Raw genomic sequence first — 60,948 nt, forward strand, 5'->3', positions numbered from 1 at the left:
TAAACTACTGCGTATCTATCCAAATTCGCTTCAAATAATCAAATCGGTTCGTCTACCTTGTCTGAAATGCAAGTGCAGAATTTCTATGGCATTATACATGTAAATAACTTAGAACAAAGAAAAGCAGACATCGAATGTTGATGATAAGTAATTCGCATGATGAAAATATGAAATGAAGATAAAATGTCACAAATTTTGTGATACTACTGCGGTAAAGAAGGTAGCCTTTAATGAGATCCAGTAAAACCGCATAATACGTCATCATAGTTTCTCCGTGTATCTTAAAACATAGTAGAGTACATAAGAAATAGACTGACAAAATTATAAATTATGATCAAAAACACATCACAAGTTTGAGTATGAATGTTTTCATCACTTATGTTTGATTTCTGACATTTCGAAGCCATTGACTGTTTTCCAATAATAAGGACATGATTAACACCTTCTTCGACCAATAATATTATAGGATGGAAAGCCGACTGCCTATCTCTAAAGCACACAAATCACAGCGCTGTGGATAGATCAGCTGTATAACTGCAATGCATAGCAGGAATTACAGCCGTTACCCCTTAGGCCGTTGTCATTAATAACATCCACCATTATGTTTCTTTAAGCCAAGATATAGGTAAACAATGAATTGTAAACAATTCACTTTTGTATTTATAATATCAACACACGCACACATGCACACACACGCAAAACCGACCACATTTCAACACAATTTTGTACTGCGTGCTACTAGTCAGATTAGGGGGATGTTTCACGAAGAATTTGAAAGTCAATCTTAAATTCTAAGATCTCATTGAAAGAATATATTATTGTAAGCTGTGTGTGGCTTCAATGTTATTCTCACTTTCTTAAAAGTGAACAATTTTTAGACTTTTTCATACAGGCATTAGTTTACTACAAATTAAAGTAAGTGACAAAAATGTTGACAAGAATTTGAAGTGGATTCTGAAAATATTGGATAAACTGAACCGAAATACCAACGGCCTACTATATTGTAAGTCAATCTTAACTGTTAAGTTCGACTTAAATTCTTCGTGAAACACCCCAGGTATATATAAGCAGAAAACAGTCGCTCACAAGTTTCACAGTGTTGCCCCGTGTACTCAGCCGGGCAGTCGCAGATGTAGCTAGTCCTCGTCTCCAGACAGTGACCCTTCTTGCAAGGATTCTGTAGGCAATCTAGAGCAGTTGAAGAGAAATATATCCATCCCCTGAATAAGTCGTGAAAAACAAAAACAGTCGACTAATTCAAGAAAAATTCATCGATTGTGTGTTTTTTTTTAAACAAAGCTTTACATCATTTTTCGGGATACACAACATACATACATATAACGAGCACAAAATAATGCATTCATGATGTTCAGTATTCATGTCATGACACTTCCAATGCATCTGTAATGGACTAATGTTTTCATTTGCTCATTTGATATTTTGTAAAGCAAAAAATAGCAGCAACATCCCCTTCTCCAAGATTTAAGACACAGACAGACAGACACAAAGACACAAAGACACAAAACAAACGCCTTTACGTGGTAAACGACAGACGATATGCTTATATTCGAATCCAACGGAGTCCGTCATCTGATGTTCCATCCACAAGTTCCTCGCCAAGCCGAAGGTCATGGGCACAACTTTTGGTAGGAGGGCGATGTCGCGACCACCAAAAGATATCACCTTACATGGACAACGCCTCAGGTATGGGTAGCTTGCTTCGTAGTTATTGTCATATGATGGTGTTGGCAGGGTTTCTCCCAGATTTGCTTTTTCATCAATCAAATGAACAGGAAGTCATATGAGATTTTGGTACGTAATTCCTGTTATGAGTGTTACAATTCTGTAGGATTGATCAGCGTGTTATTCAAAAGGAAGAAAAAGAATTAAGACTGCCCAAAGACTGAATTTGTTCGTTGAACAAGCGGAAAAAAACTTCATTGTTTGTGTACACTTTGCGAACTATACATATTAATAATGATCTTGGCAAATCACATACATGATACAATTTATGAAATTGATATGTTTTGGTATATGTATTATCAAATATAATTATAAATATATATATATATATATATATATATATATATATATATATATACAAGGATACAAGGATACAAGGAACTTTATTGTCTGTTAAAAATACAGAAATTCGTCGTCCACTGGCATAACAAAGGAACTGGAGCAGACAACATATATTGCACGTATTATGATAGTGGTATACAAACAGACAAACAAAAGCATTGAACAAACAGTGTCTTGAATGATTTCATTAAAAATCTCTGTAATTTATATAAAAGAATATATACACAAACTCCCGTACGACGATGGTATGTACATATTATGTACATACCATATATATGGTATGTACATAATATATATAGGCCTACATAATTATGATAATTTATGAGAGGAAGGAGAAAACGGTACGTAGCTTTCACGTCATTATTCCTCTCCCTGTTCCTCCTTTTCAGAAACGAGCAAGAGTTGAAAAGTTGGTCTTCGCAGGGAATCGAACCCGCGTCTTTGGCGTGAAACTCCAACGCCTTAAACCGCTCGGCCATGGAGACGTCATAGCGATTCAGGCAGACCCAATCTCGATTTTATACCCGACGTATATATGTTTTGCAATTATTTTTTGTTTAAATCCCAAATCACCATAAGTCCTATAGAATAGGCACATCACATGATTATAACTTATGTTGCACTTGACCACCTATTTAACAGTAAATAGGCCTACCCCGTGATGAAAACATGTGAAAAAAAAAGAAAAAAAGAAAAGAAATGTAGAGGAGCATTGGACGTAAAAAAAAAAAAAAAAAAATCATTCATTCAGTAATGTCCCCAGCCTGTGTATTTTCCCATGTTTCTGCTATGCCACCAATTATCTTTCACATATACCCACCTAGAGCAACAGCTGCACACGTTAGAAGCAAGGCAAACGTTCTGCAGGAGTTGACATGCCATGATGCCTAGCAACAAATAAAGATGAGCACGTGTTTCAGGAAACAAAAGAGCAATACTGTACTTAGCGATGAGATTTATACGAAGCAGATACACAAGGACCATATCCAGATTGAATTCGTCATACCTTTTAAAGCTTGTCTGATTGGCAAACTGATGAAATTGTTGTTTGTTTGTTTTTTACTTAAATTAGGAAGCGACTGCACTATAGTTTACAGGAAAAATAGGTGCAACTTTGCACCGTCCAAGTTTCACTCTGCATGGTAGCACCTTTTACGGGTGCAGCTTGGCACCTTTCAGACCAGAAAGGTACAAAGTTGAACCTTTGGCGCTCCCTTTGTGACAATGGTCTGAAAGGTGCTAAAGGTGATTCCAGTATGACAATGATAAAGGTGCAAAATTTAACCTATTTTTCTAAGATGTATAACAAAGTACACATGACCTTCGTGATTGCCTGACGACACATACAGGTTTTCGATTTTTTCCCCTCCAAAAAAATCTTCCAGGTTTTTGCTATACTAGTTGACATAACGATGACATTGATAGTGTCAATATGCACTATAGTAATATACAAACTCTTATGACTATCTAAAGAATAAAAAACCAAACGAAGGAATACCAGAAATGCGCCAAGCTTTTATTTTTTTCAAATTTTCCTCCTCATTTGACACTTCACCAGTCCTTTCATTTATAGGTTATAATGTATGTTCTATGATTTTCTTTAGTCATTATGACGTATAATATCTTTCTGTTTAATATTAACGCCCTTTTACTAAGCCAGGATCCAAATACCTGCACCTTTCTCAACGATAAAATTTAAATCTCTTCATAATTGATAACTCTGTGGTGAGGAATTTTCATCTCTTTACTGCAAGTAGCCTGGAATGTAAAATATTATTTTTCTTCTCTCTCTTTCCCTGAATTCTCGTGAACTTTGTTTGTCTTTGTCATCGCCTTGTCTTATCTTAACTCAAGTCCTTTCTGACGTCACTGTATAGTTTTAAACTCTTCCTAGCTACTCTCAGCTGAGCCATATTGTGTAGACATGGGTGAAAATAATTGAATTCTTGTTGATTGGCTGAAGTAAATTTGAAAAACCTAAACAAATTAAACAACAATTATATGAAAGAAGAAACTAAAAAAAAAAAAGAAACAAACAAACATGCTACGTGCTCTTCGGAAGAAATTTCAGAGAAGAGGAAGAATCGGGCGTATTCAAATACTCATTTTTTTTTCTCTCTCTCTCTCTTTGTTTTATTGTGTTTTAAAAAATTATGGGGAGTCCATGTCTACTAGCACTACTAGCACTGCTTTTCAGTGGGATTCTCTATTTGGTGCAGAACACACACATTTCAGCAGACTCACATGATTACTCATTACAAATGATTATTGTGTACTCTTTATTATCTACCGTCTACAATATGTACATTATTATTTTATAAATGATATACATAATGAATTACGTGTGTGTATCATATATTATTTATTATATATATACATACATATATACATATATATAAACAAGCATTTAAGTTCGTCATTTTGATGAATGTTAAAACAGTGACAAGATGAATATCATATCATAGGGCCTTTTATCTAATAGGTGAAGCTCGTCAGGTGAAGCTCGTCCTTCCTTTAGTTAAATAAAAATTGTTACAAGGCATATTATGTATTATTTCATATGATTATATAATTGAATGCGACATTTTGTTGATATTTTCATGACTTGTGAATAACATTATGTTCGATATATTGTTATACTTATCTTCTGTTATGTACAATTGGAGAAATAAAACTTACTGAAACTCAAACTGGTATTTATTAACAAATGGATACAACCCGAGTGCATATAGGCCTATATCGTATAAAATGAACGTATCTGACTGGCAATCAATATCAAAGCAATTGTGTGTAGTTCGATAGCTAAAGGCTAGGGATGCTAGGATTATTCTCAGACGTTGCTGAGAGCCTCTGATAGATCATCCGAACTCTAAATTATCTGTTGATTTACACAAAGTTAGAAAGGGAATTTGCTTCTTCAACTAAGTACATGGGAAATAAGAGATGGTTGGAATCTTACCATATTCGTTGCCTTCCTGTCGGATCGATGCTATTTTGAGCTTTCAATTTTATTTGTTTGTTTGTTTGGTTTTTCTGTTTTGGTTACTAAAATGTGTCGGTCTATCACTATGCAACTGGCATCAGATTCTTCCCTTGATACGTTTAAATTTCTTGGTTGAATAAATGAAGAAATGGATGAATAAACTATCAGACAGATAAGTAAACATAGAAAATTATCCCTTTTTCTACTCGGCAAAGAGCGTCAAAGACAATCACACATCCAGAGCGTTCCACGCAAGAGCCAGCAATAATTCTCATCTAAAGGTAGAATTGCGTGATTAATGTACATAGCTGACGCCTGTCTGTGTAAGGATTCTTACATGATTCTAAGCTCACGGTCATGACATAGCACTTAATTCTGTTAATGGAACCATAAGCTGACTGATTAAGTCACTTGTATGAATATACTTACAGGAGCGCCCCGTCAGGGACACCATGGAAAATAATAAAAAGTGAATATGTAAACAGCTACTAGTAAGAGCATTATCATTACTATTTTTTTGGGGGGGGGGGGTGCAACTGGGGGAGGGCTCTCTCTAGGGCAATTCACTTGAAAAGCAGAAGGGAGAGGACTAAATAATGAGTCACTCACCGTTTCGTCCACTGCGGATGATAATTATTTGAAAAATAAAACAATATGCCACCTCTCAAGGTGCAATCCCACTGCCCGAGACTGACACCCAAGAGTCATACAGCCCACGAGATCAACATTGAAAAAAAAAGGTCCATGAACCACAGAGCCCACGAGTCACATAGCCCATGAGTTAACACTAATAGGCAAATATGGCACATGAGTTGACAACCGTATTTGTAGGAAATGAGAGGAACTGTTTTTTTATTCCTATGAAAATATCTTAAGCTGTCCTGAAATGCAATGTTGACAGTTCTATATAGGGCAAAAGTTCCCAACTCTCTCTCTCTCTCTCTCTCTCTCTCTCTCTCTCATCCCCTTCCCGTTTATCTTATTTTTTCTTTATTGTTGAGGAAATTCGACATCAACCCCCTCCCCTCCGAATCATCTTATTTCTCAAGCTGGACAAATTGAAAAATGACATAACAAACAAGATATATTTATATATGCTTTATATCGTGAATATTATCAGCAGCTGCAAGTAATTCATGGAAAACACATCCGTTTACCATCACTTATATCTAAATGCATGATTGTTTACATAGCGGTTATAATATGGTCCCATTTTTAAAATATAAAGCCGTTGTCTTCCATACTGCCATACTAACGGCTTGTGGACGGATCATTGCTGATCCTCGACTTATCTTTATTCTTCTTTCAAGAGAAAATGCTTCTAACAAGCTTCATAGAACGAATGGAATGAGTGAGAGACGCATAAACCAGTGATCAATCAATCAAAAAGAAAATGTCCTTGGATGCTTCGATCCTTGAACGCGAAAATGAAATTGCTGGGGAGTTCATCATTCAATATATTATTATGATCACTTGAGTTGATAAGTTTTTTTTATACTACCTCTACCTTTAGTTATTTTTCTTTCTTTTGTAGTTGATTTTACTGCTATACAATTTATTAAGGTATCCACAAAAGTTGATGGCAATGGCAGCTTCATTCTGATGCCAATATAGACCTAATAAGTCAAAGTTTGTGAGAGTTATCAGTTCAGGGCGCTACTAGTATATTCAATGACAGAAAAGCTGGATTGGAAGCATGAAAACAAGACAAAAAAAAGCAATCAACGACTGGGGAAACATGAGGGGAAATTAACTGCACTGTCTCTTCTGACCTTCATGTTATTGGCAATTTCCAATCTGCTCCCTTTGTTTGTTTGAAAAGCATTGTCATGTATGGAAAGTGTATAGTTTTCTTGAAAACATCTGCACTTGGAGACATCATTTCTGCAGATTTCAAATGAGTCGGAGTGACCTAATGTTTTTGCAAATGTTGCATTTCATCTTAATAGAGATAAAAGTATGATTGGTCGCAGAAAAAAAGTGAAGACATTTTCTATTATCAACACGTTTTCCTATAACATTGAAAATGACCGTTGTCACCTTTGCAAACTATATTATAGGATAAATTTGTGATGATTACGGACTCGGGACAAGTCTATACATGTATTATTCTTCTTCCCATGTACGTCTTCTCTTAATCTTCTCCATTCTTGACATGAATTAAGGGAGAAGCGATGATAATCCTCCAAGTACACAGTAGTGTCAGAGTATAACCGTTAGGATTTTATAACTTTGATGGAAGTTTAATGTTTCGCGATCACCCCGTCACTGTATCAGTACAGGCATTCTAACCTGGAAACATTAAAATGCACATTACTTGAATATGAGACCATTCTGAAGCAAATAATTTTCACACAACAATAGATATATAATGTACTCTTAAATGAATCCCACAAGGATTGGAACAATCATCCCCCAGCATTCCCACTGATTCCCACTGATCAGTTACTATAGCCATCCCCTTTAACAGTGACGTTTTATAGCTTACCCGTGACACCCGTGACGTCATATTGTAACTTAGCACTTGAATGTTTCTATATGCTTGCTCCACATTATTTAAGAGAGCTATCAAATCTACACACCAATGAGGAACCTTCGTTCAAAAGGCAAAGATTTAATCTTTCTTTGTTATTCCGAAACACAAATTTCACGGAGAACGAACATTTGCTTTTACCAATTCCCCTTACCTACGGAATAATCTATCCCAAAAATTAAGACAAATTACTTACATAAATAGATTTAAGTCTCTTTTGAAAACGCATTTGTTGACAGTGTAAGCAAACATGAAACTCGGTACCATCACAGTAATTGGAATAGTATGTTTTTTGTATATCTTTCCATTTTTGAGCGCATAGGGACATTATCACTTGTGTTATACGCTATTATGACCACTGTCAATGATTATTGTTATTACTATTACTATCATTTTTGACATTTTTTTTTTTTCCGAGCACCGTGAGCCCGATTGACTACCACGCGGGAAAAAAATGCAACGGGTGGCAAAAGGATAAAAACAAAAACAAAACCAAGGAAATGTAACTATGCCAATCACTTTCTGTGTCGTAGCCGCTCTGGGGACATTGCTTTTCATCACCTTTTGGAAATATAAGGATGACTACAATTACAAGTTCATTTTGTGAGGGATTTATATAACATTTCCAGCGAGTTAAAGACAACTGATTTACAACAAAAGTAGGGCTTAATATTTCACGCATAATACTCTTGATAAAAAGAGCATTTTTTTTTTATTTCTGTAATGACCAGCATGAACTCCTTTTTTTTAATTCAATTCGTTCGTCAAGAGTCTTAATCATTTCACTCGCAGTGCTGGAAAGAACACAGGGTCCCACAGCGTGAGAAACAGTGTGAACACAGTGTGAACACAGTGTGAAATCTCTTCACACTGTTAAATTCGAGCATTTTAACAGTGTGAACACAATGCGAGTCATCAATTTGCAGTGTGAATCAAAGCATTACTATGTGAATCACGTCACATTGTGAAATCATCTTCACACTGTTAAATTCGAGCTTTTTCACAAATTTTATTGTATTAACTATATATGAACACACCTGTGAACACACTGTGGGACACTGTGTTCTTTCCAGTAGGGTTGATTGAATAGGCCTTCAAGCATAAAGATTGCATGTTGAATTCCTTTTGCCCATAGGAATGCGTGAAATTCTTCCTGCAAGTATCCTGGATCTTGTCGACAGGTGGAAAGAAAAACAAAATCTAATAAAATCCTCGAAAGCTTCCGCTATTTCATCGGGGCCGTCGATTTGAAAGGTCATGACAACGCAATTATCAGATTAATCGGTATTACCTTTCAGCACTTCGTTAATCATATTGTGCACGTATACCCTGACACTGTATTAAACACTTTGTCAAATTGATTTGTCAATGCATTTGCTTGCATGGTTTGGCTAAACGTATATATGAAAATGAATTCTCCACTCAAGTGATTAGCTACATACACATCTTTTCTGTTGCATAACGACTACTCAGTATCATACTCAGCTGCATCTGTACCCTCCTTGCAACTATCCAGGCCGCTGCTGTATTCTATTTTTTTTTTTTTTTTTTAAAGAAGCATGCAGCCCCCTGTTGGATAACATCTCATCTAGGCCTAACCACTAACGGAGCAGCTCATTTTTACGTGCACATATCACTTTTTTCAGGACCGGGGAAGTGAGCTCACGTCCCTAATAAGACCTACATACTTTATCATTAATAGGCCCTACTTCACCATCAGATGCGCCCCATCCATCAGAGAGTTGCAACAGGGATTAATTCGTCAAGGTTCAATCACAGAACTCTACCTGTGGGTTCAATAGCTGCATGTAAGCTGTGATTTTTGCGAGGGTTTAATTTTCGTGAATTTCGCGAATGACTGTTAGTAAGGGTTGGACCGCGAATTTAACAACACGCGAAAATGTCATCATGCGCTAGCCTGATAGTGCGCTTACAATAGCCTCGGTGTCAATTCGCGAAAACAACATCTCGCGAAAATGTCCGTGACCTGCTCATCCGCGAAACTATCTGTACGCGAAAATAACAGCTATAGGCCTACACTGTATAATGAAAAGAAATAAGGGGTTGACTCAAATGAGCATGGCGTGCCTGTAATGAATCATGTTCTCAGTACATGCCATCATCAGAGACTTCGGTGCGTTCTTTTAGGGTGGGGCAGCAGCTCCTTCCCCCCTCCGCAGGGCCGGCGCTGCGTTTTTAAAAGTTCGGGGAGGGGGGCGGCAGTTTAATTTTTCTGATGTCCCTTCTAGAATTCGTCAGCTGACAAGCAAAACAAAACAAAACAAAACAAAATAAACAAACAAAAAGACCTTACCTACACTATTCTGGTGCCACTTCCATCAGCATAACAAAGTGGTCCCGCTGCCCCTTACTTGGCAGAGTTACTGTTTGCTGACTAGGGTCTAGAATATAAATCATGAATCCCTATCGGGCGATATTGCCGCTGATAGGTCTAAACGCTCTCTTTTGTCTGTCCTCATTCATCGGTGTATGACCTCCCCTCCCCCTCCCCGCCCCCTTCTGTTGTTTTTTTCTCTCCCCCCTTTTCTTTTTCTTTTTTTTTTGTTTTGTTTTTTGTAGTACATGTTGTGCGCACGTTGCCACTGTACTTGTCGTTTATGCATGGATGTAATGGAGAGGGCGCGCGGAAAAATGAAGGAAAAAACAAAACAAAACAAATACGCACCTGTAGAGATTACCCCGCTGCCCGGGCGCGTTTTTTTTTTTTTTAGACGGCACAGATTGGGGACCCTAACCCTAACCCTAACCCTTGACCCTAGCCCTAACCCTAACCATCAAACCCTATGATTACCCTAACCCTAACCCTAACCCTACACCTAACCCTAACCCTAACCCTAACCCTAAACCCTAACCCTAACCCAACGTGTTTCCCATAGGTTTAATACGCGCCATGCCCCAATCTGTGCCGTCAAAAAAAAAAAAAAAAACAAAACAAAAAAAAAAAAAAAACGCTGCCCGGGCGGTATTTTTCCGGTAAGCACTATTTGGGCGCCTGTCTCGCTTCATCATGAATATTCATCAGGCAGTAAGATACTGTACTAGTAAATGGCAGAGCGCTGGATACGTGCCATAGAATGTAAAAACGTATCGCCGGGAAATATGAAAATCTCGAAAAATTGCATCAACAGGGAATGTTAAAACGTCTCGCCGGGAGATGGAAAAATGTTTAGTTTTGCCGGGAAATGTAAAAACGCTGCCGGGAAATGTAAAAATCATGTATTTCCACGGTATTACGGATACATGTAGGTGATGAATATTCATGATGAAGCGGCACGGGTGCCCAAATAGTGCTTACCTATTTTCCCCCCAATAAGCCAGTTCGGAGTTCCACTCTGCGCATGAGCAGAAAAAAGGTCATTCGGACCAACAGGCACGTTGGTTTTTAAAGTCACTGGGATACGCGTCTGTGATATATTATTATGTATAATGATTATTCATGTAATCCTTATAAATGCTGCTTGCCAGCACATCCACCTGACAGCAAAAGGTAGGCCTATTTGGCAATATCGATAGAAAGAGGTTGTTCTTACATTCAATGTAAGATAATGAAATGGATGCTTTCCCAAGTGTTAATTGACGGATCTGGCCATCTGGTCTATGCGAGTTCATTTTTTGTTTAAGCAGGATTGGTGAATACCATAAATCGTTGCGTAAAGCTTATGCATTATGTCGCTCTGAAAACGAGTGAAGAGCCCCTTAACCGACTGAGAAAAAAAGAAAGGTCATTCGGACCAATGTGCCATGAGCGAACTCCGAACTGGCTTATTATCATTAACAGTAAACCGCCCTCTGTAGCTCAATGTCAGAAAGGGCTCGTAGATCGTAGAGTCAACCCCACGATAAAATACTTTATATTCCACATAAAATAAGAATGTTGCAATAGGATTGGTCCAGAGCTGATCACGTGATGAAGCGTAGTTTTGCCCATCACATCACCTGAGAAGAAAAGGTTCGTTACACTCTACGTTGATAGTCCCTTTTGTTTCGCTGATCTCCACACAGTCCACACAGTCCTAACGCAAGATGAGTACGCGCGAAATAAAAGTGCGTTGCACTGTGGACTATCATGTGACCTCGGTCATTTGATAGTACCGGCAGTGCAACGCACTTTCACTTCGGTGCCGCGCGGTGCATGCGCACAGCAAAGTCATCGTTTTGTCATCTACGCGCACACGTAGTCTAAGCCCTAAGGACAAAGACAGCTAAAACGATTTCAGAATGTGGAATAAAATGGGAATTTCTAGGACCCTAGATGACACGTGAAATATTTCGCGTCGCGACGCGAAGCAAAAAAGGCGCGAAAATCACCAGCGTGGTATAGTTTTTACCATTTTCCCTAGGGAGAATAGTCATACGCGTATTTGTATGGTAGAATTATGTTTTGTTGTTTACAGTGCTCTCGACCAATCAGAGGATGAGAAGCAATTTGTGAGGGATATAACAGCAAATAATCAACTTTTAGTTTCAGGCAATGAGACAAACTATCACTTCCTCGGCGATCTTAATGTGTACGCTATCTTTCCTCAGCTGCGCTTCGGAAAGATTATCTACATCCAGATCGCCTCGGAAGTGATAGTTTGTCCCATCACCTTCACCAACGTTAATTATTTGCTTATTTTTGTGGGATGTCGCGATTTTGTGGGGTGTCGCGCGATCCCTTTGCCAACGATTCGTACGCCGCGCGCCGGGTGCGATAGGCTTATGCGGTTATTAAACACGAGAGGGCGACATAAAAAGAATACTAGTAATGATAGGCTAGGACACGCACACACAGAAAAAAAAGAGAGAGAGAGGGAGAGAGATCAGTGGTACATGTAAGTACTATGATGAATCGCGAGCGCGCGGGCGATCGATCGTGAGCAAGCAGCACAGCTAGCGGAGCTGCCGCGCCCGCATGCAGCCAGCCGCGCTGCATGCTGACGATCGAGCGATCGAGAATAGAGGAGAGAGCTCGCTCGCTAGTTTCATCAAGATGGCGGACTACGGAAACGAGGTAACGCTTTCGGACGGACGATCCATTAGCAGTCTCAGGGTAGTCGACCTGAAGCAGGAGTTGAAAAAGTATGGGCTGTCTATTGCAGGGAGCAAGAGTCAACTGATTGAGCGTCTTAAAGCTGTAAGACAACTCTTCCATAACCAGTCTTTGACATTCTTGTATGGTAGCATGAGGGGCGAGTGTGAATTTCTCAGAATTGACGTTGAATGAGGGTACCTTGCAGTCCTTGGACGTTGGTACGCTTCCCCTTGCTTGCTTGTAACGACTGCACCGAACTGCTCAGCTTCGAAGTAGCGGGGCGGCAATACATTGGCCACGCCAGGCCCAGGGCCTCTGCCCACGCCAGGCCGTTCTGCCGCTAAAGGCGAAAAGGCTGAAGATGATTGTAACTACAAATAATCACATCTCTGTTCACATTCCTACTAATCAGCTGCTAATAATACTTAATAGTCTAGCTGACTGCAACCTTCCAGTCGACATACAGTCGCAGCCGTAACGGTTACATGCGTAGGGTCGCGGTAGTGAACTCATTCGTCGTATAGAACTCTAGTCATTCATTGTTTCTCGTGGGCTGGGGCCTTGCCCTGGGGCCTGTCTTATAAAGACTTGTGATAGAAATTAATCACAAGTTTTTTGAGAGCTGCAATGTAAGTTGTGATTGATTTGGGGACTTGTGATTGATTTGAAGGCTTTATAAGACGGGGCCCTGGGCTTACCACTTTTTACCAGGGCCCAGGCATTGATACCAAACTAAGGTCATATCATAACTTCAGCCACAACCCAATTCAGACATCATCATCATGTGTAGGGCCTAATAACGTACATGTAGTTAGAAATTAGAGTTCTAACTAAAAATGCAGGGCTGCCAACATTGGAAACTAGATTGTCTAACTGTTAACTCTTAGTTGAGAGTGAGACTCCCATAATTTACGCGATAGACTGTATAGGCCAATGCTGTAACTAACAGTTAATTTAGGACAGGAGTCAAAATGAGTGAGATCAATAGAAATGCATGCAAATGAAATAGTTTTTAGAGTGAGAAAGGACCAAAATGAGTGAGTCTCTCTCATCAGTGAGTGAGAGTTTGCAGCCCTGAAAATGGAAACCTACAATGTACAGTAGCTAGCTAGGCATACCCACATATTGTTATTGTTGACAAGTTGTTGATGATGTTGTGGCTAAATCGTATTGGTACCATGTAGTTTTGGGTAAACTGGGCCTAGCGGATAAACTCAGCCCCCAGCGCACGCATTACAACTACTAGTAGTTAACGCGCGCGCATTACAACTACTACTAGCTCTAGTAGAGTAGTAATTGTAATGCGCGCGCTGGGGACCGAGTTTACCCGCTAGGCCCAGTTTACCCATATAAGGGTGGGATCTCACGGAGCACGCGAACGATTTGCGAAGGACGCGAATGGCAAAATCCAGCATTCGTATTTTAGTCTGCAAAAGATCGCCAAACGAACGTGAGGGTTCGGAAGCGTTGTCAATTGTTCGCGAGTGTCGTTTTTACTTCGGCGAGAATTTCAAAGTTTGAAATTTTTAGCGAACCTTTTCCGCACACTTGGTCGTGATTTGCTTGTGAATTGTTCTCGAAAGTGTCTTTAAAGCCTCAACATATGCGCAAGATTTTAGCAAGACACGCGCGATGTTCGCAAACTGTTCGTGAAACCGCAAACAGACTCCGAAACTTTGGAATATGTCTCACGCATGTTACGCGAAATTAAAGTTTTTCCGATCATTTTACGACGTAATCGCAAACTGTTCGCGTACCTTTTGAGACATTCTCGCGAATGTTTAGCGCACGTTTGGGGGATGTATGACCTATACGTTTTTTACAAATAAAAATCGTAGCATACATCTAAACATCAAACAATTATTAGCAACTACATAGTAACAAAAGAAATTAGACACTAGCAAAGAGAAAGAACTGTTTGATTATACAAAAAAAAATCGCAGAATACACTTAAAATTAATCTAAAGTATGTAAAATTTCATTTGAACTATAGAGATTATGTGTTGGAGGAACTGAAAAAAAAAAATCAAATGCTTCACTAGTGGAGATAGGTCCTAGGGAAAAAAATGTAGGCAAGCACACGATAGAAAAATGAGAGAAAAAGAGAGGAGTAATAGAGGAACGAAAAAAAATCAACTCAAGACAGCTTCCACCTCTCCTTGGGTACATTTTCTCCCATGATTATTGAAAATTTTTCGTTGTTCGCATTTCCGTCACGTGTTCTTCGTGTACGTAACATGCTGTACTTTAGCAATGATACACACAACATTCGCACATACATCGGGGAAACTTTGCACAAATTGCGCAAGAATAGTTTTCGGCTTCATTGTCGGAACACATTCGGAGAAAAACTTTTCCGAATGTTGGATTTTGTCATTCGCGTCCTGCGCAAATCGTTCGCGTGCTCCGAGAAATCCCACCCTAACTATGGTACAGTGTAAGCTATAGTACATTGTCGTGATTGTACACAGCATTTCGCACAGCGTCTGGTCAGGCTTAATAACTATGCACAGCCCAGTTGCTGTACAACTAAAAACACAATACGGGCTGTACCACTACCGCGATGATGCATAACAACAAAGCGAACATGGCGAACGGTGACATTACAATTTACAACTTATCGAAAACAAAGATTAGACTGTAGACATATGCAGCGTGTGCGAACGGTACTTCGTCTTTCACTGATGGCCACTTTGAATAATCGGGACATACTGTTCTCACACGCTGCATATAATCCTCGGGTGGTATTCCGAAATCCTTCGTAGGAAGAAATTTCTTCCTAAGTCAGGATTTTTTCCCAAGTGGTATTCTGAAAATCTTCCTAAGTTTCTTCCTAAGTATGTTCCTAATTTTTTTCCTAAACTTAGGAAGAAACTTTGTAGGAAGAAACTTAGGAAAGGGGCAGGAGTATGTAAATTCCTGACTTAGGAAGAAGCTGATATTCTAGAATGCACTTAGGAAAGACATTTAAGAAGATTAGTATTGAGGAAAGCTCCACCCCTGTCCTATAAAGTACGTTGTTAAGAATAGCAAGCTGCAGACATCATGATAGGTGCGCTTGTCATTCACTGCGCGCACATGTACTTTGATGCGTGGAATGAGTGTGAGAAAGGGGACATGCGGCGCACTCGTGTATTTGACCCTACATGTACGTCATAGTAATACGCGATTGTCATTTGTTGGTTCCTTATGATACGGCATTTCGTATTGGCTTAAGAAAAGACGTGGGCTGGGATAAGGATGCCTAGACCGCTAATTTGAAATTAAGAAGTGCCTAAGAAGAAATTTCAAAATACCAGTTCTGTCTTTCCTAGGCACTTCCTAAGTTTCTGACTTAGGAAGAAACTTAGGAAGAAACTTAGGAAGATTTTCAGAATACCACCCCTCGTCTTTGGTAAGTTGTAAATTGTGTATGTCAATATTGATGACATAGACATGAAGTGTAATTTAATGGAAATTGTCTTTAATGAGTTTTAGGTGACAAAAGTAATGTCAAGTATCAAAACACAATGGGATCTGCATGTGCGCTTTTTGTTTGCATTGTTGTTGTGCACCATCCTACCTGTAGTACATTTGTAGTACAGCCCTGTCACGTTTATACAGCGACTGGGCTGTGTACAATAGTTAGGTCGCGCTAGGCGTGGTGATGAAGTATTATTGTTGTGATCATTACTGATCATAGATTGTTGAATGGTATGCAGCCAGAATAATAATAAAGAAGAAAGTGTAAAATTGGGGGTTTTTTTAGTTTTGTACATACACTTGTTCACTGGAGAGTGGATCAAATCACTGGACACTTTTTTTTTTCATGGCTGTAATTTAAATTCTGTACTCAACGGATTAATTTTTGGCCAAAAAATACTACTAGTTATTCACAAAGTCCTGAAAATTACAAATCCAGCAAAATTATGAAAACTATTCACTGTCATTTTTGGAAATAGACTTTAAATGTACACTGTACCCCTCTCCCAAAGTTGTCTTTTAGCGCGGTGTAAAATGGCATTATAATTCCGGACACAATTTTCTTAATGGAATAATCAACATCTTTCACATCTTGTCCTTGTACCAGAATCCCAATTCATATGCATGATTCGCCGCACACATTCTTACTGAGCAAAGACAACGAAAAAAAATTGGCATGTGAGGCTGAAATTTTGTATTTTACTTTTTTTTTATGTCCAAGGTAAAAATGATGAAAATTTTGAACAGTTAATGTGATAAGGTCTTGTCATAAATCGACATGCTATCTTTTTCTGCATTGTAAGTTTGAGGTAAAATGTGAACTTCATAACATTTTTACATACATTTTTGTGTCGCATTTTGTGCGATTTCGATCCACACAATGCTCTGTGAGGCTAGTCTGTAGTCCCGCATGTACAGTATTGAATGTCGTTGGTACGCAAAAATGTGCATGTCCAGAATTACCATGCTGTCTGATAATACCACACCTGTACTATAAAACAGCTCTGTATGTACATCTGTCACTACTAGTTTAGCTTTCTCACAGTAACCTTGAGATCTAGAAGAACTGAACTTTATACTGAGTAATTAGGTCCTTAAACCTACAATGTACGATTGTATATCTAGAAGTAGAGATGTCCTGCTCATTCTTTCCCTTGTTCTACTTGCGGTAATCTCCCCAGTTCCACATTTTAAGTAGAATCTACTACATTGTATGTACTAGAGCTAGTCTACTTGTACATCAATATGTAATTTAGATCTATTGACCAAAAGATCGGTGTGTATTATAGTATATGGTCGTGGGGGATATGTTCCACAGAGACTTCGTCTGGCTTCACGGAATGAGCCGATAACGTAATAAAACATACATTGTAAGAGACTCCTCTGGACAGACGGATTTTTCTGTCTAGTGTAATAAGATCTGTAGGATGAGCATGATGATTTATACTGCTTTGTTATTACTTTGTTTTGTTTTTATATCTCAGCCGATTTTCATCAAATAAATGTTGAATTCCTCACATCATAGAATTGTTTTTGTAGTTGGACAACACACTCACATGTTGTACAGTGTATAGCAGCACAAACAGTACAAACCTCAGTTTAGGCAGTGCTTCTGAGTACTGAAATTTGAATTTTAAAGTGAATATTTGTTTCCACAGTAGTGTGCATGATGGCTTAGTTTATATTCTGTGATTATCTAAAGATAATTTAACCCTTAAATTGCCTTTTACGAGTACATCCTATTTTTTTTTTTTTTTTTTTTTTTTTGTGGAAAAATAAACTCATGGAAGTTTATCCAAACATGCAAAGTGAAACATCAGAGTTTAAATCCTGGAGAAACTGCTTCATTCAACTTTTACTTTGATGTCCACCCCCCCCCCCCCCCCCCACACACACACGATCATATTGAAGCTTCATGTGTGCATGTTCAAATTTGACATACAGTGTAACAAACAGAACTTCAGAAATTATCGTCAAAACTTAAACAAGCGCATGCGATGCCATTACAATATTAAAATGTTCTGTACACTTTGATCATGAGGAAAACATGGTCTAGGTTTTGCTTTGACGGGCATTGAAACAATTGATCATGCTGTTATAAGACTGCTGATGATCTTCAGGGGTTGCTGTTTGTGTAAGTTACATTTTGTATGTATGTGTACATGGGTTGTGTAGTCGATGATCTGCTCTGTGCAATTTTCTTTTTGGTACATGTACAAAATGATGTAGCATAACCTTTGTCCTTTTTTCCGCTGTTTCTCTCACACTGAGAGTTCACATGAAGCATCTACAATGTATATTGTAGAGTTAAGCACCTCGGTGCATATTCTGCTTCTTCTTCTTCTTCTTCTTCTTCTTCTAATTACATTTTGTAAGTCTGCCTCCTAGTAAAGCTGAAGATTCTTGCAGATTCTCTATTGCTGCCCAACTGTATTGTATTGTGTCTCCATCTTTTCTTGATTTTTTTTTCTTTTGCAGCAAATTGAGCTTGAGGAGATGAAGCAAGCACCCGTTTGTGAAGGGGGACCAAACCAAGGTGTAAGTATTTCAACCAAAAAGTTTATCACAGATTATGCTTCATGCATGCCTGTAGATTCCAGTCAAGGTACAAAATGTATAATAGAGGCGTATAATGTGTACTATACACGTGTGGATTGTCCAGTATGTACACACTCATCCAGTAGATTATAAAGTGGTATTGTTTGTACAGTTTGTATACAGTACTGTACTGTACTCTTGGAGATGATACTGAGCCTTATCTAAGCATTTACAGAGCATCAGTTTCTAACTTTTCAATATCCCATAGTTATGAAATAGTTGTATGTGTACCAGTATGTCCTTAAGGTGATTTAAAATTGAAGATGGTAGAATACATGTACAATGTACAGGGGATGGATTGCCATCACATGCATAGGAAAGTGGTTACTCACCTTAGTAGTAGGAAATGTTCAATTGTACATTCAGAATGCCTCTGTTGAGGTACAACCTTTCAACCCACCTGGCGTGAGCTACATTGTACAAGTGTATCTCAGTGGCAAGAATTGTACCTGAATGAGTGTACAGGTGTATTGGGGTCACTATCAAAATTCATATGGAACAATAGCCCCTTTCTTACTGCTTAATATTGCTTTGACATCTCAACACCAATCTTTGCACTTTTAGTCTGCTACCTTGAAACTGTTCCATTGAGAAGATTCGTTCACGTAAACTAATACACTTTCTTCTTTTAGCATGAGGTGCTTGTGTGCATTTTATTGCATGATGCATGCCCTTCATGTAAGAGGCAATGTCCTATATATTTAGCCTCTTAGAGAAATTCTGGAGCATACAATTACATTGTTAAAGTATTTGTGTTCATTACTTTCAAGTAATTGTTTATGCAAAGTGGTACATACAATTTGTATATTGTATATATACAGTCTGTATATATTTAAAGATATCCTTTTTGCTGTATTTTCCATTGCCTGGTTTCTTGTTACTTCTGTAGATCGTTGATGATGAGTCTGTTGCATCAAATTCCTTCATCCAACAATACCTGAAGCAGCAGCAAGAACTTCTGAAACAGCGTCATGGTGAGTCCATAGTTATGATGTTTTGTCTTTTGCATGTTCCTGTAAAACATGTTATATTCACGGCAGTAGATTTTCCCGAATTGGAGCCGATGGCCTTTTTCGTGGCATGAAATTTTCGCGAATTGCCATTGGCGTTCTTATAGTGTAGACAAAAAAGTTCGCGTGCATTTTAATTTCGCGAATCTTCGCGCACGCGAACATTCCTTGTTTTACAGTGTACGTACCTTGTACATGCACATTAGGTGTATTCTCCTACAGTACAGGTTTATGTGCTACTGTACCATACTGTGCACTAGCAGACATATAGCAGAGGTTGAAAAGAATACAGTCTCAAGAGCATACTTTACTCATGTAGTCCTCTTCCTGATAATTATTTCAAACTGTATGAGAGACAGACACTCTTGCTTATGTACATCATATAATGTACAAGCATTGTACATGTACATGTAATAAGTAAAGAGAGCTGTGTACACACTGCAAAGTGTTCTGGTTTTCCAAGCAATCATTGGTATTTAACTTACAGTTTCCTGGGCTATGAGGCAGTCATGCATTTCATTTCCTCAGTTTTGTTGAAAGTCAGTCTCTGTGTGTAGACTCAGGCAGATGAAACATGAAGAGCAGATTCAGAATATCTAGTGGGGTGGCTTCCCCATGAGATGAAGTCAAATCGATTTTGCTCAATTGTTTGCCTTTCATTGAGGTCCTTGTGAGGCAAACCAAACTTGTACAATGTGTATAGTGTGTACATGTATTTGCATATCAGGGCTTGCCACAACTTTTTTCTCTATTGTCCAGTTCAGGCCACTATTTTAAAAATCTTTAAATCTGAAATTTTGGTGGCCTCCAAAAGATATGTGGTTACCCAAACAAAAGCACACCTAACAATGCATGTCAAATCTGAGCTGTCTGGTTGGGTCTCCAAAAGATTAAGCTTCTTTGAAATTTGGTAGCCCAACATCAGTTTTTCGAAACCTGGGCCACGGGGCTGCTGCTTATTGGATGTCAAGCCCTGTACATGTATGTTAGTCATCTTTTGTATTGGCCAAGTTTGCTAAACTTCTCATTGATTAGTTGCCCCTTTCCTTTGATTTGTGTGTGTGTGTGATGTAGTATTCATGTAGGTTCACTTTTTTTCGTGTAATGATTTGTCTCATTTTGTTTTTGTTTTTATGTAGAAATGATATTTTATGGTCAATGTTATTTTTTGTTGTATCTTGCATGTGTGCCGTGTGACAGCTCGCGAAGTTCCAACAGAAGACAGTGTCATACCTGAAGGTCTCACCAACCAGGTGGAGGAGCTGAATCAATCCTTGAGCCACAGCCAGTCAGAGGAGGCAGAGAAAGTTGATGACGAGAGAGAGGAGAAGAACGGGAAGGACCAGCCGGGTAAAGAAGCCAAGCCAGTGACTGAGGAACATTCCTCTGGATCGAGGATGTCCAGGAGGTCCAGAAGGCAGAGTGCCCAGCAAGAAGAGAAGGAAGACAGAAATGCAGAAGTGGAGCAAGAGAGAAAGAGAAGTCACCGGAAACGGCTGAAGAGCAGAGACTCGGAGCAAGGAAACGATGATGGCATGTCACATGACAGAAGATTGGCAGATGAAAAGAATGAGGACATGAAAGTGACGGATGGCATGGATGAAGAGACCAAACCAGCCAGTGAACAGGACAAGGACAGCAAGCAGCCTGAGAAACCAGCTGAAACGGATAGTCCCACCAACAATGATGTCACTGCTGTAGCAAGTGCAGATCAAGAAAAGGAAAGCAATGAAGGAGAGGCACCTAGTGCTGCACAAGCAGAAGATGCTCATGAAGACAGCCGTGAAGAGGAAACAGAAAAATCTGTCGAAGAGACGAGTGATAGAGGAAGCAGAGCAGAATGTGAAGTGGAATCTCAGCCCGTAAGACAAGGAGAGGTTGAACAAAAAAGGGATGTGTCAAGAGCAGAAGAGCCCAGTGAAGAGAAGACGGATGCAGATCAATCAACAGTTGCTGTCCCTTCCCAGAAGGAGCAAAAGTTGGAGGTAGTGACTGATGGAAGGTCAGAGACTGGGCATGAAATTTGTGATGAACAGGCAAAGTCCATGCCAAAAGAACAGGGTGAGCAGATCAGTGATGTTGTAAAAGACGGACATAGTGAGGACGAGAAGATGGATACTGCTCCTCCCGTGTCTGAACCTGCACACAGAGAGCAGAGATCAGAAACAAATGTACAGATGGAGACTGGTGGAAACCAAGAGCCGGAGGTCGAGCCAGGGGTCGAAAGTCGTGATGGGAATCTCCGGGATCGGCGAGATGCCGCAGAGGACAACTCAGATCAGAAAGAAAAGAAAGAGTCACCACCGCAGCAGCACCAAGAGAGCAACAACCAACGGAGGGTGAAGCTGAATCGATCTGGCGACCTGAGCAGAGCCAGAGGCAGAGAAGTAGAGAAGCCCGACTGGAAATCAGAAGAGACTGGAGCAACGGTGGCTGAGAACGTGGAAGGACTGGAGAAGGCAAAGGAGGAATCCGGCAGTGATGCCCTTGTGGAGAGAGGCTCAGACAGCAACGTTTCTCCAAGAAAGCGACCAGCCTGGGAAAAAGAAGAAGAAGATGCCATCAACGATGAATCTGATATGTCATCAAAGCGGAGGAAGGCAGAAGCAGATGGAGGAGATGATGTCAAGCCAGAGCAAATCCCTTTGTAAGTCACTTCTTCTCTTCTTATGTCAAAGAATTAACTAAAATGTGTGCACAATTTATGAGTTAGTATCAACTGTTTTGCTTCTCCAAATATTAGTCTTTGTAATAGCACTTTGGTGTTGTATTTGACCCCAGATAGCATAGTATCAATACTATTCTGTGCTATTCAGACTAATACAACATCTAGAAATATTCTAGCTATCCCATTGGCTGATTGCTAATCATGTGATATTCAGTCAAAAGCACTATTGCACACTCATTGTTTAACGTGCGATTTTCGGTCAATCAATTTTGGATATTGTCACCCATTTACATTTACACGGTTGTACTCCTGTAAAAGGCTCATAATTGCTCATAATTTTTTGCACCTTTGCATGCCTCTGACATCACTGCATGATACTTTTGTCGTGCACGCTCAGGTGCAAGCGCGCCCTCAAGTCACTCATTTTACTGTAAAGAACTTCAACCTATCGCTTTTGTGTATGATTGTGTTACTGTATGTACAACCATTCACCTTTCATAAAAAAATGGTTGCCATTTCTGTTCTATACTCAAGAATCGGTGTGGACCACATTCATTCACATCCATTATATAAAACAAATACAGTGGTCTTTACTAGTGCAATGAAACAGGATATCGCAGGTGGTGAAATATGAGGCACACTATTATACACACTGTACCATTGCATTCTGGGCTATTCACTGTTTCTGTAATATTGACATGACTCCGCATGAAACTTCACATAGAAAAAGAAAAAGAATGTATTTACAAATTACATGTACCTTTGCTTTTAATACTGTATGCTCACCCGTCTCTCTACAAATTTGTACGTCTTCAATATAGTGTAGAAGAATGATTATTGTGCTGCATAAAAAAGTGCTATCTTTTGTCACCCTCTGCATTTGTTTAGATCAGAAATGCTGATCTAAGATTTTTAATAAACATGTTGGAAAAACAAAGCCAGTGGGATTTGACCTTGTCATCCTACTGCTGTCCAGGCAGTGACACTACCACTGGGCTATCCCTGGTTGCTGGCAGTGACACAGTGAACTTGGAACAAATACCCAGGCTCTGAAATTCTTACATTGTTTATGTATTTAAAAAGTCCAAGGCGGACAAGGCTTGTTGAGTGATAGTACATTTTCTTTCCTCTGCATTAATATTCTCTTATTGTCTGTTTAATAGTGGGTCTCCTCTGCCCTGGATTATTAAACATAATACTGTTGTTCAAGTGTACTACTGTAGTACCTAAAATCTTGTGAGCTTTTTTGTACTACAGGAGCTCCCTCCCCCAAAGCCTCGTTTTAACAGAACAACAACATCAGGAGAACAAAATTCCTCACCTCGGGCAATGATATCACAAGAGAGAGTTATGGGTACCATTTGAGCAGACACACACCCATCTATGAAGGGGATGTGTCCACTGATGCGAGTACCCCACCCACCAGCCAGTGCCATGTGTCTGTAAACAAAACATGGGTACCATCACTGATGTTGTGTCAATCATTCTCTGTCTGCAATGTTGCACATGCTTGTTGAGTGTATCAAAGAAATGTCACGGTAATGTCACGGTAAGAATTTGGCAAAAGTTACCGCAACTATGTCTGAGTATTAAACATTTTGCAGGGACCATTTTAACAGCCAGTAGGGTTTTAAAAACAAAGCTTTATACTCGGAAGCTGCCCGAATGTTGTCACGGTAGCAAGGCTGTGTTTAAATGGGGCTTCAGAAAAGAATTGTACATGTCTCCAATCCTTCCTCTTTTTCCGCTAATGGAGGCAGACCACAATCGGAGTATAGCAGATTCGATAGAGCAGACTCCCTTGGCCGATAGCAGCATTCGTCGATTCCCAGAGACAACGGTTCCAAAGGAGATAGAATTATAAGATGCAGTCCCTGATCTCATTCAAAAACAAGGGAAACCCATACAAGCTGCACACGTCGCAATACCCCAGTGACGATTTTGCATATTACTGGTATAGACACCATGCACTCAGAGGCTCTGGTTTACACGTAGATTATGGATTCCACGGTGGCAGGAATAGGACCTTACGAGGGATGCAGCCCCTGAGAAAATACTGGTTGTGCAATTTCTGTCGCAGATGTGAGCATAACAAATTGCAGTGCAACCAAAAGGCACACCAGGGCGGATGCGATTTACACAGTAGTCTATGAGGCCAATAACAATAGCACTTTACACATGCCATCAATGGAAAAACATTGATCAACTAGAGAGGGGCCGTCAAAGGCGGCAGACCCACGCCTAAGTACAAAGTCGGGGTAAACATAATGTGCATTCGGTCATCTACCAGAATTCGGCCACTTAATTGCCAGTGTGCTTTATCACCAGCCAGTGAGTTCTACCAAAGATCGTACACTGAAGTGTACGATCTTTGGTTCTACAGTCACATCACACGCAAATCACATCATTACACATACGGTATTAACACTCATTCACGTACAGGAAAGTCCTCAAGTCTCCTCCAAAAATCCATCGAAAATCCCAAATTCCACAGTCAAAAGTGCAGAATCGGAACTTTTCCAAGCGCGCGCGAATTAAGTCCAGTTTTAAGAGTATTGTCTACGCGACGGATCGCGGAAAAAGCGCTAAAAATCGAGAAATATGCCGTTTTCTTGCGGGATATTTTGATTATAGCAAGCCGAGAGTGTGATGATATCAAAGGTCGTATGAGTGTACGATCTTTGATGGTACGATTGTATCCACAAAAGTGCAAAAGAAAAACAAAATTTACGTACCCCCTAGGCAATTACCCCTATGATTAGTGTCTACGGGAATTATTCAATGCAAGGGTTGAATGCAAATGTCTTAAGTAATTTTAAGTAAGGCTACACCTAGAACTCAATATAGATCTGGTCTAGGTAGTCAGGAGAGTAGAACCTGAGGTCAATCTAAGCCAAGACTAGAGAACCTCGATTTGTTTTGGGCATATTAAAACAGCTGGACTAACCATTACAATTCTAGGATTAGTCTACATATGTTAGATCTAGAGTCTATACACGATACATGTATAATAATGACTTTCGTTAGGTGGAAGAATCTAACATAGCTTTACTAACTAATGTGAGACAGGGTTGTTATATTTCAAATCATAAATCGTTTCCATATTCTATTAAACCACAATCTTTCAGGTGCTCAATAAGTGCATGCCTTCGAAGAAGAGCTTTTATTTAGGCCTACTTTCCTACCTCAAGGTCCTGGTTTGGTTTATCAATCCATTCCGAATTCACGATTCTATTGACGGCCATGCCCCATCCAGCGAACAGCCGCTGCTTGCTACCAGGCCGCCGGCGCAGTGCGGTGGCCGGCTGGCCGGCTATCAGCTAGGAATAGCGCTACGCTTACCATGCGTATTCTGTTATGCAGCGATGTACGCCGCACACTGGTCGGGCTAGGACTCAGGAGGTATAGTCGTGACATGCAAAGATACAGCATGCACTTATACCAGTAAAACTATACACAGTCCAAGAAAGTCACACTCATGTGGCTGATACGCTGCCAATTATATATTTAGGTGGATTTGTGGAGCAAAATTTACCGGTACTCTGAGATGGAGAGTTTATTCTTCCATTACTAATGCACCATGGTCCATCAATAATCATCTCCATGGTGGCTTGACCCAAGTCTGCAGACTCTAATTCGGGTTTAATGTAAACCCGAAATATACTTGGGTTAACTAAACCTCGCTAGCAGAATACAAATTAAATGTCAGGTCTACCTAAACCATAGGTGAGTCTGAAATGGGTTTAAACTTTGGTCTACAGTAGAACATGGGCCTCAGTCATTGACAGTCACAGTTAGTATTAAAGTGGAGCATGATCCGACTGCTCGCAGCACGTATACATACAACGTATGCAGCTGCAGGGAACAGCCCGGCCCCGGCCCGGTGCGGCAAGTGCTCACTCTTGTGGAGGCGGAGCTGAGCTCAACTAAGCAACCCTGCCTGAACTGACTGACTGGACGACGTCGATCACGCCATCCTGACAAGTAATTTGCAGGCACGAAAAATAACCATGGAACCTGGGAACAGTGTGAAATTCTTGACAGAGAGCCTCGACTTCTAATAACATATTGTAAGTGATCAGAACGTAGTGACACGACAGTGAAATAACTTACGGAAAATTGTCCAGCTGATGTGATATTCGTTTGGTTCAGTAGTCAGTTGCTAGCTAGCGATAGCAGCACTAGGTACAGGCGCATGCACCGTTAGCGTTGCATGCATGCAGCAGCTGCCGCGCGCGCTGCATATACCATTCATTCTGTTTTTACCGTAAAAGTGCGCTGCTATTAAACGTCAACTTCACGTGCTAAAACCGTCTATCTCGAAGTTAGACCGTTTCACCATGTAAACTCGGCTTTGTTTTACGTAAGGTTTCCATAGACCGTTTTAGCGTGAGAGCACAGTGGCACTTGACGTTCGTTTCACATGGTAAAAGGGTCTATCTTGAAGATAGCCAAATTTTACCGTCAGTGATTTCGATAGCAGTTACAAGGTAAAACGGTCTATTTGTATAAATTTTGTAATAACTCTGGACTAAAATAAGCATTTAAGATGAAATTTTCTAAAGCATTTCTTTTATGTATATATTTTCATAATACATAACAATCACAAGCCATTCTCTTTACAAACACAAGAGGAAGACATACAAAATACTTGACGTTCGTTTCACATGGTAAAAGGGTCTATCTTGAAGATAGCCAAATTTTACCGTCAGTGATTTCGATAGCAGTTACAAGGTAAAACGGTCTACTTGTATAAATTTTGTAATAACTCTGGACTAAAATAAGCATTTAAGATGAAATTTTCTAAAGCATTTCTTTTATGTATATATTTTCATAATACATAACAATCACAAGCCATTCTCTTTACAAACACAAGAGGCAGACATACAAATACACCAAACTTTAAACCCGTTTTTCTCCGAAGTAACATTTCTCAAGATAGACCCTTTTACCGTGTGACGGCCGAAATCTTTCTGTAGTATGCAATGACATTGTATTTAGATATCTGCAGCATATACTGTGGACAGCAAATAATCCTATAAAAGTGGAAATTTATACTCAAGCATTTTTTCACACTTGGCCGGGTGAGACAAATATTTTTTTTTGTGTGTGTGTCACTGTTGCCATGGTGGCTAAAGTCTGTAACAGCACAGGCATTGTACAGCTGTACATGTACATTGTGTATTGTATATTGTACTTTTTTAGTAAACTTCAATAAATGGTAATTGGTCCACATAACGACAGCAATTCACTCATGCTACGATTGTACTAGGACTTTTCTTTGCAATGTTTTCGTTGTTTCTGACACAGTTGCCTCAAGAGTCACTTCCGCTGAAATGTCACAAATTTTTGCCACCGAACAATTTCACAGTGTCAGTATGAATGGCCCCTGTGTGGAAACTGGCTGTACTGTAGAGCTTCACATGCATGAAGCAGTGTGCTTTCAAATTGTAGTTGGTTCATTTCTCCATCTGAGAAGATGGCTGGACAGCCCATATTCAGCTGCAATAGCTGGTCTTCCATGGGGTCCAGTTGGATGTTGAGGCGGGACCTTTTCACTGGGTTGTACAAGCACCTGCTCTTTCAAATGAATAGTAAAATCAGGAATTTTCATGTGCAAAAGTAGTGACTCTCTCACTCAAGGGACTGCCATTTGTCCTACCCAAGGGACAGTGTGCTTTGCCTCTTACTAGACGGGACGGTATGTTTACTGTAAAGCAAGATATTTTTGCAGCATGAAATTTTCATGAATTGGAGCTGACAGTCTTTTTTGGGGCATGAAATTTTCACAAATTTCCCCCGACATTCAATGCATATAGTGTAGACAAGAATGTTCATGGTTGTTTTAATTTCGTGAATCTTGGCTCTTGCAAAATTAAAATGCACTTGAACATTTTTATTTTTACAGTACACACGTCATTGCTCAGTTAGACACTGGAATCGAACCAGGGTCCTTTGGATCTGGGGGCAGATGCGCTACCGACTGAGCCAAATCACTGCCTTTGTAGTTTACTGTAAAATACAATTTTTGCAAATTGCCACTGGCATTCAATCCATAGTATTGGCAAGAACTTTAGCATGTGTATCAAGTTTGCGAATCTTGGCTGTCGCGAAATTCGCGAAATTAAAATGCTTGCAAACATTCCTTGTTTTACAGTATAAATGCAAATGTTGTAGTAATGTTTCTGATGTCATAAATCCTATTATTTGTTAGCTGACAGCATGTTGTAACTCTATATCTACAGTCAGGTTTTGGGAGTTTGAGAATTCCATAAGATCTTACTCGTTAAAAAATTGTAGATAACTGGTGTCTTATTTTCCCCTGTCTCTGTATGTAAACTACAGGCGTAGTTTTACTTGTGTCATATTGGGAAACTGTAAAAGTGGATACTTTCTCGCAACTAATTTTTTGCGCTCAGCCGGGTGAGATGAGTTCTATGTGTTTTTAATTCCGCAGAATCAAGACATCAACTACTGGAACATATGGCAAGCAAAAATATTTGCTTGCTTTTATTTTCACCCTAGTTTATGGTTGTGCTAAGTATGCAAAAATTTCAACACTGTGAAAATTTCCACTTTTACAGTATGGGTACTTCACAGGCCCTGAAGGCACGAGACATTATGTACCAGAAGTTGCTACAGTGTACAAAGGATTCGCACAGCAGTGATTCAAATGGGAGTGATGTTTGGATCGAGATCCAAACATCAATGTTTGGAACCAAATTTCACTACTATGTCGTGTGAATGCAAAGCAAACAAAGAAATTGTGATTTGGGTTGTGATCCAAATCTCACAATTTGTGCAATTGTCCCAAATAATCCTTAGGGATGATTAGGTGGGTCTTCATCAGCTCAAGCTTGAAGAATAGCGAGCTTATGGGGGATCAGAGAAATAAGCCTGAAGTCAGCTGAAATGTGTAATCGCGTCTTCACCAGCTCGAGCTTCAGGCATGGCACAGTCGGATTTTTAAGCTCGATGCTGGCACGAACACACTCCGACCCGACTGCCCGCATTCCTGTGTGGTGCGAAACACATGCAGTGCCAATGTTTAAGCTCGAGCTGATGAAGACGCATTAAGATTAGCGTGCTATTTTGCAAATTAGCTGGCTATTCTACAAATAAGTCCAAGATTTCTTTGGCTTATTTTCCGATCGGAATACCTCGCTATTTCGGTCTTTATTGCAAAATGAGCGGGCTATTTTCTGATCAGGCTAATTCTTTGGATCAGAAATAGCGGGCTATTCTTCAAGCTCGAGCTGATGAAGTCTTGTGAACCAGTTTAAACCCGCATTGTATCAGCTCTTCTTGCTGCCCAGTGCAGCGCAGTGCAGCAAGCCAATCAAGTCACATGTAAACAGGTCAGGAGAGAGTGCATACAGTGTACAATGCACATCAATGATGATCGTGTGTGTATGAGCGTGTTTCTACTGAGCGATGAAAATTCGAGATGATGCGAGACGATGCGAGGTGATTCTCGGTGATGCGCGGCGATACGCGGCGATACGCGGTGACACCTCAAATTTTTCCTCAGTAGAAACAGATCGGGTAGTGGCCAATGCGCGGTGATGCAAGATGCTCCGTCGTCCACCTTTTGAGGTGGTCGATGTGCGGTGATGCGAGGGACGATTTTCAGTAGAAACACATCGGGTAGCGAAATTCGCAGTGTACCGGATGTCTCAAATTATTGGGAGATTTCGCCGGCGTTATTCAAATGGTCACACACCTGCTGGCGTTCACAGCGCTGACGCATCTTGCATGTTGTTGTATCCTGAGATTCCTATACAATACATGCACTGTACAGTGGGTCCTAGGTACTGCGTACTGTTACAGTACTTCTCGTGTCACGGCTTACATGTTGTTCGGGTGTTACGTATGTTTCCTGAACAGAATAGCTTGTTTCTTGTTGTTTGAATGAATTATTTCGGAGAATATCAACCGGACATTGGATCGGCAGCGATTTTTTTTTTTCAAGTGATGGCGGCAGATGACAGAAATAGTGAAGGGCATTTCATTTTTGGATGGCAAAGTACTGTATACGCGATTATTTTCGCGAGGGTTTTATTTTCGCGAATTTCGCGAGTTTCGGGCTGATCGCGAAATTAAAAACACGCGAAAATATTACCCCGTCATACCTTATATACAACTCGATGATAAAATGCATCCAACGCTGGCTAGAGACCAACGCGGCTGTTACACCGGCCAGTATGTACACACACTCCTACTAGTACGTACATTTGTACGCTATGGGGCTACGGACTGTAGCATTTAGGATCACGACAGAGTAGAATCGCGGACAAATATCAACTTGATACCAAAAAATTTCTTCATTTGAAGACTTGCCCCAGTAAAGTTAAAGTATTGACAACAGGGTTCGTGCAACGTTTGGTTCTGCCAATAGTCCCTTTCTGTTCGAATTGATGACTTAATGTGACTCGGTCGAGAGGAACCTGGGAGAGCTTGAGAGCCACGCTGAATTATTGACGGCCAGCGCATGTGCACACATCACATGCGCACAAATTTACATATTTCTGTGTGAGTATGCGCTGGCAGTCAATTCAGTGTACTGCGTAGCTCTTCCAGGTTCCTCTGGACCGAGTCACATTAAGTCATCAATTCGAACAGAAAGGGACTATTGGCAGGACCAAACGTTGCACGAACCCTGTTTTCAATACTTCATCTTTACAAGTAAGTCTTCAAATAGAAAAATTTTCCGATTTTAAGTTGATATTTGTCCGCGATATTCCCCTGTCATGATCTCCTGAATGCTACAGTCCGCGACCCCATTATACGCTATGCGTACGGGGCTGCTGGTCGCAGTTTACGTTTGCCTACGCAAACAAACACCGGCTCGACATGATTGGGTGAGGCCAAGGGATGCATGTAAAACTTTCGCTAGCGCTAGCGCAGCTCGGAAAATTTGTCATCTACATTTTGTTGCAACATTTGGTACACGTAGGTACTTGTGAATGCCGTGTGTGAGCGTCTCACTGCAAGTTCCCGTAATTGTTTCATTTTATAAATCTTCTACTGTGTCTTTTCTATTGTCATGTTTGGGAAGTCACAATGCAAATGGAAAAACGTTACGGGTACGTTGGCAAGTGTTTGAACGTGTTTCTCGGGCTTGGCAGTAGACCCTGCTACTAACGTTACTAGTATCAATCGCGAATTTAACAACACGCGAAAATGCCACTGATACCGCGATTCGCGAAAATATCTGTATGCGAAAATATTGGCGTATACAGTAAAGCTGAATGCCAGCGGAATGCTGTTAATAGCCTACATGCTTCTTCTAATTTGAGAAGTTGCATCTCCCAAAACATTCGGCCACTATCTCCTTCTCAAAGCAGCAGATTGAACATGATCCTGACTCACTGACTGGCAGTGAGAGCAGTACAAAAGCGAAAATACTGATATCATGTCCCGATCTACTTTATGCTATCTTGATCGTTTTGTTTACCTTCCCATACCTCGAGACCTACATATACGAACACATCTGTAAAATACGCGACTTCCGGTTCACAGCAAGTTCTCTCGCATCTCCCTGCATCACCGCGTATTTATCGCTCAGTAGAAACAATTCGGGTAGTCGAAAATACAAGGTGATGCGAGGGACAAAATTCGTGGTGATGCGAGATGATGCGAGATGACAGGGCTGCCAACACTGGAAACTAGTTGAGAGTGAGACTCCCATAGGCCAATGCTATAATTTAGGAGTCAAAATGAGTGAGATCAATAGAAATGCATGCAAATGAAATAAAGTTTTAGAGTGAGAAAGAACCAAAATGAGTGAGTCTCACGCTCAATGCGTGAGAGTTGGCAGCCCTGAGATGATGCGAGGTGCTCTCAGTAGAAACATGCTCAATGTGTATGAATGTCCAGGCCCACAGGCCTGTGTTGAGTGCACTGCAATCACTGATCTCAGATCAGTCCTGCAGTGCATTAACACATGTGACATGTCATGCTACAAGTTTACATGTGGGGTACAGTGTAGCTCCAGTGGCTTGGGGTCAGGCTGAGACCACGGGTGTTCCGCATGAGTGGGTTTTATAGTGAGATTTTGTTCTTGTTTGTAAAGTGAACCTGTGAAAAAAAAAAAAAAAAAATCTATATTTCAATCATTGAATTTTCGCCTCCTGAACAGTGATCTTAAAGAGGAAATCCAGTCCAAATATAAGTTAGTCTGATAAAAAAGAGTAAACTCTTACGAGTTCAGCAGTAAAAATTTGACTAAAATCGGATGAAAAATAAGGAAGTTATGACATTTGAAGTTTTGCTAATTTCCGCAAAACAGTTCTTGTACAGTGGATATGAATATGCAAAATAGTGAGCTAGCCATGTCATACCCTCACAATTTTCCATTGATCGTGTACAAAAAAATGATGAAAATTCAATGTTTCTGTCATTAAAGTCTGAAACATGTTGTTATTCCTGGTTGAATAACTTCAGAATAGTGATCAGTTGGATACAATTGTATACAAGGAATTGAGCCTCGGGCATAATTGCGTTTGAAGGAAAAACTGGAGATGTCAAAATTTTATGTACAAACTATATGGCAATTTATGAGGGAATGACATGCTCACTTTGCCATTTGTATATTCATATTGATTGTTCATGAACTATTTCCCCCCAGAATAGCGAAACTTCAAAATGTCACAACTTCTTTATTTTTCATCCGATTTCGATCAAAATTATACCATTGAACTCATAATATTTTACTCTTTCTTATCAGACTAGCTTATATTTGGACTGAATTTTCTCTTTAAAAATGAGATTCGTATCACAATTTACATTGCAATCCAAATCTCACTCCCACTGTAGAAAGCACCTTTTTATGCAATTCTTCAAAATACTCATCATTACCTCATGGAGGTCATAAAGGACATCATTATTTTTTTTTTTCTTCTAATAACTCAGGAATAGTTGATCAGATTTTCACCAAATGTGTAGACTGTGCTCATAAAGAAATAACACTCTAATTTAATATCATGAGGTCAAAGGTCAGGTCAGAGGTCATACATTTATGGGTCTTAAGGACATAAAATAAGCTTATTCTCCCAATAACTCAAGGGTGGATGATTAGATTTCCACAAAATCTGCAGGGTGTGTTCATAATAAAGTAAACAAACAAGTAAATTTGGGATCATGAGGTCAAAGGCCATGGGGTCATAAAAGACACAAGATACAATATGTACAATGTAAGCTCAATCTCCCAATAACTCAACAATGGGTGATCAGATTTTCACCACATACAATGTGTATATTGTTTGTGGATGTTCCTATACCTCTCTGTTTCTGTTGAAGATACTGCCAAGTAAATTTAGATATTTTATGACTATGTCAGTATATACATGATACAACGTGTATGTACACTTGTACATACTGCTGCATGGCGGAGGTCTGCTCTCTCAGAGTGCCCCTCTAGTTCAGTTACAAATTACAGTGTATATTGCACTTCATCCTGCATATTGATGTACAATGAGCACTGATGCAATAATCACCGCCCCACGTAATTGATGATGTCAACCAATATGAATGTCCTTTAATTGAGTGTGTTTGTGTTTTTAGCTCACCTGAGCCGAAGGCTCAAGTGAGCTATTGCGATCGTTCTTCGTTCGGCGTGCGTCGTCCGTCGCGCATAAACTTTTTACATTTTCATCTTCTTCTTGAGAACCCCTCGACCGATTTTCACCAAAATTGGCAGGTATCATCCCTAGGGGGATAGGATCTCAATTTGTTCAAGTGGGCACCATACCCCACCTAGGGGGCCCCCAGAGGGGCCCAAACCCCCTAAAATTAAGGAATCTTAAAAAATCTTCTTCTCTAGAACCAGAAGTGATGGAGCTAAGTTAATACTATGAATTTGTACATTGATGACTGTAGTTTCAAGTTTGTTCATGGCAGAATCAGGGGTGCCCCCTTGGGTCCCAGGGGAAGGGGGTGGGGAGGGGTCCTAATGGGGCCCAAATTGTACATTTTCATCTTTTTCTTGAAAATGCCATTATGAATTTTCACCAAAGTTGGCAGGTAGCATCCCTAGGGGGAAAGAATCTCATTCCCATCAAATGGGCACCATGACCCACCTGGGGGGTCGCAGGGGGCCTAAATTTGGACCGAAATTGTAAATTTTCATCTTTTCTTGAAAACCCTATCACAAATTTTCACCAAACTTGGCAGGTGGCATCCCTAGGGGGATAGAATCTCAATTCCATCAAATGGGCACCATGCCCCACCTGGGGGCCCCAGGGGGCCTAAATTTGGACGGAAATTGTAAATTTTCATCTTTTTCTTGAAAACCCTATCTCAAATTTTCACCAAACTAGGCAGGTAGCATCCCTAGGGGGATAGTATCTCAATTCCATCAAATGGGCACCATGCCCCGCATGGGGGCCCCAGGGGTCCCCCCCCCCCTCCTGTAAGGAATCTTTACAGATTTTCTTTGGAACCAGAAGTGATTGAGCTAAGTTGATACAATGAGTCAGTAAATACTGTTGTTTCAAGTTTGTTCATGGGAAAATTAGGGGTGCCCTACCCCCCACCCCTTGGGACCCAAGGAAGCGGGATGGGATGGTGGGGGGGGGGGGTCCAAATGCGGGTCCAAATGCGGGCCTAAAACAACATAATGGATTTTCACCAAACTTGGCAAGTAGCATTCCCATGGGGATAAGATTTCAGAGTGTTTGAATGGGCACCATGCTTTCCTTGGGGGCCCCAGGGGGTCCAAACCGCCTAAATTGATGAATATTCAATAATATTTTTCTCTAGTTCTAATCAAAAGTGATAGGGCTTTAAGTTTTTTTTTCCCCAAGCCGCATAATCCAACATTCTATAAAGTACAGTGTACTTGGTAGGTATTTTTTACCAGTGTAGTGGAATATGTAAATGGACACCATGCCCCCACTCTCAAAGCTACCCCCACCATAAGTTTCCAATATTCTCAGGTAAGAGTCTGCAAGAATGCATGGAAGGTGAACTTGCGATACTCAGGTGAGCGCGTGACCCCCGGGTCTCTTGTTGTTTACCTTAAAGGTGCATGGTCCCGGTGTTTTAGTCAAATGCGTACGCGGGCGTATGGCGCAAGTTTCCTATAGAGACCTACGCTATCGACTTCTCTGTAGCGCTTACGCTTTGGCCCACTTCCCCGAGTCCGAAGAAGTCCGATTCACTGTAGTCAGTGGTCCGATCACAGTTCGGCTCATGATTCGGCTGAGGGGGATGACAACTTTAGCAAACTTCTTTCGTGATGTCATAATAACAAGCACATATGCACGCACCCTGGCATTACTACAGACTGCGCGATGCGCAGAGAAGACAACGAAGGCAACGTTACTTAGCAACACCTACGCACTTTACTCTTGATGACAGCTCAACTTTGGTAATCTTCGTATCAATGCTAACGGTGATCGGCAGTATCATCAACAGCCCCCTCTACACTACCGGGACTATGCACCTTTAATCCGTTGAAGACCAGACCTGCGTATACTCTGGCCAGTGTCTATGGGAAATGTGTGTTGTACCAAAATCAGCCTGTCCTCAATGGGACCCAAAGGTTCAACACAGTAACAAGAAAAATTGTCCCTGTGCATGTAGGCCTACCTGTACATTGTATATGTATGCTTACACTTAGCATTCACCCTTCAGGAACAGTTAAAAAATACAAGTGCACGTAGTGCAACACACACACACACACACACCCGCACACACACCGCGAGATGGGCATTTATTCTGTGTATGAGCATCCAAGCTGCTTAGTAAAGGTTAATAATTTGTATACTCTCCTGATCTGAAAATCTGAACTTTGTTTTACCCTGTTCACACATGGGCTCTACATGTAGTTTGATATCTTTGCTGATTGTACACTGTGTGTTGCAAACAATGTGCTGTCTTCGCTGAGACAAGGAAATACAGATAATTTGAACATTGATCAGCAGAATCATGTTGGGAATCACTCTTATTGCCCGTCACGTACCAGCTAGTGCCCATCAAAGTGTTGCCCAATTCTAGGCAGTTTTTACTCTGTGTTTGCTTTGTTTACAATCATGAATTGTTTAAAAAGTAGAAGAAAATAAAATAGGAAACTTGTATTAAAGATAATAAAAAGTTTTGGTACCTCAAAAGTGTCCTTGAATTTCCTTGTCTTAGTTTGTGTTTCAGGTTAAAGTACCTTTCATATAACTAACACTGTGAGACTTACTCGCCCCAAAGTGCTCTCATGTCTTAGTAATCATGCAATTAACTGCGACCAGTAGCCCCATACGCATAGCGACCAGCAGTCCCATACGCATAGCGTAATCGGGCTTCGCATTGTAGCATTCAGGATCATGACAGATTTAGTATCGCAGGGTAAATGTCAACTTAAAATCCCATAAATTCTTCAATTTGAAGACTTACCAATTAAGTTGAAGTATTGAAAACAGGCTTCGGGCAACGTTTGGTTCTGCCTATAGTCCCTTTCTGTTCGAATTGATGACTGAATGTGAGTCGGTCGACAGGACCTTAGGAGAGCTACATACAGTACACTGAATACTACAGCCAGTGCATGTGAACACATCACATGCACACAAATTTCAAATCCGTGAACGGATAAGATGTTTGTGTGCGCATGCGCTGGCCATGGTATCCAGTGTGTATACTAGTAGCTCTCCCAAGGTCCTCTCGACCGAGTCACATTCAGTCATCAATTCGAACAGAAAGGGGCTATTGGCAGAACCAAACGTTATTCGAAGCCTTTTTTCAATACTTCAACTTAATTGGTAAGTCTTCAAATCGAAGAAATTTTTGGATTTTAAGTTGACATTTACCCGCGATACTAATTCTGTCATGATCCTGAATGCTACAATGCGAAGCCCCATTACGCTATGCGTATGGGGATGCTGGTCGCAGTTAGCTATGCGTACAATGGGCTGCACGCTGCTGGTCGCAGTCAGTGGTTTCGTACAATATTTATCGACGCTGTACAGCGTTGGCTCTGGTACGAAACCATTATTGCATGATTACTAAGACATGAGAGCACTTTGGGGCGAGTAATTCTCACAGACAACGTACTTTAACCTGAAACACAAACCAAGACAAGGAAATTCAGGGAAGCCTTTGAGGTACCAAAACTTTTTATTATCTTTAAAAAGCAAAAACTCACAAGCTACCAGTGTACTGGTATTTGAATTCGACGATGTTTGCAGACCCATCTCGTTCAAACTTACCTGAGGGCAAATATTGTTATCGTGTGCCCAGAAATGTTGATAGGGCATTAAAACCAAAAATATGCTTGTTACAGGAACTGGGGTTATTTCACAAAGGAATAAAGAAGATCTCAAAGTTAAACTTGTAGTTGAATATGACATGCCAATTGTTTTCATGTTCAGTTTTCATGGTACCGGTACTGTACTTGATGTTTTCAGATTCCACTTCAAATTGTTATCAAAATTTATAGAAAAAAAAACCCTTTTTTATTTTGTATGTTAAATGGCTGTATGAAAAAGAGTCCAAGAGTATCATTTTCATCTGGAAGTTAGAATATCATTGGAGACACACACAGCGTAGCATCAGGCCTACAATGTATTATAAAGTTGACCTTAACTTGTACAATGAAGATCAACTTTGAATTCTTTGTTGTGGAATGTTTCTTGACAAGGGATGGTGCTTTGTCAGTCAAAGCACACTTAAACTTCCAGTGTGAACAAACTAGCTCAGTCAAAGCATTATATTAATGCCCAGTGTAAACAGACTGCCAGAGTCACCCCTGGAATGTAGTACATGGTACTGTACAATGTACATATCCATGTCGGCTGAGGAAATTCTCAGTAGGTAATCTCTACACAGAATAATGCCTTGTGTCTGCACAGCAGCCACACAGTGTCTACTGCACTAGGGTAGAGTGTATGTACAAGTTGTATGTGCATTTGCTGTACATAATTGTTTGTGTGTGTGTGTGTGTGTGTGTGTGTGTGCGCGCATTGTGCACCATGTGTATTGGAGCATTTCACATGTCTGTATGTCTGTGTGTCAGCCATGTGTAGCGTGCTGACTGTGGTCTTCCCATGAAGCCTGTGTGTGTGCTTTCAGAATTCATTCTTCGTGCATACAGTGCTACAAACGTACAATGAACGCAAGATTTGAGTGTTCCAACTTCTGTGTGTGCCAGTGATGATTCCAGTCATATAATTTCCTTCACATGAGCAGCTGGAGAGTATAGAGCCAACCCTTTTCATGCCCCGGGTTTTGAGTTTATACAAATAGAGCACAATACCACCACATGGTCCATTCTTGTTTTTTCTCCCGGATTTCTTTCCTGCTCTACGTTCTAGAAGCCCATGGAAGCCCACGTGGGTCCATATCACCATTTGTTTGATTGTCAAGTTGGCTGACTTGTCGAGGTGTGGGGAGTCATTGGATTTCAGTGTCAGTGTGCATTCATTCGTGTGAATTTATTGCTGTGAAATTTCCCTGCCTCCTGACTTCTCGCTGAAAGGTGGAAGCTACCAAGGTCACAGCCATACTCGAGGTTACACGAGCACAGAGGTGAAAGAGGGCGGCGTTTGCGCTTGAACTTGGACAAATTCACCACACTGGTACTTACTCAGCTCAGCTCATCTGACTTTGATAAGCCTCATGTTCACTGTTTGTACTCTGTAAATGTACATGTATGATGAGAGAAATGACATAAGTAAACCCCACACTAGTTTTGCCACTTTGTGCAACCAATGCAGTGGAATGTTGTGTTTTGTGCTGTCATTTGAGGTCGTGTTGTACAACCACTATGTGCTATGGAAACAAAGGAGCCTACAAATGTTGTACATGTAGAAGTCTTGAGTCCAAATTTCGTCAAATGTTGTATACAGTGTACTGTATGCAGTGAACTGCGTTATTCACCACATGCATGTACTGTACAAGTATGTGGATGCCCTTGTATGGTCTCAAGCTTCAACAATCAACATCGGTCAAAAAAAGAATTTTAAGAACTTTTTTTTTTTCAGGTTGTGTCCAGTGAGATTTCTAGGCATTATGGCAGATACATATGTACATACATGTATAGGGCCAATGCAGAGCTTTTGAAGATATTTTTGATAGCCAGAAGAAATTACATATTTTATCATTGCAGTGAAATGAGTGCTCAGCAGATCAGACAAACTTTATTATTACAGCCAGACAACACAGTAGCTGAGAGTTACTGTATGATCAATTGTATTCATCATACCTGTAGGCCTGGTACATGATGTATCTACAGTGTCATGTGTACTGTCAGTCGGCACAGTAAAAGAGTTATTGCGGCCATGTACAAATTTGGAACCGAGACTGCTTGCCTGATGCTTGTGTTTTCTGCATGTAAATGTACAGAGAGGCATTCTCTGGACATTGTAGATAATTGTATCTGGGGATGTGATGAAATATGCTGAGGATTTTCTGTCACTACATACAGCTTATATACAACGTATAGAAGACTGTTTAAGTCGTTCCTGACTTGTAAACTCATGGTAAACACAAAAGGTCATGCGTGTTTGTGTCTTTTAATAGTGCATTCAGAGCACAGCTGAAATACTACATTCAAGCAACGTCATGTTCATGTGACTGCAAATGGTTGTTTCAAGGTCTCCTTACATGCACAGTGTGTGTACATCTACAGTAGGATGCAGTTGTCAGATTCCATCCCAGTCTTTCCAGTCTCGCTTTGATTTCACCAATTTCAGGCAGGAAGTCTTTCCATGTACATGTACTTGGACCCCGTTTACAGTGCAGGGCTGGGCCGAGCCCGGCCTCAATTGCAGTACTCGGCCCCGCAATTTTGTCTGTTTACAATGGAGGGCTCGGCCCGGGCTTTTAATTCAAACCTTTCAATATTTTGTCATAGTGGCGCTCTGCTTGTAAACAAACGACTATTATTGGGAGCACGCCGGTCGCAATTTGGTACCGCATTTGGCCCAGTTTGCATACAGTGAGGAAAGGCCGGGATCGGCCGCGGCCGAGACTACCTCCAGAGCTTGGCCAAGTGCGTGGCCGATTTTGGTACCGCATTTGACCTTTTGCGCGTTTACAGTGAAATGAAGGCCTGGCTCGGCTGCGGCCAAGCCCGGCCTTTTCACTCACTGTAAACGGGGTCTAGGTCAACTCCCCTCTGAGAATTGTGCATAAAGTTTCATTCTTGAAATCTGGATGTCTAGTGTCAAGGACATTTGTGTCTATGTAGTTTGTATGTAACACTTTGTGTTTCTAGTTGTACACTTGTATAGTCAGAATACTAGTATGTGAACTTGTGTGCTTGGTGACACGCCCCCTTCCGATTCCCCCCCCCCCCCCCTTTCTCCACTGCCACTGCCAAGATTTCGACATGAAACTGGCAACCACTTTTCAACCAGTACATTGTACATTAACATTAATGTGTACATCATTAACAATCCTGTACAGTCTACATATGTACACCTGTTGTATGTATTAGTATTCTATCATTATTGGTAGTACAGTCCGACCTCAATTATACAGCCACCTCTTAATCCAGACTTCTCTATCATCTGGATGTGTACGCACATTGAAGAAAAAAAATGTTACGAGTTTTACATAAAAGTTTTCAATTTTCGTAAAAACATGTACTTTAGTCAACTAGGCCAGCGTAGGCCTACAATGTAGGCCTACATGTACATTACACCACTATTGTGGTTTATGCTACATGCTGTATACATCAACCTACAGCTACATGTGTACATGTGGTGTACCTACAAACTTGTACCACTGTAGCTACATATGTGTATGCATGTACCAATGGGTCAACAGCTACTGTTCATATTACAATGTATGTGTACACTAACATTGTTTCTCCCAGAATCCAGCCAAATTGCTAACAGATTTGAACATACAGTATACTGTTTCTGGATGGACTCCTGTCTCGACATGGCTGGCTGACAGAGGTCATACAGTAGTAGACTACTGTAAAATTGGATATTTTCGCGCGACTAATTTTTCGCGCTTGGCCAGGCAAGAAGACTTTCGCGTGTTTTTAATTCCGCAGAATCAGGGCTTCAGCTAACTGTAACATATGGCACGCAAAAATATTTGCATGCTTTTATTTTCGCGCTAGCTTCTGGTTGCGCGAAATGCGCGAAAATTTCAACACTGCAAAAATTTCCACTTTTACAGTTGGTAGTAATAGGTTGATGATGAAGGTGATGATAATCATCTTCATTCTAAGTATTTGTGGTTGTACAGTCAAATCTGTCTTAGTGGCCACCTGTCTATAGTGACCACCTTTCTATAGTGGCCACCTGCCATATATATACAACCTCTCAAAACAATCCCTCCAAGAGAAATATCATGTTAAAGAACCTGTCTGTAGTGGCCACCTGTGTATAATGGCCACTTTGTCGTGGCCCCTACAGACAGGTTTGACTGTACACCCACTGTACTAGTATCAATGTCGTCATCAGTACATGTACACTTGTATGTACACCAATATGCTCAAGCAGTGGCCATGAAATCTCCACATTTCTGTATGCTGATACAGAAGAGTGGGTGTACCGATCGATTTTGATTAAAAAACAAACAAACATACAAAGCATACTGATAAAGTGCACAGATTCAACACGTGCTGAATAAAGTTTGTAGTATGGGTACATGCCTCCACTTATGGTTGTACTATAGACAGTCGCAGTTTATTAGTAAACTGTTCCTTCTCTCGTGTCTCCAGCTTGGCATTAAACATTGATTAACCCCTCACATTTCCTGTGTGACTGCATTTACATGTTTTTAGAACATGTATATTGTCCATCTCATTTTTTTGTCAGCAAATAAAAGCTTGACCAACTTTGAAGTGTTTGTCTGAATTATTACAGCATACCAAAACAGGAAAGTCAAAAGAAAAACCCAGATTGAAATGAATAACTTGACAGATTTATCTTTGTCTGTAGCTGTTGTGTGCATGTCAGAGCCCCATGTTTCTCACAATTTTTTTTTTGACACAATTGTACAAGTATGTACAGGCGTGTAGACAAGAGCAATGTTACTGTTGCAGTGTATGCATAATCAAAATCTTTTGTTCTCTTTTTCTCTCAGTTTATATGCCTATCTTCTCTTCCTTTATTTTTTCACCCTCTCTTTTATTCTAGACATTGTACAATCATATATGTCACTCTGTATATCACTGCCTTGTTTTGAGGGAAAAAACAAGCAAACAAAGTATGTTCTGCTTTCATTGTCACATTGCCAATCCCTATACCATCCCTACCACTCTGTTGACTCTTTTCTTCTCTGCCCCACCCCAGGGAAGAGGAAGGAGGCGTTCCTAAGGAGGACAAGTCATCCGCGTCTGGAGAGATGGGCAAAGGGGAGGGGAGGACTGCAGCTACCAGCAATACCACGGAAACTGAAGATGGAGAGATCAAGGAGGAGGGAGAGGGCACGGAGGAAGTGGCCGTAGAGGGCGCTGCGAAGGAGGAGAGGGACGCAAAGGAGGAGAAGACAGAAGACCAAGTTCCCAAGGTAATGTGAGATGGGTGCAGAATTTTTACCTCTTTCATGAGAATGAATGAAGGCACTTTGGCTCTCAGAAGTATAGACAAGGTTCCACGAATGTCAAATGACATGTTGTGTGAGGGACAAAAGCAAATCACATGTGTATTGAGCGCATAGCTCTGGCGCAGGGTACACGTACAGCAATTGTTGTAACTGCCTGCCTATCATGGGGCTTGGGATGTAACCCTTAAATACGCACTTGCCTTCTTGTATGCCCCCCACCATATGCAGTTTTTACTCCTCAGCATGGCTTGATGATGTTATCGGAACCTCGTCTATACCCTGACAGAATCCATCAAAGTATGACAATTTTTCAACTAAAACTCACAGATTGGTTTTGGCTGATTCTAGAGCAGTGTCAGTGGAGCATGAAATTGGGAAAAAATGGTTTTCCAAATAATAGTGACAAACACAAGATTTACGTGTAGTAGAAATGGCGCATTTTTATGTGTATATCACAAATATTCCGCATGTTTGAATGAATGCAATTTCCTCTTAAAGCATGAATATTTCAATATTGAGAGCATATTCACCATTTTGTAGATACCTGTAGAAGTTTGGCTCTACAACGTCAAATCAGATTATCAAAGTCTGTTTGGGATGACAACAGGGCACACCTTTCGTAATGGAATTGATGCAAAATTCGTTTGAAGTACAGAATCGTTTTGAATGACATGGAAATATTTACCAATATGCACGCTGTCTCTGTAATACAATTGTAGTAAAAAACGTGCTTGGCAGTCGCATTTAGCATTGAAAACACTTGATGAACGCCTTGAGCAAAGGTGTCTCTCAGCAATAACTGCTTTGGTTAGAGATTCAATTCCATCAGTTTCTTAACTGCTGTGTATGCCTAACTATTACCTAGCCCCCCAAGCGTAGCATCCTCCGACCTGTGTTTTGGAGCTGTCAGCCGGGCTAGGCCCCCCAGGGTCCTGTCTTGGAAAAGTGCCCTGATCTTTTGATGCTGCTTGTTTCCCCAAAGTCGTGTGACCTGACCTAGAGATTCCCCTAGGATGCAAATCTTGATCCCCCAGCGGAGGAGCTGAGATGCTGGGATGGTGTTACCGAGAACGAGATTTACCGCATGCCGCATTGAAAGCTTATCAGTCTGACAGTGGCATCGGCATGTAGATTTGTCCGCTGAGCTACTATGACTTCGCTTGTACACATGTGATAATTTGAGAAAGGATCAATCCGAAGCAATCTGAAGTGATTTGTGCTACAAGAACTTCGCAGTCTCGAGATTTCAGGATGTCTGACCTGAACATGTGTTCTGTGCTCGGTGATGGTTCAGCGACTACCACATTATCCAGTAAATGGATGATTGTATGCTCATGTGGCTACAACACGTCTTCATCATGAGAACTCAGTGGATAAACAATTCACCAGAGGAGTTTGCCATTCCAGTAATACCGTCATGTCAAATGAACAAAAATTTCCGTTCTCATCCAGTTTTTGCCTCAAATGTTTTCATGTTCCAGACCTCTGGGTTCTCAATTTCTACCTTAAGCAAAAACCCATCAGAACTGACCCCTCGTATGTGTACGACCTTGTGTCTCCACGGACATTGTGCCATGTCTTAGTGAATCAGTTGGTCAACCGTTTGAGCTCGCATAGTAAAACTGAACACTTGACTTGAGGTACATACGTGCATGAGATGAAGTCAAGCAGTTTCGATCATTTCATTCAGCTTGAAACCCCCAGCAGTACAGTGGCAACTGCAAGCGCTCGTCTTCATGAAAACATGCTTCAGTGAGAAAGGAATAGACACTAATCGCGTGCGTGACTGGATATTGTATGCTGAAAGGACAAAAAGCTGTGTTAAAAAGGGGTCTCCTGCAAGAGATCAAGTGAATACACTCAGTTATCAATTGCTTCATTCTCTGGCATGTACAATGTGGACTGGCTGTATCAAGAAAATTAATGGCAAGCATCGCCCTCTATTGTTATCACAGAATCCTTCAGCAGACTCAACACTGGAACAGTTGCATCCATCAGTTTCCCTGACTCTTCCTCGCCAACTGTTTTTGTATCGCACTGGACCGCCAAAGTGCATCATTTCACACGTGTGATTTTAGGTAGACTGGTGACACTTGAGCTTGGATTTCTTTTTGCCTGCCGGATCAAACCGTTTATTGTCATGTCACAAATAACAGTCGCAGATGGAGTAAAACGAAAAACTGTCTCCGAGTAAACCCTGTTCTGTAGATGAGGCCCTTCTGCACCCCCAGAACTTGTCGTTCTTCTTGGGAGACAGTACTACACAAGTTACAAAAGTTGCATAAGTCATCAATGTTCTACACTGTAGCATGTCGCGTGTTCAGCAGCTAGGATTTTAGAGGAACTTGAGTTCGCAGCTTGCACTTTTTGTGTGTCGGACTTGAATACACAGCATTGGTTGCAGTGCAGCAGTCAACATGTTCCCTCCTCTTGTCGCGTTCTCATTGTCCTGTGCTCTCCAAACCTCGTAGATGCTGGTTACATGATGGGATCTCTTTCGAAACTGCACCTGTAAAACTGCCCCATTCATCACTGGAAGTAGTTCAGCATCTACAGCTGAAATGGAGCATCGCTCAGTAAACAACATAATCCAAATTCTTCGTGACTGTTCCGGTAGTCCCCCTCATCGGCTGTAGTACTTTTCAGCTTTCTTTTCTTATTTTTTAACAAGACAATCCATCGAACTTGCCCTTGGCAAAATGCCTTCTCCAAAATTCCGCATCAGCTCCAAAACAGGTCGCAGCCAGTTGGGAGAAACACCAAACCAAATGTAGATTTGCATCTTCTGAGGGACGGAGGTGGACTTGGTAATACTAACGATGACTGAGCCAGGACCCTGCTGCCAGCAGTTTCTGACTATTATCCTCTGTTATGTGCCTTTTTTTAAGATTGTTGTTATTGTACTGTCTCTTCTCTGTTTTTGTTCATGTCATACAATGTATTTCTCCTCCATTTCCAACTCTGACCAAAAGTCCTGCTTCATATTTCATTAAGATCAGATACAATGAAAGTTTAGTTTTAGGGGCGCCTGCCTTATTTGATCCTGTTAATAATGTTGGTCATCCTATCCATAAAACTGCAAAGTGGAAGATATGCAAATGATAGAAAACCCCCAAACTCAATTCAAATCAGAAATTTGAGCTACTGATTTCTTACAGCAGAATTTAAAACACTATTATTTCAGCTTATGAAAAAGGGGGGGGGGGGGTGAATGTCCTGGAACTCCATATGAAATACCTAGATTATATCATTCCTCTGACCGCATGCTTTACCAATTTACAGCATGATGCTGATCAAATCGATTTTGCAGTTTGATTATTTTGAAGAACAGCAAAGACTTCGTTTGCATTCATGATCAAGTTCATTTCTTAAGCATACTGATTTAATCATTGTACAGTGCATTGTACTACATTGGGTATGTGCATTCAAAGCGAAATGTTAGAACTGTTACTATGAACATTTTGGCACTTGCACAGGTCAATTTGATAGTTCCAAACAAAGTATACAAATTGTAGCTGCTGGAGTTCCATTTCCATAATTCTCCTGCAACTTTTTGCCAGTATTTACCTGTGGATTTTAAGTACCTGTACATGTATAGGTATGCATCATGCACTTTTATTAATGAGCAAAGATGCTCATCGACCAATGAAGTTCATTGAGGAAATTGATTGCATTTAATGTTTTGACACTCATGGTAACAAAAAGAGAGAGAGAAAAAAACAAACAAGCAAAAACTTCTTTTCCTCCAGTTCTGACCTCCTGTAGAATAGAATATGCCTACCCTCTGTAGAAGAAAACTGTTCCTGTCACATAGCTGTCTCCATGCTCTTTCGTCTACCATGCATTGTTGTCTGTTTTTTCTCTTTTTGTATGTGTGTGTTCTGTTTTATTTTTTTTTTCAGCTGCTGTTGGTCCAGACTTACTACAGCATTGCTAGCTGAGATATGCCACCATTTTCTTTTAACTCTGTTTATTTACTCTTGTGTATGTATATACATTTTTTTCTTGTCACATTGAAGGTGGAACAAAGATCTCGGGTGAGGCCAATCATCACCTCATCAGCTCCTGTGAAAACCAAGAGGGATTCCTTCACATGTAAGATAAAGGGGCAGAGGTCAACCCATCAAATGTACCATTTTACCAATGTCGGATGTTTCTTTCACTTTTTTTTTTTTTTATTGGCACATATTTCCAAACCGTAGCACTACTTTATCATTCTGTATTAAGTGTTGTAGTCATACAAATTGTTTAGGAACTATGTAGTGGATTGAAATTTGTGTGCATTTGTAACAGCGTGGAAGGAGCATAATGAATACATTGTAGATTGCAAATATGACAAGTATATCTGAACTGCAATTGCATGTTGCCCAAATATATGATTTTGACAGCTGGTGCTCTTGATTTTTTTTTTTCAAAGCTCTAGACGAGATTGCCACTCATCCCAAATGTGGGGACTGTACATTGTAAACTTTATAAAGTGACAAGCTGTGTGTTATAGACGAGATGTTAAAATTAAGAGAACGGACTAGTGACAGAACCTTATTTGTGAAAAGTTGATAATGCCCTTACCTGTGATTAGTGAATAAATGATCAAAATGGCCCAAGTTTTGCCGACGAAGTTGCACAAACCCCTGGGAATGTGAAGTTCAGTTATGTGCACCAATGAATCAAGCTAATGACCTATCCAACCTCCAGCCAAGGACAAAGCGGGCGACAAGGATCAAGGACAGGAAGGGAGCAGCGATGTGAAGGCCACCTCACCAGCCCAGGCCAGTGCCCCTCCCGTCAAGAAGAGGCGATGGGGTACCACCAAGAAGACGTCGGATGACCTCGGAAAGAACACCAATGTCAACATCAGTACTCAGCTTCTCAAGGTAAATGGGGTAGCAGAGGTTTGTTTTGTTGTTGTTGTTCTTGTTGTTGTGTTTTTGTTCGGCTTCTTCACTTAAAGTTTCCTCATTTTCACCGAGATTCATTGCGGCAGCAGCGTACCAAGTTACATAGATTGAAACACTCATCTCCAAGCTCGTAGTCTTTAGAGATGAAGCGAAGTGTTTGGTATGTGGATTGAGCAACAGTGGAACAGGAACATGAAAGGAAGATGAGAAAAACAACCATAGATTGCAGCCTTGTAGCCAAATGGATGTATAATATTGTTATTGGGTTCTTTTCCAACACAAAGGATACTAAAGATTTGATATGTTAGACAAAAGTAGATCAACAAATTTGTTGGCATAACAAATGAAATTCAGTTATTCTGCTTTATTCTTTTTATGGCATTGTATAACAATAACTAAGTCAAGGCTTCACACGAAAACTTATGAATTGAAATTTTTGTGGCCCAAAAAAGAAATGTAGTGGCCCAAAATGAAAGGAAACAATAACACTCTTAATAGTTGCCCAATATTGGGATTTCAAAAGATACCTGGTACACTTTTTGGAAGTTTATTGGCCCGACATCAATTTTTAGCTCACCTGAGCCAAAGGCTCAAGTGAGCTACTGCGATCGTTCTTCGTCCGGCGTCCGTCATGCGTCGTCCGTCGTGCGTAAACTTTTTACATTTTCATCTTCTTCTTGAGAACCCCATGACCGATTTTCACCAAACTTGGCAGGTAGCACCCCTAGGGAGATAGGATCTCAATTTGTTCAAATGGGTACCATGCCCCACCTGGGGGGCCCCCAGAGGGGCCCAAACCCCCCAAAATTAAGGAATCTTCAAAAATCTTCTTCTCTAGAACCAGAAGTGATAGAGCTAAATTAATGCTATGAGTTAATACATTGATGACTGTGGTTTCAAGTTTGTTCATGGCGGAATCAGGGGGGGGGGGGGGGGGGGGGGCCCTTGGGACCTAGGGGAAGGGGGTGAGGAGGGGTTCTAATGGGGCCCAAATTGTACATTTTAATCTTTTTCTTGAAAATGCTGTAATGAATTTTCACCAAACTTGGCAGGTAGCATCCCTAGGGGGATAGAATCTCATCCCCATCATATGGGCACCATGCCCCACCTGGGGCCCCCAGGGGCCTAAATTGGGGCCTAAATTGTAAATTTCCATTTCTTTCTTAAAAACCCCATGATGAATTTTCACCATACTTGGCAGATAGCATCCCTAGAAGGATAGAATCTCAATTCCATCAAATGGGCACCATGCCCCACCTGGGGCCCCCTAGGGGTCCCAACCCACCCCCAGTAAGTAATCTTTAAAGATTTTCTCTAGAACCAAAAGTGATGGAGCTAAGTTAATACAATGAGTCAGTATATTGATGACTGTTGTTTCATGTTTGGTCATGGCAGAGTCAGGGGTGCCCCCCCCCCCCCCCCCCATATGGGACCCAAGGGAGTGGGGTGGAATTGGTCCAAATGGTGATGTAAATTGTACATGTTCATATTCGTTGAAAACCCCTTGATGAATATTCACCAAACTTGACAGGTAGCATGCCAGGGCACCATGCTCCCCTTTGGGGACCCACGGGGGCCTAATCCCCCTCCCCCCCCCCCCCCCCCCCCCCCGCAATATTAAGGAATATTTACAATTCTTCTCTAGAACCAGACTTGATATAGCAAAGTTACTTTGAGTTTGTACATTGATGACTGTGGTTCCAAGTTTGTTCATTGCAGGGGGTATGGGGGGGGGGGGGGGTCCAAACGCATCTCTGAAATTAAGGAATATTCAATAGTATTGTTCTCTAGAATCAAAAGTAATAGGGCTTTATGTCTTTCTTCTTTTCAAAACTGCATAGTCCAACATTCTATAAAGTACAGCGTACCTTGCAGGTATTTTACCAGTGTGATGGAATATGCAAATGGGCACCATGCCCCCAGCTCTCAAAGCTACTCCACCACAAGTTTCCAATGTTCTCAGGTAAGAGTCTGCCAGAATGCATGGAAGGTGAACTTGCGATACTCGGGTGAGCGCGAGACCCCCGGGTCTCTTGTTAGTGACCCCAGGCCACTGCTAATGTCAAACCTGCACTAAATTTCAGTACGAGTCCAGCAAAACCACACTTATTAACTTCTTGAATTTTGTATTCTCAGGGCATCATTCCAGATATCAAGGTTCCTCCTTCAGAAGTGCTTGCGCTGGAGCAAGAGGACGAGTTGATGGACGTGGAAGAAGCGGCCGGCGAGACGCAGAAAGGCCGGGAGGTGGAGAAGAAGATCGAGACAGAGCCGGCAGAGGAGGAGCCAGCGAGCAACGAGCCACCAAAGAGGAAATTCATCCGACAAACCATCACGGCGCCGGTGAGTGCAACATTGATTCTTACCAAAAATTTTGTTTCTGTTTTGTTAACTTCACATCGAGGTTTGATGTCTTTTTCTTCATCTTCTAGTATTCAGGACAGGGACACAGAAAGTTCACTGTCTGAAATTCATTGCATTTAACAACAAAAAAAAGTGCATATACCTGCATGTATATGATGATGATAATATGAAATAGAAATTCAGTATTCAGCTGTCCATGAATCAGAATGCAGAATTGAAGAAGTACTTTGAGATCTATGACAATTTTTTATCATGCAAATAGCTCAAATCATTTATTCAAGTGGAAGCTGACTGATGGGAGGAAATCTTCTTACATCTGGATTTCAGCATTTTTTTATGCCTCCGCAACGAAGTGGCTGGAAGCATTATGTTTTCGGGTCGTCCGTCCTTCCGTCCGTCCGTCCGTCCGTCCGTACGTACGTACGTCCCGTTTTGTTTTTGTCGATATCTCAAGAACCGTGAGGTGGCTTTACATCAAACTTGGTATGAGGGTATATCCTTGGGGGATGATACTTTGTGTGGATTTTAGGGTCACAGGGTCAAAGGTCAAAGGTCACAGGTTATTTTGTGAAAAAAATTTGAAATTTCATGTTTTTCTCCATATCTCGCAAATGGTTCATGGTATCTTCATGGAACTTAGTATATATGCTTTTACCGATAGGCAGTGATTATCTAGGGAAGTTGGAGGTCATGGGTCAAAGGTCAGGGGGTCAAAGGTCAAGGTCAACTCCTCAAAATATCACTACTTTCCTTAAAATGCAATATGCCTGAAGTTGTTTTTTTTTTAACTTGATGTATGGCGTGTATTACCCAATATATATTTTTGGGGAAGTTTCTTGCCCAAAGGTCAAAAGGTAAAAGGTCAAGTAAAAGTGCTAAATTGCACTTTTTCCTCCATATCTCGAAAGTAACTCAAGGTATCATCATGAAACTTACATATTTATGCATGTTCAACCTAACAGTGATTCTCTTTGGAACTGTGAGGTCAAAGGTCAAAGGCCAGGTTTAGATAATGCTATTTTCCCATTTGATACTGAAATTATACTTTTTCTCAATACCTTGAAAATTACTCAATGCATAAACTTAGAAAAGGGTCAAAAGTCAAGTAAAAATCATCAGTTCCCCAAATACCTGCACTCTGACATTTTAATCATTCATCCAATTGAACCTAGTTCTAGGAAAGTGAACATTCAGCACATTTGTGTCAAACCTGTCATTTTAATATTTTGCCAATTGTGTGAAACTGTCATCACACATTGTCAAGACATTGTACTATAGACCTATTAGGAGAACCATGCATTATGGCGGAGGCATATCAGTAGCCGTAGCGATATATCTAGTTTTTTCTGCTTGTCACCTCAATTCTTCTCTCTGTGATTAAAAGAGAAAACGACAAATCCACTATCACCTCAAATGTTTGACGTTGCAGGGAGCACCAGCCGACGAAGAGAGTGACATCGACTACGAGGATGACGAGATGGCAGTCCGGAAAGTGAAGCAGAAGGGGGAGGGGGAGGAGGAAGGGAGAGAGGAGGCAGAGGGAGAGGATGAGTCCAGCGATAGCAGCAGCAGCAGCAGCAGTGGCAGCGACAGCGATGAAGATGATGAGGACGGAAAGGAAGAGGGCAGCGGGGGCGAGGATGGACAGAAGAAGAAAAAGAAGAAGGCCAAGAAGGAAGCAGCAGTAGCCAAGGAGGCAGAGAAGGAGGGAAAGCCAGAGACCAAAGGTTTGGGAGGCACAAACTTCCATCATCCTTCCTCTGAATGGATCTGGAATGGGGGGGGGGGGGGGATCTTAAAGTCAATGAACCTTTTAAAACCCTGGTGTAATCTTGATTGCCTTATGTAGACCTGTTCGACTTGGTTGCTCTTTTGTATGCTAATGTCTATTTCAGCCATGACTGGGGACTTCAGTATGTCTAACAATAATTGATTTATGCACTGACATTGCAATGCACCTGACTCATAGCATGACCCATTGAATCATCTTTTCTTCTTATTTTGGAAACACCCCCCCCCCCCCCCTTCCATTTGTGGTCGACATAAGTCACAGTGTTTTAAGACCGAATAGGTCTATAGCTTTTTGGTTTTCTCTCATTTTCTTTTTCTTCGGTGCAGTGCAGTACACCAACAAGAAACCTGTAATCCATTATTAAGTAATGTGCTAAATTCCTCATGTTGATTGCCATATTGCTGTGATATCTAGTTTGTCAGACATGGGCCAATAAAACTGGAAAAGCTGCATTTATCTGTAAACTTGGATGACATGACATGCCAACTCCCTGGTTTTCTGCAATCCCAACATACAGGGATTAACACCTTAGTTTCAAAGCTTAAGTGATGCATAACCATCACAAACCCTTTCAGGCAAAACAAAAAGGCAGTTTGTGTAGACTTGTACATTGATTGTTCAGGTCCTAAATTATGGGACAGCTTATTATTAGAAAATATGAGTCTGCCATTTCTAAATGTCTCCACATTACATTTGAAGACAGTAGTTTGTTTATTGATATTTGAGCACTGTTTGTGAGCACAGTAGAATAAATTTGAATAGGAGTTCTTCTTGACAAATGTTTAATTATGTACATATTATGAATGCACATGTTTCAACTTATTTGAATGATTACTTGTTATTAAGATACCTTATGGTGAGTCATTTAAACACGTTGGGAACCAAAAATAAAAGACATGACATGCAATATTCCCAATATCAGTGTGAAACAATGGTATGCATTTAAATCCTCTTTAACCTTCAGTGGTCAAGATGCAGCGTTTGAAAACAGCAGTGCGCACCGTGATCGACGAACCCGTGCGCCAAACTCAACGAGAGCCGAGCCCCTCCAAGCGGCCCGAGAGTAAGATCGTCCATGTAATCAACCTAGTCCGGCCCTTCACGCTTGTCCAGCTGAAGGAACTGCTCGGCCGCTACGGGACACTGACCGAAGGCGGTTTTTGGATCAACAACATCAAGTCTCACTGCTATGCAACGGTAAGCAGTCGTCATCTGCAAACGCATGTACATCGTAATTCAGGCCCATGTAGTGTGTTCTAGATTGCTATGTGATGTTGTTGAAGAGATTAGCTTACTACATTGTAGGTGATTCATATGTATGGCTATACCCCTACCTGACCACCAAGTTGCCTGCTATTCGGTATACCTGTTTCCCACTGGATACATTTCAACATAAGTGAAAGCAAGCTTGCTTGTATTTGTTGCTGCAATGTTGGAAGAGCCTTGGGCATGGTGGTGTGCATGAAGTATAAATGTTTGGATGGTCTGGAAAGCGTGACTAGGCTTGTACATAATTGGTTTGATAACTGTGATCTTCAAATGGAGCCTTCTCTGCTGATCCCCTCCCCTCCCCTCACCTCCCCTCCCCTCCCCTACCCCCTTTTCACCCCAATGTATTTCAAGAATTGAACATACACAGGTATCAAAAAGTACTACTGCTGCACTTGATCAAAGGTTGCTCATAAAATTAATTTGAAGTAGGTGTTTAAAAGTGCCTACACCTTCCTGCTTGTTTTAACTGTGAGGTACAGATGCAGGCCATGAATATGACATGATACAGGCAGGTCTATATGTCTGTGCCCTGTCATCTTGCTCCAAGGTTACTTTTACAACTAACAGATGGGCAATTAATTTTAGTGCCTTTTTAAAATTTATTCATGAAGCTGCATGTAGCTTGTTCAATGGAGCAAAGGCTAGTTGTGCATTTTCATTTTGTTACGTGTATCTTCACCAGAACTTGTGTAAAGAACAGGAAAAGGGGGCTCAAAAATACCTTTGCTGTCTCTATCTCTTCGCTCTGATATTCCAGTCAACACCGTTGAATATCCAGTATTGCAGTTTATTCAAGTACATGATGCTAACTTTCTAGATACAAGTCAATAACAGACCCATTGAATAGCCAATATTGCAGTTTATTTAAGTACAGTATATGATGCTAACTGTCTAGATGTAAATTACTATGAGAGTTGCCAATTCTCTCTGATTCTAGAGGTGTCTCCGTGAGAAATGAAAAAGCTTTCCACATCCTGACAATGGAATATGGAAGCCTGTGTTAAACTGTTTTGCAAACCATTTAAAGGGCTCGTATAGTTTTGGTTGAGACCTAATTTCAGGTTTCTAACATTTTTTGGTGAGATAATGAGAAACCTCTTATGAAATTGAAAGAGCATGTAATTCTATGAGGAATTTAACGTTTATTTGATGAAAATTGGTTTTGAAATGGCTGAGATATCCAAAAAAGAGCGATTGTAGTAAAGTGTGGGACCCACACTTTACTACGATCGCTTTCTTTTACTTTGTTTTTGGATGTTTCAGTCATTCCAAACCCGATTTTCATCAAATAAACTTTGAATTCCTCTTAAAATGGTATGCTCTGTACTATATCATAAGTGTTTTCTTTGTATCTCGCAAAAAGTTAAAAGCCCAATTCTCATCTCCACCAATACTGTACCATCCCTTTAAGGGGCATTGAAACTGCTTGTGTGTGTGTGTGTGTGTGTGTGTGTGTGTGTGTGTGTGTGTGTTTGTGTAATGAATTTTAGTACTTCTAGAATTCTTTAAGTATTCCCAAGCATACAGTCATTCTGTTAGCAGTGGTAGCTATCAATGTGGTCACCCATGCTACAGAGTGGAGTGGCTGATCATGTAGCGCTTTTCATGTTTTGTTATATATATATTGTTTTTTTACCATACCAAACAGTACGAGACCACAGAGGGTGCAGTCGCCTGCCGTGCATCCCTTCATGGTACAACATGGCCCAGCAGCAACCCAAAGACACTCCGCATTGAGTTTGCGGACCAGAATGAGGTAAGAGCTTAGCCAGCAATGTCAATGTTATTTAGAAAGAGAAAAGAGTTGTTTGCGGATGCTCAAAAATGTTTGACTGTAATATGTTTGCCATTTTTTATCAGAATTTTGCTTTGTATGCCACATATATCACACATGGTTGAATATGTGTTCAAGAACCACAGTGATGGAGTGAGAAATAACAATTCTTCCTTTGAAAGGAAAAGTTGCTAATTTTCTACATTGGGGATGATATGCAAGACATATGTGTTGGGGGGGCAATACTTTGCTAGTTGTCAAAGTCAGTAATATCAGTTGACTCACAAAATTCGCAAAAATGAGAACACCATGTATGTTTTGTATATGCATTCATCATAAGACAAATGATTTCAGAGGGGATAAAATGCCCAGGATAGCTGTAGATGAATCAGATGTAGATGTAAAAGATTAAAGGAAGCATTTAATACAGCATTATTTGCACATAAACAAATTTGAAACTGTTTACCTTTACTTTGTTGATGTAACCTGGAAGTTTGTATATTTTTGGCTAAATCTTGCCTCTTCAGCTCAACCGCCACATGGGCGTGGCAGTACAGAAGGAGGAAGCTCGGGCGGAGCCCTCACCAGAGCGCACCCCAGCTCCAGTGCGCGGTGATCGCATCTCTGCCCAGGACCGGGAGAGAGACGCCGAGCAGGAGCGGAGGACCCGGGAGCGGGAACGGGAGCGGGAGAGGGCCCGCAAGGAGCGGGAATGGGACCGCGGCAAGGAGCGCAGTCAGAGCCGGGAGAGGAGAAGACGGCAACGATCACAGGAGCGTAGAGAAAGACATGAGGGTGAGCGTCCATTCCGAATTTCTTCCTCTCTCGGCTGATTTCTATTTTACAGGTCTGAATAATAATAGAAGATGATAGTGTTAGCTGTGAGTGGCAAGTTGTAGCTGTGGACAATTCCTTTTCTTGGTGGCAGTTTCTTGTCGCAACTTTCTTGTGTGTATGGTTTTAATGACACTTGCTGATAGTTTTGATATCTTAGTATTGCCAAGTTTCTAGCTGCTAACACCCTCCTTTCTTTCTGGTCAGTTACAATCTTTTTCTTTTTCTTTTTTTTAACAATTTGTTACAATTTGTAGTTCATGTCAGAGTAATTTCCTGTATGTACTTCATGTCAGTGTAATTTCCTGAGAATACAAAGTAGTTACTATAGTTCTGATGTTACAAGGTTTTGACTGTTTTTACGACATGGAGCCTCTGCATTTAGTGAGCCTGCCTTTAGGCTCTGCAGATATTATGGGGACTCGTACTACGTTGAAGCGTGCTGATCCAAATCATTGTATATTGTTGAGGATTTCTTGTAGCTGTAGTTTGGCACGTTGTGACTGCTAAATGTACACTAAGATTTTAGTGTTTCACATACAGGTACACTATTTAAAGCAGACTACAATGTCTTTAGAGCAAAACCTTCAGTTAAGATTAGCTGCATTCATCATCTGGAAGGACTTCTTTGTAGTTCCATGTATTTAGATTTATGTTGGGCTAATAAATTATTGGCATTGAATGGCAAGGCAATTCTTAGCATTATTCTTCACAGCGTCATAGTGGCACACTTGTATTTGTGACCCCACAGAGGCCGATATTTCAAAATCTGGGGTAATAGCGATTTGCTAGAAACGCTGGTTTGACAATGATGGCCGGGCCCGTCTTGAAGAAACAGTGCTAATACTGAAGAGGCTACACTCGGAAATGAGGCCATATTACTATTATAAAACTTTGAAGTACCTTAAAGAGTAGTGACTATGTCTCTATAATTGAGGCTTTCTTTGCATATCTCTGCAGAGGCAAAGAAAGAAGTCGAGGAACCTCCTGCCAAGCTCCTGGATGATCTCTTCCGGAAGACAAAAGCCACACCCTGCATCTATTGGCTCCCACTGACTGAAGATATGGTGAGAACTTGAATCCTCTATTTGCTGGGCCCAGATTTATGCTCTCCATGTTTCTGGCAACTTTATTCATATACATCTAATGATATATGGCTTCTTCTTTGTGGTGTTTTTTTTTTTCCCCCTTTCTTTCTCTTTTTTTTTCTATTTTTTTTTTTGGAGGGGGGTTCTGCCAGCAACTAAATTGTAATGGGCATGACCAAAATCTGAAATGCTCAACACAACTCAGAATTCGTAAGAGCATTCATGTTATACTATTTCTGCTTCCTAAATTCATTGTACTGCGAGCAATGTACATTTGTACACTGCTACCTGCGAATGTTACAGGGTAATGCATGCATGTCTAGTAGTTGTATTTCTTTCCTTTTTTTCTTCAGATCATCAGGGTTAAGAGCTGTTTTACTGGCAGATGTACTATGTAATGTTCAATCGTATATCTCAGTGACTGCCACTAGCTAGAGAAAGAGTCATGGGGATTGGCTAGACTTGCAGGAGAACTTGCAAGAGATTACAGTGTAGATTGTTGCAATGGTGTCAGTGGCGTGAGAGCGCAAGTGCTTGGGCAGTCAATTGCAAAGGTGGTACATATATCCCATACTCTGTCTTCCTAAAGCTGTATCCAGAATTATTACAGTGTATATACAAGAAATTTAGTGAAAGAATTATGGTCAATCTTGCATAATTTGTGTACAGTTTATTTTTTTAATGTAAAAGGGTTAGAAGCTCATTTTTCTTTATAGAATCCACACCACACACTTTATTTATTTTGTGTGGGGGTTTCTCTTTGTCAATCGTGTGCAGATCGTTGAGAGAGAGAAGCAGCGGGCCCAGCGAGACCAGCGTCGGGAGGAGAGGGCCCAGCAACGCAAACTCCAAGAGGAGGAGGAGCGCCGTGAGATGCAGCGGGACCGGCGGGGGGAGAAGGAGCGGGAACGGGAGCGGCCACGGGGGGCCCGCTACCGGTCGCGCAGCCGAGACAGGCGCAGCCGAAGTCGCAGCAGGGGCAGGAGACGATGAGGAGGGTGACCTCTAGTAGCTAATGAAAGTTTTATCGCAGTTGTGCCTAGGATAACCCCTCTATTATGTACATATTGAGAGATGAGTGTGATGTATATACAATAGAATGTCATTGTTTGGCCTATTTGGTGACTCGCACCACACAGGCCCGATAAAGTCATGTGGTGTCCCTTCCCTGACTTCAGGTTTTTTGTACCTTTTGTAGATTATTAGCTTTCCAATGTTGTATTACTTGTCCCACTTATTTCCAAAAGCCGTTGCAACGAATGCAATATCACAGAAACAGTAAGGAAAGCGAGTGAAAAGTAAAAACAATATTGTGTTCAACACACTGGGAGACATTGAAATTTAGCCAGGAGGTAGAAAAGCTATCAAATTCTCCATTTTTTAACAAAGTGTCAAATTCTGTGTTTTTCAGCCGTAACGCAGTTAGCCAGTATCTTGTTTTCTTGGCCCAAGCATCTGTGGCTCAATCAGGTTACGTGGTGATTGGTCACGTCTTTACCCTTTACTACTGTGCCAGGGACGTTGGACAGTGTGTGGGGGTTTCTGTGTCAATTACCACTCAGAGCACATGAAGGGTTGAGTATGAAAGTGTCCATCCAAGGCTAGGTATATCATGTGATTGGGAAGTTAAGGTTAAAGGTATAGATGCCATGCTGAAGAGAGCCACCAACAAGGAAGAGTACTTTAACCTGTTGAGGATGGGCTGATTTTGCTACAACACACATTTCCCACAGACACCTGCCCGAGTATTCTCGGGACTCGTCTTCAACGGGTTAAGAACAGGCATAAGGTTGCTGACTTTGCGAAGGTAAATGTTGGAAAGTGTTAAGGAGTGTACAAGATCATTGGAATTTGAGAATATGTGAAGAACTAGCACAACATCTCATTGGCATTTAAAAAGAGCCAGTGGGGTTATGTGACTGAGACCCACTGTCTCAGTCACATAATTATTGTTATTACTCTTTTCCTATGCCATGAATCATCATTCGTTTTCACACCCATTCAGTAGTAGCCTCTTTGTGTGGCATAGCTCAGGACATACTACAGATTTTTATGCTTGCTCTTTTTTTTTCCTCCAAGATTGATGAAGTGGCATCTGAGTCACATAAAGTCATCAGAAAAAAAAATAATAATAATTATACGTATAGATTTTTTGTGTGTTTAAAAAAAAGAGGGGGAAGCAACAAGCATCATGCAAGTTCATACCACAGTCCTCAGTGTACCTTGACACAACCAAACCTCAATTCAGCGGTGAACAAACTTCACCAAAGCCTCTCTCCCTTTCCTCGGCCAAAAATAGAAAGAGTTGGTGTCTACAATCCAGAAATTGTTATGTGGATATTGTGAGGAGAAAATATCAGATGCATGCTAGTCAGGCAGCTGCAACAAAAAAGGCCTCATCATTGTTTTCTTTTGTTTGTCTGTGTGTGTTTTTTTTTTTTTTTTTTTTTTTTTGTGCCCTAATAGTTGATAGTGATTACTACTGTAATTTTTGTTGTGTGTTTTTTTTTTTGGACAGATGTCACTGGTGTTGCAACATTCTCAACAGCCAGGGTATCATGTGCAACGTACATGTTTAATAGTTTTCTTTTGGAATTCATAAAACAGATATTTTCATTTCTGTGCTGGAAGATCACATACCTCACCTTTTAATTCATCAGTATTTACCAGAAAAAAAATAATAAAGCCAGAATTGTGAACTCATGACAAATCAACAGATGACTATAGTAGTTTAATTTGATCATTTGCATTTCAGACATATTTTTCAACATCATATTCAGGTTGTTTTTGTTTATTGTTTTGGGGAGTTTTGTTTATTTGTTTTTAAGGGGGAGGGGGATGGTGGCATTATTGTTTTTTGACCAGTAGTAATTCTGTTTGTTACCATTGGCAGAGCATACAGCATAATTGTTCTACATAGAAAGAACTTCTTGAACAGCCAATAACCTTTCAATCACTATACTGTGGTATGTTGACAAAAATAACATACAGATGTTAATGAGGGATTGTTTTTTGTATTAATTGAAGAGATAAACATATTTTCACATTTAAGTTTTGATAAAAGAGGTCACTTGAAGTCAGACATTTTTGGCCTCATGAACCAGCATTATCAATTCTCTTTTCAAGATCAGAGGAACGAGTTTGAAATGTATCTGTACTCTCCTAATGAGTACTACTCTCTGTTGCTGGGTTATGTTGTTGTATTTTCCTTCACTGCAAAAGTTTGTAAATGAGTGGTATGTCATTCAAGTATGTGGAAAGCATTCAGTTTTACCTCATTCGAGAGTTAGATGTGTGTCAATTTGTACGATATTTGATGTAGAGGTCATGATTTGTGGAGTTCGGGGAGATTTGTGTGTATATTTTGTCATGTAGCATTTGCTTGAACAGGTCTTTTACATTTGGATGTCTAATTCTTTTGTCACTTGCATGTTGTGAATATGGTCCCAGCGAAGGACATTTCAATTTGATGAATATTAAGGGCAATGCTGTGGTCAACAGTTGGCAAATGAAAATCACAGTTCGCCCTTCCAGTAGCTCACATTCCAAGAGATCACTATCCATACATCATTACATCTACAGATACTTGGTGTGGTCTAGAAGACCCTGTTCAAACAAGGTTTATGGTTTCAGAGGTGTTCTCTTTTTCCCATGAGCTGCACCCCATCATGAGTATAAGAAGCAATATACATCAGTAAGAGCATGAATGAGAATTACCCACACAGCTACCTTGGGAACAGTCTAACATGCTTGAGGCTATAGTCAAGGGTGTTTGGAGTGCTTCGAAGGTACAAAGTGTGGGTAATTATACTAATGCCTGAACATAATGATATGTATTATCTGCTTTGTGAAATGATGAAGTAGATCCTTGTCATTGTTAAAATCACCTTCATGAGGGAGTAAATGAAATAATGACATCTCCCCTGGTCACCATCTTGTGAAAGTGCTAATGGCAGGTTATTATACTTTTATACTAATGACCGGTCATAAGCAAAACTACGTGCCAAACAAAACAAATGCCTGGTCACGTGTACAATCTCAATGAGTTGATTTGGA

At 40.7% G+C, this 60,948-nt stretch overlaps 1 protein-coding gene across 1 annotated transcript; it reads left to right on the forward strand.

The window, feature by feature from the left end:
* Window positions 1-12,588: 12,588 nt before the first annotated feature.
* Window positions 12,589-57,885, forward strand: LOC139732486 (uncharacterized). The gene is made up of 14 exons (XM_071643349.1): window positions 12,589-12,738; window positions 18,577-18,636; window positions 19,586-19,670; window positions 20,907-22,353; window positions 42,618-42,834; window positions 46,890-46,965; window positions 47,566-47,744; window positions 49,905-50,111; window positions 51,562-51,859; window positions 52,889-53,121; window positions 54,845-54,952; window positions 55,498-55,765; window positions 56,765-56,871; window positions 57,670-57,885. The coding sequence occupies exons 1-14, from the start codon at window positions 12,595-12,597 to the stop codon at window positions 57,883-57,885; spliced, it is 3,645 nt and encodes a 1,214-aa protein (XP_071499450.1). The 5' UTR covers window positions 12,589-12,594.
* The last annotated feature ends 3,063 nt before the right edge of the window (window positions 57,886-60,948 follow it).

The sequence above is a fragment of the Diadema antillarum genome, unplaced genomic scaffold (genome assembly GCF_040938485.1).
Source record: "Diadema antillarum isolate AM-2024a unplaced genomic scaffold, OU_Dant_1.0 seq00000425_RagTag, whole genome shotgun sequence".
NCBI classification, from domain to species: domain Eukaryota; kingdom Metazoa; phylum Echinodermata; class Echinoidea; order Diadematoida; family Diadematidae; genus Diadema; species Diadema antillarum.

Bases quoted from the DNA above. Each gene is read 5' to 3' on its own strand.
- LOC139732486 (XM_071643349.1), top strand. From the start codon at position 12,595: ATGGCGGACTACGGAAACGAGGTAACGCTTTCGGACGGACGATCCATT. The intron at 42,835-46,889 runs GTAATGTGAGAT...GTCACATTGAAG, and splicing joins CAGAAGACCAAGTTCCCAAG to GTGGAACAAAGATCTCGGGT. The intron at 50,112-51,561 runs GTGAGTGCAACA...TTGACGTTGCAG, and splicing joins GACAAACCATCACGGCGCCG to GGAGCACCAGCCGACGAAGA.